General features: G+C 41.3%; 1 protein-coding gene across 3 annotated transcripts; it reads left to right on the top strand.

Annotated features, from left to right (window-relative positions):
- The first annotated feature begins 18,204 nt into the window (after positions 1 to 18,204).
- sox13 (SRY-box transcription factor 13) lies at positions 18,205 to 66,317 on the top strand. Of its 3 annotated transcripts, none has more exons than XM_079579274.1 (14): positions 18,205 to 18,550; positions 44,399 to 44,579; positions 45,694 to 45,790; positions 47,828 to 47,914; positions 50,622 to 50,794; positions 51,261 to 51,329; positions 51,416 to 51,521; positions 56,103 to 56,179; positions 56,684 to 56,849; positions 58,640 to 58,746; positions 59,973 to 60,060; positions 60,646 to 60,816; positions 63,404 to 63,620; positions 65,808 to 66,317. In XM_079579274.1, the coding sequence occupies exons 2-14, from the start codon at positions 44,400 to 44,402 to the stop codon at positions 66,100 to 66,102; spliced, it is 1,833 nt and encodes a 610-aa protein (XP_079435400.1). In that variant the 5' UTR covers positions 18,205 to 18,550; position 44,399; the 3' UTR covers positions 66,103 to 66,317. The 3 variants fall into 3 exon arrangements, with proteins under 3 accessions (XP_079435400.1, XP_079435398.1, XP_079435399.1); XM_079579272.1 differs by having other exon boundaries at positions 51,413 to 51,521; XM_079579273.1 differs by lacking the exon at positions 18,205 to 18,550 and adding an exon at positions 23,914 to 23,967 and having other exon boundaries at positions 51,413 to 51,521.
- Positions 66,318 to 69,897: the final 3,580 nt, after the last annotated feature.

Raw genomic sequence — 69,897 nt, 5'->3', positions numbered from 1 at the left:
GGTCCAGAAAGTGTGAGGGAAATTAGCAGCCGAGGACAGACAGGAGTCCACAAGTGGGGGACAGGAGACTCACAAGGATCCTCCGTGGCGTAGGCGTTGGTGTTCAGTTACTGCAGAGCGCTTGAACACTTCTCAGACGGCTGTCCTGATGCCAATGAACCAGGCATCGCTGTCAGGTGCCACATGGTTGTCCAGCTGATATGAGGGCAGGAATGGGCTGCTGACGCTCAATGCCACACTGCTCACCACATTCTCAAGACACAATCCAGACACAGCCTTTACACGAGCTGCCAATGAGCCTGAAGGCTGTAGGTTACTGACATTAATATACAAGAAGAAAAGATAAGTATTTAGGTCATCTTTAATTCAAAATTTGTATATGGAAATGTTATATGTTGTGTGTAAAAATTACCAAAAAACATGAATTGTAGTGACAAAATCTACATAATAGATAGAGCACGTTTTTTTTTTTGGTGTTTGTTCATTTCACTGTAGCTGGTACAATTTTGTATTTAAATCTATGCAGCAACAATCAGTGCAGTACTTAATATATAGGATAAAGTTTATGTCTTGGTGTATTTTTATTGGTGACATGTTGGGTCAGTTTTCTGTAGCCTTTGAGATGTGTTTTCATGTGTAAAGTGCAATACAATCACAATATATGATTATGATTATGATGATTAGTGTCTTCCATTATCCATCCATTGTTATTGATTAGCCAGAATTTAATTAGACTTTTTTTTTCCCTCAGTGATGGTTAAAAGAGATGCAACAAAAAACAATGCCTGAAAAGGAAAATAGATGATATCTTATGACTAAACTCTACTGGCCAGAGTGACGGGGAAAGAGTTGCTCCCAAAATCTTCCATTGTTTGGTTTGTTGTCCCAATGTCCAGTCCTGTTAGTGTCCTGTCCTGACTACTCCTTAGTTCGGTAAGATCTTTATTGTAATAAGTCATCTTCTCTTTGACATAAAAAAAAAACCCATCAACTTACAATTTGCATAATGCAGTTTGGAGTTTGCCCAGAAGTTTGGTTTATTATTATACATTTATTTATTATTATAAGACAGTCACACACCCGAACAGGAAACTGACTAACTGCACATTGTGACGGACTAGTCCATCGTCTCTTACTTCCACCTTCTTTCTGCTATTTCTGCCACTGGTCTGGTATCTACAGCCTACCTCCGACATCACTTCCTGTTCCCGTCGTTGGCATTGTTTGGAGGGGAAGGGAAAGCAGACGGATGAGGTGGCTGAGTGTGAGGAGGAGGGGGGGCTCTTTTGTTCCTGTAGACTGGTTCACCTGGCTGACCTCCACGTGACTGACGTGACCCCTGGGGCCAGCTACAACCAGACGAGGCCCTGCTGCGACTTCCTGCCTCGGACTGGTGGTATATGCACAGCGCACTTGGGTAATTAAAGGCAGCTTTTGTTTAAAAAAGTTTCCTTGGCACAGTTTGATGACATAAGCACAGAAATGCCAACAAACAATAGGGAAATGTAGTCATTGTGCTGACTTATGAAGCTGGAGCTGTCTTTGGAAATGGAGCTGGGTTTGCACTATAATAACATCTCCTCGGTGGAAGTCCATGTTTATGATAACACGTGTGTAAGAAGACAGCTGGGGTTTCCCTGTTTGACTCAATGCGCTGTTTTTGTGTTCATTCAACCATTACAGCATCAGATGGAGACTACTACAAATCTAACAAAATAAAACGGCAGAAAAACAAACTCTCAACATTCACATTCACTGATTTGTTCATGACGTATAACATTTTGTTGTCCTTGAAATGTCACAAATACCTTGTTCTCAGTACCTCTTTTATTTGAGTGCATAAAATGTACACATTTGTGTGATGCACATACAGTAAAAGTGGTTCATACATTCATTTTGAATGCCATTACTGTGTGACCCACACCAACCCCAGGTGAAGGTTGATTCATCCCGATCCCGACACTTGGTGGCACCCAGTCTGTCATTTGTGCTGCTGCGAGACACCTGATGGTATCGTCCAGTGAACTTATTGGCTGCAACAAAGATCACTGACAAGTTTATTTCTTCTATTGAGTGTAGAGACAAAGCTTGTTTGTGTACAGGGTGGAGTGACCAGTGATGGTGTACCATTACTCTAACCTGCAGTGTACGCATGCAGCCCAATTATAGAAACATGTGTAATCATGTTTCAACTGTACTGCTCACTTATTGCCAATTTCCCATTGCGCTTTGAAACGAGGCGTTGCTGGCAGTGCTGGCACTGTGCACCTATTACATTTGCATGTATTTGCTCTCTTAACACTTTCCCAGATAACCCTGGGAGACCTCGATGGATTATAAAGTGTTAATCCTCATTGGAGCATGACACTCAACTTGAGAGGAAGAAGAATAGCTTTATTTATATAGCGCCTTTCACAGACATGGTCGCAAAGTGCTTTACATGAGACAATTTTACATTCACTCCACACTCGATGGTGGTTATCTACCTTTGTAGCTTCAGTTTCCCCAGGGGGAGACTGACAGAAACGCTGTTGCAACTGAACACATCAGCCCCTCTGACCACCATCATTGCCGCACGCACACACATCATTCCTACAGGCCTATTGTACATGTTTTTAGTGGTAGGAGAAACCGGAGTACCCGGAGGAAACCTACACAGACACAGGGAGAACATGCAATCTCCACACAGAAAGGCCCTGTCCAGGTGGGACAAACCCGGTACTCTCTTGCTTAGTACTCTCTTGCTGTTAAGCGAGAGTATAACCACTGCACTATTGCATGTTAAAGCACAAATTAAATGTAATATAGTCTCTGCTCATGAACTCCAGTCCACACATAACAAAATAAGGTGAGAGCCAGAGCATTAAAGATATTGTGGGTTTGATCAACTCCAACTTCATTCTTAGTGATGACTTTCCTCATTCCAACAAAACTAAGCAAAAATATTATTGTCTTTAATGACAAGATACTAATATTAAATCCACAAGTGATGATACAGGCCTTTGTCCTGCCAATGTTTGTGAGCTTATGGAATGGAAAGTGGCCCAAACTTGTAATCCCGAGGAGACCCCGAGTCCGGAGGTACCATGATTTTCGAGCCACTGCCCTGAATGAATATGAATGAGTATGATGATATGAATACGGTTGTTGTGAGAGGCAAAATTGCAGCCATGTCTCCATTAGTCAGACCCAGGGCAGACTACTGAGTTTTTAAGTGCTGCGTATCTATTGACAAATAAATGTCCACAGGTAATTTCTCATAGAGAATATTTGTCACTTTGGCACAAAACCGTCTGAAGAGATTCGCAGGTTGGTTACATCAGCGATACCAGCCTCACCCTGTGGGCCAGAACACTTTCCAACTTGTTCACACTTTCTCTATTAAACAATTGATTCTATGGCTCTGGTCTCAGAGTTGCCCACGAGGCTCTTATCTTGTTTTAACAGCACAGTCGAGATGCACAATACATTTATTTTCCCTCCAATTAACACAGTGAATAATACGCAGGTCCGATAAGGGCTTTTTGTTTCATGTGGTGTTTGTGAAAACGAGGAAATGTGAAGGCATTTTTCATTGTGAGCCTGTTCGGCTGTAATGCCAGGGATCTACTGGCCAAAGCTGGAGCAAAAGTAAAAGAGGTCAGCACACAGGGCATGAGGTGGGCAGTGGATACAATCTCGAAAGTCTGAGCCATATGCCACCATATTACTACAATTATCAATCTGAAGCAATAAATTATGGAAATCACATGCAAAAATTCCAACCATTTTATTTTACAGTAAATCTATGCCAACCAAGTACAGATGTTTTTCCCTTGTGCTGCCAGCCTGCATCCTCCATACCACCTCTATTATACTGTTTGGCAAGGAAAGTGTTTCCTTTTGGTCCTCATATCACTGCCATATCACATGCTAGTGATTCGGGGCAACTCCAGAAGGTTCACTATGATATAGAAACCAATGAAGACTTTACATGTGTCAAAAACAACTTCAAAGCCTGGCTCCAAAGACTTTCATTGTTTCTAAAAAAGGAAAACAGACGAGAGTATCATGGTTTTTTTTTACGCTGTTTATTGTTGTATGCATTTTTAAAGTTTTAGTTTTGGGCTTGTTGTTGCCTCTATGCCCACCTCGTAGAGGTGAAGTTTTCTTCCTATTTGTGCTTTTTAGGAACATGCGGAGACTGAGCTGCAATCATGGATTCTCTTTGAAATGGAGTAATTCATGTTAGTGAGGAATGACAGACTAATGTTATACATCTATCTATATTTGCTACGAGGGACGTGTCTAGACTTTTTTAACTGCGGTAGTCCCCCAGAAAAACCTTTGGTGATATCAGGCAGTCAGGCAGATTTAAATGTAGAAATTTGAAAAACATGCATTCATCAATTTTTTTCTTGTTTTTGGACATGTTTGTTTTAGTTTCACTAAATTAAAATTATATATTAATATTAAAAATGTTCTCAACTTGGATCCCCAATACGCCACCAGTCACTCTAAGGGGAATCAAATTCTTGGGGTGGCCTGTGTTACCTCCGACCCCCTCGAGACCCGCCCCTGAATACTTTACATGTGCTGCAAATCCAGGTCGTCTTGACTTTGGAGTGGCTCTGAAAGGTTTGATGTGTTGCCAGGTTTGGAGTTTAACCGAGGTGATAATTATCATTGTTCGGCGCACTGCTCTCATAGAGCGTGACATGTGGCCTGACTCGTTCATGCACTCTACTCTCTGGAGAGGGACACAGACAAAGCGGCATTGTCTTGACTGCTGCTGTCTGTCAACTTTACGACTGTTGAAGAAGACACATGAATTACTGCACTGAATAAGGAGAAGTAATGTTCAAACACTTTCAAATCCACATGGGAAATTGTGTTGTCACTGTTGCTTAATAATAGAAGTAGTCTTATAAAGTAATATATAAGCAAGAAAATAACACAACACTTTTTTTAGAAGAAGAATTGTAGGAAAACCTCTCAAATAGGATAGTATAAAAATACAATGGGACATTGAGTTGCTGTTTTGAGTGTGGAAATGTGCTCCTGTCACTTTCATGTGGCAGTGAAGTAATGAGTCTATTGGTCATTTGCCTCTCTACATTCTGGTGGAGTGGCTGAGCAGGATTGCCCGTGATGGAGAGCAGTTTCTCCAGTATCCTCTTGTCTCTCAACATCACCAATATCTCCAGCTGACACTCAATCACATGTCCAGCTTTACCGATCACTTTGTCATTTTGTCATCTGGGTGATGTCCTTTTTTTGATATTTAGTTTAGTTTATTTCAGTCAGTATCTTCACACTGACACGATTGACTACAAAACACTGAAACAATGACTGAAAAGGGTTTTGGCTGAAGTGAAACACTTATCTAAAGCCAAACCCTAATCCAACTTAATTGCAACTTAAAGTATACAGCAGTTTTACCATCTGCAAGATGAGGACAAAATTATTATGTTTTTGTATCAATTAGTTACAAAATTAATTCACACAAGTCACACACTAATCAATAAATTTGGCTCGAATAATCTGAAGTGAATGAAAAAAAACCCCATCCCATTACTACCTTGTGTGAAGCGCTCCGGGTCACTTGGGTCATGTGAAAAATCTCCATGGAAACGAGCTGATGATGTCTCTCTTCCAGGGAAGCTATGAGTCAGATCTGGGGAGTGTGTTGTTTTTTTATTTTTATGGTATTTTGACCAAATCAAAGCAACACAAATCAAACTAATTATTTTATTTTATATTACTCTGTGACTTTTGTTACTGGTAGGTACATGCCCTCCATGTTTTTTTGTGTGATAATAGACAGTAAGAGCACAACTGGTCATTGTTAATAGTATAACATGTTGACAAACTTATGGGGTTATGGGGATAAAAATGGTTGGGGACCACTGGATTAACAGACTCCTTCAGGATTAAGTGTCAAGAACAAGGATAAAGGAATGTTTACGTTTGATTCGTAAAAGTTACTTCTGTTAAAGCATATACTGTCTGACAAAAATCAAGTTGCTGTAAATATATGAGTTAAGTCTTTTCAACTGCACTGTACGGCACAAGCTCGTCTGTACCGTACATATGGCAGCACAGGTTTTGAAATGAAGGAAAAATGCAACACACGCATATGCTTGATTACAACAAAGAGCTTTTCCATCAGGCAGACAACGCAAACAGTGGCCCATAGTTCACCCGAAGGCCAAGCCACAGCCATTTAAAAGGACATTTAGGAAAAAATAGATCCCCAACAAGAACAAGAATGTATCTGTAGTAAGCACATCCAGAATTACTGTGTTTCCCCAAAAATGTCTGGGAGCAAATGTTTACTGTATAGTGCACATAGATGAATAAGGATCAGCTGCTCAGAGGCTATAAGGAATTATCAAAATATATGAGGAATGGCAAAAGTAGTGATTTAACTGTCTGATTTAATGGCCGGTTTCTTGGGGGCAAGAATCAATCCCTGAAGGACAGTACAAATAGATGTGTCAACATTATGCATTACACTGAAACCACTGATTTACCAAAAAGGATGTCTGATGATGCCAGGTATAATTATTCATCGGCGGCTTCACTGTCGACTGTTAATGACTTTACATTTGCTGTTTAATATCTGCCTCATTGTTCATTTTCAAACTGTTCCTCTGTTTGATCTAAACTGTTGCTATTAGCCATAAAATCACAACTCAATTATATACATATACTAGGGCTGGGACGATCACCTTTTGTCATGATCTGATATGCATCACGATTCAAAAAGTAACTATAAGTAGTATATTTATCTTAAAATGTGTAAAAACAAAACAGTCATGTGTCCAAAGTTTAGAAACCAAATGCCATTTGACATTTACTGAAGTGTTAAGATTGAAAAATGCATTAACACAAAATGTAACAAAGTCCTGTTACTGGAAAACAAAGGAGTTTATGATAAAAATGTTTCCAAACACAAGAACTGAAAGTACTGCGATACCTGATAAAGTATCGATACTTGGTATTGCAACACAAAGTATTGCGATCCAAATCCGATCCGATATTTTATCCCAGCCCTAATATATACATAGATTTAAAAGTAAAAGAAAACCTGTAGTGATGTTGTCTCCATGAAAACATATATGACCTTCCAAATCACCATGCTTAGACCAAGATCAAATCAGGACTGAATCCGGTCTAGAAAGTCTTAAAAATATACCTTCATTTGACTAAATTAAAGGTGTAAACCATGACTAATTCACAAAATAACACATCCTAATTATGTGCATAAAAAGTATGAATTAAAAAATCTCTCATTTAAATCAAAGTCCCCTGAAGAGGCCCAAGCAGGTACTGTACATGCGGCACAGTTCGAGCACTGCTATAGTGCTTGCACGGTTGGGTATTTGCGTGTCGGTTTTCCGCACTGCATAATCTAACCTCAGATGAACTCGGAGCTCCTTGTGGATATTCAAGCTGCGTGCTTTGGCCTACAGATGTTAGGAGCTATCACATGTGATGATGACCAGCAAGTTTGTCACAGGACCCGCAGGCCTTTGCCTCGACTGCTCCACACCTTCACTTGGCCGACCTTGGCAGTCTGCAGATTTAAGAGCCCTGATACTATCCAGATATGTGTGTCAGACGATAGGTCGTCTATACGGCTTCTGGACAGGAGCATGCTGCTGCAATGTCAACAATGGCTGCTTCGGCACACACAATTCACTTCGGCAATATGGCTGTCCTGACAACCGGCGGTCTCTGAGGACAACCGCGAGTGTGTTCATCTTTCATATTGCGACGCTGCGAGTTGGATAAACCCACTCAAGATGCCCATTGAGACTTTATTTCTACTTTTTTATCTTGCTTCCTGTTTTGGTCGCCTTGTGAAACTGACACCTGCTTGTACAGAGGCACTGAGCGACACACACACGCACAGACACACACACACACTGACAACAGATCCCAATGAAGTGCCTAAATATGGTGAACAAAAGGTCTGCAGGGGAGTGAAAGGAGAAGCGGAACAAAAAACAAATAAGTAATGAAATTATAACAATACAGAGAGAGGGGCTGATAGAGAGACAGAGGAGGAGAGGGAGAGAGTAGGGTTGCCACAATGGTGAGGAACAATCGCACCGCGTCAATGGAAAAAGAGAGGTGGGGGGGAGAGGGCTATCTGGACAATAGAGCCGGTGACAGGAGCACAATGGTTGCAGTGTTTTCAATTAGACATTATCTCATAGACAGAGTGGCAGGTCTCATTGTGCAAAGGGGGCTATTTCAGGGCTGCCTTTGTGTGGGCCAGAGCTGTAGCCCCCCCACCCCTCCCTGATCCTCAATCCCCCTCTCTGTACAGCCCACCTTCAAACCGGCGCCCCCGCAGAGGCCGCGCTGTCTTGTGTTCTCGGTGAAAAGAGCGGGCCGCTTTATTTGGCTGGTTATTTGCTCTTCATCAGTGAAGGGCCACAGTGGAACTGGATACAGGAGGCCGAGTTATAGGGACTGAAGGGGCAGGGAGAACAGGGCGGAAAAGGGTGATTGGTGTCAGTTTGAGGCAGTGTCCATCCTGTTATATAATCCCAACATGTTGACGCTCTTCATCAGGTAGTGTTGGCCGACATAGTTCCCAGCCCAGGAGAGTTTCTGTCAAATATTGTGCACATGACTATCATTCAATCGGGTCACTGCGGTCTGAGTATCTCTATGGGTAATGTTTGCTAAAAGCCGCTGTGCTTTCGCCTCGACAAGCTTCCGCTGGCAGATGTGTTGTTTTGCTGCATTGAGCGGATGAGGACTCGGAAAACAGGGGCCTGCGGTGTACTCGCTTCTCAGAAATAATGCAAACTTTGCTTATCGAATTCGTGCATCTACAGCAAGATGACACGGTCACAAAAAATAGCTGTTACAACAAGTGTCATTTGGCTCAATGCGGTTTGCGATGCGGCATGTCGGTAAAGACACCTTGTTGTAAGTGCACACATAAGCACATCTGTGCTGTTGCTGCTATATTGTGTCATCTAAGCAGAATAATGTCGCTAAGTATTCTACTCTCAGTGTTTATCTCTACGTTGTCAGGGGGCCTCTATAGTTGGCACAGTGCATCCCATATCTAGGCTACATCTAGAGGGTCAGGCCAGCGTGGGATATCCTGTTAGCATGACAAGCATCTAAACCGTTTGCCTTGTAAACGCACTACAATGTCATTCATTGGTGTCTCCAATAGTCTTACACAAAGGAATGACAAATGGTTCTTATTTCAATAAAACAATTATCTTTCATTTATTTATTTGACACCCTTCTATAACCCCAAGCACCCAGTAGGGGTGACCCAAAACTGGACATTATTTTTGTGGCTCAGGCCTACTTTTCTCTGTCCAGAGTCTATTTCTGTGCTTTGAACCACTTGTTTGACCCAACAAACTGAAAAGTACCTTTTTGTTGAGAAATGAAAAGACACTATTATCTGCAGTCTTTGGATGAGTGTAGACAATATTGAATATTGACTACAATGTAAATTAAGTTTGGTTTATCGTCATGAAGCTGTTGTCGAGGATGTGGATTAATAAGAATGTAAAAATCTAAAGTTCAGCTGATGGGCTGCCCATGCTGTCAGATATCATGATATGAACGGCTGATGAGAGAGAGCAGTGACCTGGTTCCAGAGGGCAAAGTGGCACACAACAGTTACTTCAGTTGAGGTTGGTTTGATACAACATGTTGCCTAAAGTTTACACTAACCACAGTAACTAACTGCCATTTATGCCCCTAGAGTTTTGATCTGTCCCCAATAAAAACCCAACATATGCTGTTTGTTCTAATAACATGGTTTCTATGGTTTGCTGGATTACCACTATGCCTTCTGTGGAGGAAACAGACTGTTAATAAAGCTCTGTAAAAGGTAGACAAAACCACACTAGTAATTTAGAACTTCCAAAAAATAGCAAGTAAAATTGTACAGACCCACAATTATGACCGCAGTTATTTTGAAATTAAAGAGATTCAGGTTAAGCTTTTAGTCAGCTACTATATGCACAACATCTGCATTATGTTTAAACTAAGAGCTGTGCTGTACACTATGTGCGATAAACCTCATAGTCAACAGAGGTGTTCACACTGTCATGCCAATAAATAATCATTCGCAACCATTCCAGTTATTATTTCACTGTAAAGCTTATTTTCCTGGAATAACAAAGTTTTGCCGTGTCCACAGTTCGGCAGAAGCGGTGAAAACGTAAGGAGACAAATTATTTTACTTTTGTACATTTGTAATAATAATAATAATATATGTTATTTGTTGCCGCCGTTCTTAACACTCAAGGTCACCTTACAGTTAAAAGAGGAATTTGTATTTTGTTGCCATGCTTTTGAAATAGTAATATGTGGATATATGTTTGCTTGTATACAGTTTACAATTGATGGTTAAACTAAATCAATCTAAACTTTGCTGACTCTCACTACCATCTACATACTGCATAAGCCACGCAGATGGAAGAGTTATGGTAACCTGAGGGACAACTCTCTCAATAATTCATGACAATTAACAGCAAGTTAATTACAGTAAATCAAAGCCGACACGGCTTTAATTTGTTAAAACATGTAAGGACTGTTTTACGGAAATCTCCCTGTAGGATCTTGGAATCCCCCTCCAGGAACCGCCACCTTAACGTGGTGGAGGGGTTTGAGCGCCCGAATGATCCTGGGAGCTCTCTTGTCGGGGGCTTCGTGCCCCTGGTAGGGTCTTCAATGGCAAACCTAGGTGATGGGTCAGACAAAGAGCGGTTCAGAAGCCCCTTATGAGAGACCAACAGGCCCTGTTAGAACCATGAGGCTGTCCTTCTGTGGACCCACCACCTGCAGGAGGAGCCATAAGGGGCTGGTGCAATGGGATTTGGGCAGCTCCAACAGCTGCCCCCACGACCCGGCATCAGACAAGTGGAAGAAAATGGATGGATGGATGAATGGATGGATGGATGGATGGATGGATGGATGGATGGATGGATGGATGGATGGATGGATGGATGGATGGATGGATCTTGGAATCTTAAAGGGGAGCAGGTAACGCGCAGGGAAGGGCAATCATAGAAAAATCCAAATGCTTATGAACGAGGCACTCACTCAGGCAGTGTTGTCAGTGCCTAAAGAGATGTCATGGCAGCTCTCATTATGCTGGAGCTCTTTGGTCACTGGAGTGCCCCTTCCTGTGGAACAGTTTAGGAGTGTAGATATTGGATTATTTGGATTACTGCAGATGGTTTACCACCCTGTGCACTGGGACGATTTACAGCTGAGTGTGAAGAAGCTTTAAGATAAATAACCAGACCTCAAAATCTCAGGCCATGGTTCTTAATTGCAAAGTATGGCTCTTCACTCTCCTCCAGAAACTTTGCCTCATGAATAGTGAGGATTTTATAAATAACCTATAGTGTTTGATGCAACTTTTTAAGATTAATTTAGTCAGACACTAGGATTAGAGACGTTGAATTTTTTTTTACCTTTACATGTTTCAGCCGCAATCTGCAGACCATCCTCACAAGTATCCTTGGAGTGCGATGTCACTTATCAGCTGTTCTCTCTTCCATCAGACTGGCCACACCCCCTGTCGCCTTTGAAGAATTGACCGCATGCCATGATACTTCAGAGGACGGCTTGCAGATTTCAGCTGAAACATGTAAAGGTCAAATAATTCAACATCTCTAATCCAAGAGTCTGAAATGAAACTTTAATGTTAGACAAGTAGACACAATGAATGTTACAATAAGCTTATAGTGTTAGAGTAGACGTAATATTGCTTGTCATTAATCTTCTGAAAGTACAAATATATATGTCTATGAAGGTGCAAGTTCTTAATATGAAAATTTCATACAAATGCCGCGTATGGTGTTGCTTCATTGGCAAACACCATGGCGAATGTGGCTCCCCAGCTACTGCCACAGCGCAGCGCTAAAACAATTTTGCATTGGATCACACAAATTCACACTGGCCAATCAGGGGATCAGTAAAGCCCTGTTTGGACGGACAAACATCAATGTAAAACTTTTCCAATCTCTCGACGCAAACTTCGCAGCCTGATGCCATACGTGGCCGAGCCGTTTATTGGTTGGAAGTTGGTGGAAATGAAAACGTGGGCTAATACGAGACATGGAAATTGCACTTCACAGCACGATTGTTACTGGAACCGCACCTCTGTCCACGCACTGGCACAGCAGCCTCAGTCACTGTCCATCAGCAAACACCAAACAGCTCCCAGTCAATACATGATAATGAACCTGGACACTGCCTGCGACAAAGTGCCACCACCAGTCCGCATAGAAATGAGCTGCTCCCGGCCAACATGTGGACGTGTGATTCCGAGCAACCAAAGTATGGCGTTCCCATTGCTTTAATTTGATTTTTATTGAGACACAGTTCAGAGGGCATGGAGCATATAGACACAAGAAAGTTCATGCTGTGGGAGGATAAGTGCACAGAGCAGATACACGTGTAGTAGTACACGTCACTTTATGTTTTTATCAAAAGAATGCCTTTGTTTTATGTTTGGACAATCGGGCGGTGAAGTAAATTCTGCAGAGTTAGAAATGTTCTTGAGTATGTGTATTCAAAATTGAGTCCAGTTTTGGCGTTATTTGACTCAGACATGAGTGAGTGCACTTGACGGATTTCACTCGGACTTGGAGGTCTCGCAAAACTCGCCTTGCATGACTTGAGGTTCAGACCGAGGACTCGAACTTGTAAAATCATACCTGTACTTTCCAAAAAATTGTTGGGAATTTTGATGCATTCTGATTTTGTTGACACCATTCTCTATCGCGACATAGTCTGGGTGACAGAATGGTACACTGATACAAAAAGTCACCACAATAAAAAGGTCACACGCTCTAATATTTGGTTGGACTTTCCTTAGCTTTGATTACTGCTCGTTTCAATAAGCCTCAGCAATGTCAAGCGATCCAGTGTTGCATTCTTTTTTCACCAAGATCTTGTATCGACGATAGAAAGCCTTCTCCAGCACATCCCAAAGATTGTCAATGGGGTTAAGATCTGGACTCTGTGGCGACCAAGCTATTTGTGAAAATTATGTCTCCTGCTGCTCCCTGAACCACTTTTTCACAATGTGAGCCCGATGACTCCTGGCATTGTCATCTTGGAATATGCTGGTGCTATCGGGGAAGAAGAATTGCTGGAATAATCTGGTCATTCAGGATGTTTAGGCTGTCAACTGATCTCATTCTTTGGGCACATGTTGCTTTACTTGGACCTGGCCTGGCCAACAGTTCGTTAAACCGTTCATTATTCTTTCACTCTGGGCCACATATTGAACAGTACACAGCATAAAAGGGCCACAGATCGATGGTCAATGCTGTCAAACATTTAAAAGGTGCATTTAAAAGATGTTTAAAGTGTTCCTCACACCTATAAAGGAACAGACCACCGTTTTTCCATACTGAGATATGTTCTTACCTGAGCTTAGACGAGTTGATGTGTACCTGTCTGGTCTTTATGCGAGTGCTCAGTCAAGCAAAAAACAAAACAAAGGTGCTGTTAGCATTTAGCCTCTCCTCCGCTCCTCTATGGGGCCAACGGGGGTGTAGTGATGATTTTACTGCACGGACGTCGAAGTGCTCCTAAGGTTTTATTACAATATAGTACCCCTTTTTATCCGCTTAGAAAATCAACATGTTTAATTTTGTGTGACTATACTTTTATCGTGTAACTACTCACGTAACCACATCAACCCATCTAAGCTCAGGTAAGAACTCATTATATCTCAGTATGGAAAAACGGCGGCCTTTTCCTTTAAATAGACAAGGAACCATAATTAATTCCAGCTGTAATAAAATGTTTGAATTGTATGGAATTATTAAACTCGCAGCAAAAAGTATCATCTCAAGTGTCGTGTGCCAACTCCACAAGAAGCCAGAGGGCCACCAAAAGTCAGTCAGAGGGCCGCATTTGGCCCCGGGGCCACACTTTGGGCACCCCTAAGTTAAAGCCGGGGGGCCGATTTTGGTAAATGGTCTCAACTTATATTTTGTCAGGCAGTGTGTATATTAGTTTAGACTATATTAGTATATGCCTTGCTAATTAAACTCAGTGTTGACAGTGAATTTGTAAGATGTTTGTGTAAGCTCTCAGTTCTGTTGGAGTTTGACGTCGTCATTTAAATTCAGCACGCAGCTGAATAAAGCCAGTCATTGCAGCCTCTTTATGAGCTGCGAAACATCTTCCGTTCTAAACAACCCAGTCCAGATGACGACTTTATGATGATCTTGGCATGAGTCACCTCCTTAAGCTGTTGCCTCTGAGCATCGAAACATTGAAATAAAACCGTTACAACTGTAAGGAAAACCTCTTCTTTTGCTCTGAGAGGCACGCTTACAAACAGATGGAAGCCAGCCCTATGTGATCAAAAATAATCAGCTGTAATGTCGCCGCTGGCAGCTGAATTCAGTCATTCTGCAGTTTCACTCCATTGTTGAGGCACATTGTTGGAGACAATAATGCATGGGTTTTGAATAGGTGACACAAACAACAAAGCTATTCATCCCATTAGCAAAATCACATAATGACACAGGGAAAAAAAGAACCCGCTGTAATATGAAATGATAAATAAAAATCTCAATGGGGCCCAACAACGGTCTTTTCATCTACTGTTCACACCTGTTCATTTGGAAGCCGCTCAAAAGGGACAATGAAGAGACGGCGCAGCTATTAATATTTGGGGTGGAGCACAATTGTCAAGAGTTTCTCACCTACAGAGTGCTGTTCAGTCCTGGCCCAGAAACCTTTGAAACGGCCTGTTCCTGCCCCGCCTCAGTTTAAATCAACCCAACAGTGCGTCGTTTGCCAACAATAATAACATGCTCTATTGTCCCCGCGCATTGTTCGCAGTCTTCAAAGAAAAGGTGGCATCGGCGGCATTTAACTTTAATTTCTCACATCGTTTCCTTGTGGTTCACACGACTGACATTAGTTTCAGTAAATTTCCACAATGTTTCTGTTTGTCACATGCAATGAAACAACAACAAATAAAACTATATAAACTATATAATGAGCAAGTCAAAAAATTAAAGCAGTACTAAGTAACTCTTGCCCCTAGAGGCCATAAGCGCAACTGCAGGTCTCGTAGCAAGTTGCGATTTTTTTAACGTATTAATTGTCCGTGAGAGTAAATACTACGCTGACAGAAAAGGTGAAGGGAGAGAGGGATACTGTACATCCAATTACACAATGGAGATTATTTTTTTTCACTCAAACGTGGCTGTAAATACTGTTTACAGTGGCGCAGTTAGCTTTGCCAATTTGCCTGCTAGCTTTTTCTTCGTGAGTCTATTAGTGTGTATTGGTGACTCCGGTCCAGTGGCAGTCGAGTTGCAATACCAGGGGGAGATTAAATACCCTCCAATCATCACATTAACACTTGTATTGCCCCCAGTGGGACTACGAAAAGGATTTATTAAGGTAAACAAGTTACTTAGGATTGCTTTAAAGGGGCTAGATGCAAGTTGGCCATTTTATACACACTACTGCCACCTCAGGTCATGCGTGTAACTGCACCTTCTATATGAAAGGAACAGGCCACTGGTTTTCCATACTGAGATATGTTCTTACCTGAGCTTAGACGAGTTGATACGTACCTGTTGTGTTGATGTTGTTAGCATTTGGCCTCTCCCAATGTATTCTTATAGCTCCAAACGGGGGTGAAGCTGGAGGCTACCACGCTGTTCCACGTGCACACACAAAGACCAGACAGGCATATATCAATTTTTCTAAGTTCAGAACATATCTCAGTATGGAAAAACTGTGACCTGTTCCTTTAAGCTTGTGCATCAACAAATTTTTGAGTGACAGTGCAGGATTTTAGAGGCTGTTGTGGTGAACAGGTCTGGGCTCATTCTACACCTTAAGACATTGCTGGAACATGTAGGGGAAGGATAATACATAATGTTAACATTTTTAAACTCTGTATAGTCCCTTTAAATAGAATTGTGAAATACATAACTTTATTGTTTTTTTATCTGGAATGTGAAATAATTTACTTTTTTGTTTCTACAAAATGATGAATGAATGATTGATGATTGTTTGATGAATGATTATCAGTGTGCAGTGTGAATGATCGTAACCTTGAAGGGCTTTCTTAAAATAGAGGTTAACGCCTAGGTTTGTTGATTTACCTGTAAACAGCAGGTAAACATAAACTGAATTTAGGAGCAGAGCAGGTGTCATGTTTGTAATTCTATTTATGCAATAGAATTACAATTTTTATAAAGTACTGGTTAAGTTATAATTTTTTAACCTCTTAACCGAGCACATTTTCTCCAGTTTGGCTTTACCCAAATCAAGAAAGCTTCTTGAAAAAAGTGTGAAAATAGCAACAAAAATGAGACAAAAACAAGGATGAAAATACAACACAAGACGTAACAAAAAAGTAATAAAAATGTGTGACGAAAAATGCAACAAAAAGTGACATAGAAGCGATGAAAATGTGGCAAAAATGTGACGACGCGAGGAAAAAGCTCAATTTAAATGGGTTTTGTAGCCTTCAAATGAGGCTTTACACTGGCCTATAGGCTGCGACCTTATGGATTTGGGTAAAGCTGAACTGTAGAAAATGAACTTGGTTACGGCGGAAGTTAAATACAGTACATTTTTGGTGTCACTTTAAACATCCACTACCCTGGAGGAACTTGGACTAGAGCTGCTGCTCCAACGCAAAGGCTCGTGTTTCAGCGATGCCCATCCTTAAGGCGAGGTGCACTTCAGGGCCTCCACCTGTCACTGCGGAGAAGAATCACCCCGGCCCGGCTGGACAGTTTACTCTGAGATATAGCTGTAAAGTCTGAACACATTCAAGTGCTCACGTCAGTCAGGCAGATCAGTGCACAATCTCAAAGAAACGGGAATCAAAGGGTAAAACCGGGAGAAAGGGAGAAGTGCAGGAGAGGTTTTGTAATCTGGCTATAGTGGTGTTGTGCCGTTTCCATGGCGACAGGCACAAAGGCCCGTGGTTGGCCATTGATGGCTAATTGTATTCTTCACAGCTCTTTTGTTAATTGTTGTCTGCCCAGCTCCCACTTCCTGCTGGGCCACGGCACAAAGCCACGAACAGGGGGATTAGAAATGGCACATCAGCTCCCAACGCAGCGCCAGGTCCTCTCTGCCTCTCCCTCACTCGCTCGCTCTCTCCTCGTGGACCTCTGTCACTCCTGTCTCTTTCCCCCACTCTCTCTCTTCTCCTTCTTCTTCTTTCCACCTCTCCTGTCCTCTCCCTGCGTCCCCACAGAGCCGCACCCCCCTTTATCTGCTCACCGGGCGCTCTCCCATGACCTCCACACGTCTTTCTTTATCCAGCCTTTTCTTCACTCTTCCTATGAGGTCTTCACTTGTTCTTTGGCACATTTTTGACAAAGCCGGTTTCTCTCCAAAGCCTCCCTCTGTGTCATGGCTCCTTGCATAGATTGAACACAATTACTGAATATGCCTCGTGACGACAACGATGAATGTTATAAACTTTGAAAACAGTCACAAATCACTTTACGTATTCATAATTTTTGGCACAGGCACACTTTGGCAGTTTACAAAATGATAAGAGATCAACACTAGTGAAGAAATCCGAGGGTCATATGATACATGGGACGACGTTCATTTAAAGGTTTCTTGCCATGGAATTTTTCATTCATTCAGATCCATGATGATTCTTTTTGTTTTTTGCTGAACCACTGCACCCACATCAGAGAAATATACAATGTACTGCCCTGAGGTCGTTGCAGAGGTAACAATTGCAGAGGCACAAAGTAGCACAATGGGCTTCCACGCTGGGCTAAAATTAAGATCACTTGTTGCTTTAGTGATAAAACTTCGGACATTCTGAAGTTTGATAAGGTGAACGTTTGCGTGATACATTTGTTTGTCCTTTCGGAAAGAAACAAATCCTGCCCGCCTGCCCTGCACAGCTGCAAGAAACTCAATCTGAAACAATGCTTATACCTACCCACAGTTCAAGTTTTGCAGTTGATTGATTGTCTTAGAAAAGTTGCACGCACGTTACGTTGGCATTTAGCTGTATGCCCCCCCACCCGTCTCCCTCCCTCCCTCCCTCCCCTTCTCCATCGGCTCAACCTGGAAATCCGTCCTCTCCCTTTAAGTGGGAGGTGAGCGCCGGGGAGAGCGCTCTGGCGGTGAGTGGAGGAGAGCCACGGAGAGAGCACAAGTCACCGGGAGTGCGCGCGCGAGTGTGGAGCTCCCAAACAATTTGCGCACGGGTGACACTTTCGGTTCGCTCTGCCCTGCGTGTCCGCGCGTCAAAGTAGCCATACCCGGGGCCATCACTTCTTCTGCTTCTTCTTCTTCTTCTGTTTCTTCTCTCTCCTGAGGCTGACCCCCCCTCCCCTTCCCCTTCCCCTTTGCCCTGACGGACCTCGGGGCTCCAGACTCTGCCCCCTCCCCACAAAAAAAAAGCCACCACTGCGCTTTGCTTTGCATGCGGTGAGTAATTAAGCGGGAGAGACACAGAAGAGGAGGAGGACGAAAGTTTTTTTCTTTTTTTCTTCTTCTCTTTTTCTTCCGAAGTCGGGGCGCACCGGGACTGGTGAGTACAACCTTCAAGCGTGTCAACTTGGAAAACATGTGCTTTATGTGCAAGTGTTGCTCGCAGTTGTTTCTTCTCGGTCGAGCTGTCACTGAAGGGTGCCCTGATAGATCCGTCAATCACCACAAATGTCAAGGTTGGCCCCCGTTTGCCCCGTTGTGCATTGTAAACTTTATTGTCTCCCGTGTGTTGTCATTCATCATCACGCACCTCACTCTTTATCCCCCCCTCGTTAATCAACCTCACAGTTTTGGTTCAGGGAATAGAAGGGGATGAAGACGTTGTCAGGCAGGGCTATTTCTGCAGGTTCACCGAAGCTTTCAGCGCCCACTTTGTTGTGCCGGTTGTGGCTGTGTTGTAGGTGATGCGCCGTGGACAACGCGGTCATTAAAGCGCTCTCATTGGAGAAGAGGGAAGCGGTGGGGGCCTGATGGAGGAACTTTAGCAAACGCGATTTGCAAAGAAAGTGTTTGAGGGATTTGGCGTTTTTGCATGTCTTCCTTTTTTCACCTTTGAGCTTGGTTTTTATTTGGGAATGTTCTTGGACCAAATGTAGCACAACAAAGAAACATGAATGAAGAAGTTGTATGAATGGGCAGAGATGTAGGGCTCTCAAAAGTCTTTGGATGTTCAAGTCCTCATTTCAGTCCTGGTTTAGGTGAGGCCTCTTTAGTATAATAACATTCTAGAGATGGTTTTAAGATGATTCTTGCTGAGGAAAAATGATCGAGCATGGTTATGAATCATAAGGTGGAGTTAGACTTCAGTTTAATAATTTCACATATTGAATCTGTTTCACGTCTTGTTCATTCAACTTTCCATTCTTTCTATGTAAGTTTAATGTTGACCATACAGTCATGGGTGTCCTGACCAGCCCCTGTGTGCTAAACTGGGGTGTCCCCATAATGCATAGAGGGCATTGCAGAGGTGATCTTCTGCTGCTCTGCACAGACCTGTGTCCAGCGCACATAGGCTGAATGTCGTGAACATTCAGCCTATGTGCGCGCTTGTGCGTGTGTACATTAGTGCGTGCACGTCTCTGCAGTGACTGGCTGCGTACAAAGCTGTCCGTCAGCGGGGAGTCCCTGACCTTTCTGTCCCGTCAATCTCCCCGCTCCTCCTTGCTCCCATCTCGAGACCCCCCACGGCTGCCGCCACTTATACCAAGCTTCACCATTACCTTTGATGAATTTTCTCTGATAGCTAATCTTATTCGGCCTAGCATTGCCCTGTTCGAAGACCTGATAAAACTATACAATTACTCAGGTACATTTGGACAACAAAAACAAGTTGGATATATGTTTTGTCCCCGAATGAGACATTTCTCTAACAGAAGATATACTTGTGATCCATGACCTCAACCTCAGACTCTACTGGAGAAGGTTTCAGACCAACACTTACCATTTAAATGGAGGTTTCTGGTTTTCAATAGTAAAGGCACACATCTAGTTCATTGTATCTGGCTTCTGTACAAACTAACCTTGAACAATTGAGTTAAATGTAATTTTACTTTACATTTTATAGAAACATTGCTTTTTTGTTTTACAATAAAATCATGAATCATCACAAAAAATCCTGGATGATTGTCCAAAGAAAGACACAATACAGACTTGTTTTCATCCGAAGAATCAGTTCGTCAAATTGTGTGCTTGTCTGCCCATAATTCTGCGATGGTGCCGTTTCATTACACTTGCAAACAGAATACCGATTAATTAATTGATGAAGCACATGATCTCAATAAATGGATTAACCATGAATCAATGGTGAATCAACATCACAGCGGGAGTTGCCTCACAGAACTGTACAAACATTAAAAGCAATCAAACAAAACCGTAAACAAGACAATGTAAAGTTCAGGCAAATGAAGTCTCCAGGCAAACATAATGTCCAAATAAACGTCAGCAGCAGGTGGTGACGAGCCGCACTGGGTGTCCCCTGTCCTTAAACTCTCTGGCACGGTGAAGAAAAACTGAAAAACCCAGTGGGAGAAAAAAAGAAACCTCGGGGAGAACCACAGAATGAGAGATCCACTCCCATGGACGGACAGGCTATAGGGGCTCATGGCCGTACACCCCTAACCCTTTCGTACTCTTAATTGAGAAATGAAAAATGGTCCGCACGGCCATTGGAACTCCCAAAAAGACATCTATAATTACACCATGTGACGTTTCGGGCCACATGCCCTTCATCAGACATTTCTATTCAGGCTCAGTGTCTTGCCCAAGGACACACAGCTTGCACCCGGCTTTCGAACCGCCGATCTTCCGGGTACAAGACAACCTGAGCTACTCTGAAATACTATATCTTCAACATGAGTGCCCTTAAACACAGATATTGCATCACCGAATGTTGCGAACTTGCGATAACATATTTTGTGAAGCCCTAATGGATCACGCGCACGTAATCATTTGTAGAGCAGCTTTTCGCTATCTGACAGGGGATGGCGGTGTTGAGGGAAGCTTAGGCTCGCCGTCCCTGACCCCTGACATCTGCCTCTGTCTTGTGAGCGCGAGTGCAGGTGAATGGGTTCATTGGGGGGCAAAGGTGACCCAGTCCATATCAGAGCTCGCTTCACTGCAAAAGCTTCACATCGCTGGTCACTGGGATGATCAATGTCATTAATTATGTCGGAAATATTGGATTTTTTTGGCACATCTCCCTTTCACATAATACAATACAGAACAATTCCAGCTCAGTCGTCTTTAGCAAAACAGAATCAAATAAGTCCTTTTTTGTCTATTTTTCTTAACATTTTAGTTCAGTTTATTTTAAAACAGGGACAGGGGACAATACAGATAAACCTCGAACGGGAGAGAGGTACGGCCTTTTATACCAGGTCATATAACAAGTTATGCTAATTTTCAGGGTGATGTTAACATTGAAAGGGTAATTTCCATAACAAATATATTATAAAACATTATTCAACATTTCTGAACTCCACAAAAATGGATTCGTCCTTAGTTGTCCAGATGTACTTAACAATAGCAAAAAGTAGTCATCAGGAAAAGACTTTGGCAGCTAAGCCCACAAGCTTTGTCCACTCTGAACTTCATAATGGTCAGAAGATGCCCCCGCCTGAGTCCTGAGGGGTAGAGTTCTATGTGCTCTTAGCCCCTCTCATTTTCTTTAAATAAGAAAGGTTTTGGTTTGTTTATGGCCTGTTGTCCTGTTGCTCTGTCAATGGTCACCTGAGGCTCTTTAGCATTATCTTTATGGCCGTGGTATTGTCTTTGTTGTTGTGGTTTGGGTCTGAAAAGGTTGTTGTAAATGAGAGGCAGGTTGAATCTAATTAATGGGACAAGAATGCGTCATTGTGTAAATGTGTAAATAATAAGGGAGGGCTCACGGCATGTCTAGCTCCTCCCCTCAGGAGTTCTACATACTAAACATCCATTTTTTTTCCACCAGTGCTAAACTTCTTGCATGAGAAGTGAGACATAATTATAAAAAACAAGTCCATTTTATATATATATTTTTTTCAAGCGTTTCCAACTACTCTGACTAGCAGCGTTAAAGTCCTTTTATTTACAGAAAACTACAGAATGGCCTTTGATGATATTCTTCTGAATTAAAACTATAATGCGTGATGTTGATAAGCAAAGGTTTTTTATTTATTTTTTCCCCATATATTAATCTTTATCAGACGTGTTACGAAAGAGCAAACACAACAGGCAGTGTTGGAGCAGTGTTGTCGGTGTTTATATACGTTCCACCATTCAATGTGACGTTCATGACCAGTTTCAGTTTTTCCTTTTTCTATAAAATAAAATGCATATGAGTCTTACAAAAACTAAATCAGGACTAAAACGAGGCTAAAATTGAACTAAGGATGTGTTCACACTTGAAGCGAATCCTGATGTACTTCCTAAGAAATTCTGCTTAGTTTGTCTGGAAAGTTGGCTCACTTCAAGTGTGAACGCAACCTAAATTTTGCTAACTTTTGCACATATGTAAAAGAGTTACACAATGTGTTGATGTCAGGCACATAGAAGACCTCAGTGATTTGCAGATATATTGAGCAGCCCTAACCAACCTTCAGTCCTTGATCTAGTTACAATATTACAATCCCTTTTGAAGCAGCAGCAATAATCTGAGCAAGATGTATGTGCACTTCCTGCGTCCATCAGTCCGCTCCTGACCCCTGTATCCTCCTGCCATTGTTCAGTGGATCCTATTGAGCCTCTCTGCACAGACAAACACTGCGGACTACAATAGCGTGTGTATGTACAGTTGTGTGTGTATGTGAGGGAGAGAAAGCATTATGAGACCGGGCCAATCACAAAGCCATGTCATGTTTAAATAAAGCAGCAGAGCATTGTCTGCAGCGTCCACAGAAACCAAACCAGTGTCCTTAGGTTCTGACCATACGAGCTTCAGAGCTCTCAGGTGTCACCAACATTTACTACTTTAAGCCGAATTGAAGGAAGCCAACAAAGAATATTATGGAGATTGTAAATGGTTTGACTTCGATACTTTTCATGTTGTTGTAATGTAATGGTCACATATGACAAATGACAAAGACTGCAGTTATTAGGTACAGTATTTTAGCATATATTAGTTAGTTCTCAACTGGTAGGTTGTGAGCCATTTCTTGAGATACTTATCATCTGAAAAAGTAAAACAACATTATCTGAGTCTGTCAAAATGACTGTTATCGGCTTGTTTTCATCATCATGTCAGCTCTTGTGGCTTATCTAATGCTTATTCAACAATAATGCCATATTTTGCATTATGTGAGACAAAATCAAGCGTGATTTTTTTTGGATCTAAAATTTCCCCTCGTTCCCCTGTTTTAGTGAATGTTTACAAATCTTGTGAAATTAAATATGCTGGGGTTTTAGCATTTACGCATTAAAATGGCATTGAAATGGAGAAACCCTGAACACGTAGTTACACCATTTTTAATCAGGAAGAGTTCCTCAGTTTTCTTTTTCAAAACGTTGCCCCCCCCAACATCAAAAAGCGCTTCAACACATCACACAAACTTACTGAGCACTTTGACTCATCTCCCTATAGCTTCTTTGTCTTTCTGTTTGCATCAACATCATTGAAATGGAACTGAAGACTGCCCCGCGCTCCAGTTCACTTCACGAAAAAAAAAAAAAAACAGAACAAAAAAACACTTTATCAGATTGGCTGAGGTGACTCTTCACACGCATAACGCAAATAAGACACGAAAGAGCTCTTATGGAGGTCTAGCCATAAAATTAAAAAGGGTCAATGTTGTTGCTTCTTCTTTGTAACACCTCTACTTTCCACCTGTTGCTGATGTGGAGGCTGCCGCGTGAGCAGGAAACGCACAGAGCTGGCCCTGTGCTCAATAAAGCGCACACTTCTCAAAGAGATAGGGCACTGTGGAAGTGGCGGCAGATGAATAAAGATCCTTGTGCAGCTCAGACCATATAAGAAAAGGTTAGGTAAGTGACGAACACCGTTTGATTCATGCTAATGACTTTGCCGCCATTATAATACAGGGCTGGGCGATATTGACCTAAAGGATTATCTCAATAGTTTGGGGGATTTTCTCGATAACAAGGATGAGACGATATTGTGCAAACAGAAATATGTGAGAAGGACCACACATCAATTATTTTTTAGCAGCAGTTTTTGCCACTTTTAAGTTGGTTTCTAATTTTTTCAGCAATTTTACATTCATCGTATCTTCCAAAATTCATACAGTGTGGATGCTCAAAATGGTGTAGGCTGAAGCAATAAGCTTATAAGTGCCTACCCCATGTTCAATTCAATATACATTTACATAACATAATCAATTATTAGCATTTTTTATTAACATTGGAGATATACTCGATACTAACCCGATTTCGATATGATCTTGTAGACCAGGGTTTGGCAACATCAAACCTCACCATTGTAGCCTAAAGTAAAGAACTTCTTTCTGCAATTGTCAATGTTTTACATCAGTGGTTCTCAGGTGGTTTGGCTTCGGGAGCCCACATTACTTCAATGACAAGCCGCAACCCCAAAAAAATTGTAATTTGTCATATATCACATAAAATATTGTATTTTCCACACACATTCTTGTTAAACAAGCAGTAGATTTGCCTTTAAGACTGAAACTCTGATCAAAACAACCCAATAATATTTATTTTAACAGACTCTGTTAGCGTTTCCGTGCAGTTTCAGATGGAAAATATTGAATGAAAGTTCCTAATAGACTCGCGACCCACTTTTGCGTCCCAACCCACCAGTTGAGAATCCCTGTTTTATATTATATATGCCGTGGTATGTTCTGCCAGGACATTTTTATAATACTGACTATTTCTCGCAGTTTTAGAGTAGTTTTTGTATTTGACCTTTTATTTTTATAATAATATTTCTCAAAATCAAGGTGGGGCCAGAGGTTCTGTGCTGGTGGGCCGGATTTGGCCCGCGGGCCTGATGTTGCCTACCCCTGTTGTAGACGATATATTGTGCTCCTCCGCTGATAAGTCAAAGGCACAACTTTTTCTCCCTTTGTCAAAGCCGTGGATTATGCACCATGCGGTTACCCTGACCACTATTTGTCAGTGTAAAATACTATTCAGTAAAGTATAAAAGTATCTTAAAATGTAATCGAATGTTGAAACTGTTTAGACATTCTTTCCCACTTGTTGCTTATCTTTTGGACTTTTTAGAGAAGGTATCTGTATTTTTAAATCCACTCGATTTGTTAACTGAATTAAAAGTTAAAGTAATTGGAATTTTGGTTGAAACATATTCACTTTAGTGACGACTTATTTGAAGACGTGCCATTTGTGAAAGTCAAAGATGCACGTCAGTAACTCTGTTCATCAAAATGAAGTCACGAAGCGACACATTCAGTCTCGTCTGGTTTTAACTCTATTGTTTTCAGAATCCGTATCAATACCGCGTCTCAAAACCTTTATTCACCTTCAAAGATTCTCAGACTGTCACGGTCATTGCCCCCTGTGCGCATTACGTTCTATTCAATTTCTCACAGGCTGAAACCACTTTCTATTAAAAATATTTAGTTTGTTGTTTTGTGGTTAGTAAGCGGACACGGCTTTTACAATAGATTTTAAAATAATTCAGAAAATAGTTGTACAAAGAAACTATTAAATAAACCATTTAATCAGCTCACAACATTCTCTAAACTGTGAGTCAAAGAAATGAACTTTGACTGTGTGTTTGGTGTTTGCTTTAAAATGGCTTAAACAAGAGAATTATCACTTTTTAATCTTTATTGATTAGTACGAGTCAAATGGTCGGTGTTTGATTAGGATGTGGTTGTCATTCTCAAGTTTCCAATATGTAAGAACTGACAGCTTCAAGTCCCACTAGAATGAACTCAAGTCAGTCATGCAACAAAGAAATTCAAATTTAGGGATTATATAGAGATTAAACTATAATACCTAAGTAAAAAAGCAATAGATGAAAACACATTAAGAAGAAAGAGTTGAAAAGTTCCTCAGCGTGCACTTTTCTCTTAAGGAGCCTGGAGCGGGACGTCCTGCAGCGCTGCGTGCATGTGAAGAGGGCAGGGTGGGTGCACGTTAGATACATGCTCCTACAGGACTGAGTATGAGGTGTGTTTGATTAAACACTGAGCGAGATGGGAGCTTTTGTTGTGTGGTATGTGTGTCTTTGTGGCGTTATATTTGTCAAAAGTGCATTAAGTACACTCGGCTTTGTCCTCCTGACTGTTCCCATAAAGGCGCCGCATATTGTTGCGGACGTGAATGAACAGGACGCACCATTGTCTACGCACTTGAACATCTCAGCTCGAAAAGTCATTGCCTGGCTAAATGTGCTTTTATACATGTATAATATAATACAGCCAGCGTTGGGCAAATGACTTATTCTATGTTAGTAGTTACAGCTTTAAAATGTAATGTTTTTGCATTACATATTACTGTTTTAAAAAATGTAGCGGGAACACTTTATTTTACACTAGCCTTGATACATTGTACGTAATTAGATTTAGTACAATGTAATGTGCTCTGAAACAATGTGTAATAACTTGTACCTATGGGTTAGATACACAATGGAATAACATGTATTTGTAGTTTGTATGTACATAACGTAATAAGACATAACTCTAACTGTAAGCCCTCACCCTAAGTGTCCTATTACATTATGTACCTACAAAGTACTAATACAAGTTATTCCATTGTGTATTTAACCCATAGGCAACAATATATTACAGATTGTTACAGAGCAAATGACATTGTGCTGAATTTAGTTAGGTGCAATGTGTCAAGGTACTGTATAATAAAGTGATACCAATGTAGCTAAATTGCACCACTTTGAGTTACTTCTGAGTTACTTTTGGCAAAATAAAAACTGAAAATGATCATAATGCCACCGAGCAAAGGTGCGGTCAAAGATTTCCATTTCCTTCACTTTCCCCTTTCTCTCGAGTTTTGTTTTGATGACATTTCCGACATACAACTGCAGATCTTATACACCGACCTCCAACTTGCTTTGGTGCTACATTTTATTTGGGGGGAGTTTGGCATTTTGTCCTTCATGCATTTAAATGAACTTGTACTTGAATTGTAATAACTAATATATTCCTGTAGTAAAATGTTATATTCCTTAGTTATATATATATACATTTGCCAGAACACTCTCATTAAATACCATTATATCAGATCAAATCTTTGCCGGATCCTCTTAAATATTTCCCAGATCCTTTACCCTGAAAAATGGAAAATTGGGGGAATGCGTTCAAATGAAGCACTGCCCCCAACACTGAATACAGCTCACACAAATGAAAATTATACTGAAAGCAGATATCTAAATTATGATTTCTTATATGATTTCACAGCATCTGTAGGAAAGAAACGATATTGGGCATCACTTTAGATTAAGGTGTGCTCATTAAGTATGAATAAGCATCAGTAATCATTTTAGGGTTAGAGTTAAAGGGGATAGATGGAAGTTTGCCATTTTATACTCACTACTGCCACCTCAGGTCATACGTGTAACTGCACTTTCTATATTAAGGGCGTGCACGACGGCAATGCGGACCCGAATTAACACCGTTTTGAACATGTAGGGGGAGGAAAATGCAGGATTTTAACATTTTTAAACTCTGTATAGTCCCTTTAAAGGAGCTACCCTTGATTTATTTTGAATTTTCTGTTATTGATATAAAATTTGTTTTGTCCTCTAGTATATGGTAAAAGCAGACATTTATCCAAAAAACACTGTTTTTTAAGCCTTTTTAACAGTCATAAAATGTCAGGCTAGTAGGCATTTTGTACAGTGAAGTGACAGTTTTCCTCCTGAAAGTTGTGAAACCTGGTTTAAACTCAGTCCCTGTGACGAATTTTGATGTTGTAAATGCACTAGGAAAGTTTGAGATGAGTTTGGACCAGAAAATAGCTATTTGAAATTTGAGTGACCCTGTTTCTTTGTACAATCAGGTATAGCTCCTTTAAGGTTAGGGTTAAGTTTAGGGTTGGCTATGAATAAGCGTATTATTAATGGCCTATTAGTATGTTAACAGATACAAGTATAATAAGCAGTATGTTAATACTTTACAAGTATATTATTGATAATTATTAGTACCTTATTAATACTTAATGAGCACACCTTAATATAAAGCGTTACCAAATATTGTAACTGGTCAGTGTTATATAATATTTAAAGGCTATTTCAATGAAAAATGTTATTTTCAGTCATTCGTCGACCACATGTGGCTGTTGTAAAGCCTGTGCATAATCATCAGGTTTGTTGGTGTTCACATTAACTGAAAAAAGCTCTCCACGTGTCACACTGATCCCAATATGCGTCTGTCTGTTTGCATGTTGCCCTGAACTGCTCTCTGTTTTTGTTCACTCATTGTAAAGCTTGCGCAACCACATTTTGTTTATTTCAATCCCTGATCGGGAGAAGGCACAACTGCCCTATTGATGCTTGGGGACATGTTTCCTGTTTGATTTACATGACGTGTAAAAGAAAAAAAAAAGAAAAAACTTAAGGCTGAAAAGTAAAAACAATAGGATCTACTATAGCTCTGTGTGCGGTCACTTGCAAATGAATCAAGACCGTTGTTCGTGGACACATTTGCATTGGCTTTCGAATATTACCCTGCTGAACTTACCATTATTAGTTGATTCAGTTTCTTCTTTTGTTTTACGAAAAATATTGTTTGACTTTGTGTTCTTTCGCAAACGTGGCATCTCCCCATCTGCTCTGCCTTTTCCTGTAGTTGAACTGATAATGGGTGAAACCACGCAGAGTGAAATGTGTTTAAGGCCACCACTACAGAACAGTAAAGCAACAACAAGGTACAGTCAGAGGTGGTAATAATGTCCTCAAGCATGAGTAACTTTACATATAAATAAAAAATAATAATAATTTTACTCAAGAAGAAGTTAAAAGTAGTGACCAAAATGCTTCATTGTATTGTTACTCAAGTAGAAGTAAAAAGTAATATGGTTAAACTACTCAAGCACTACCTGCCTCTGGGTACAGTGCATCCATAGCAGGTGACACATTTGCATAAAGTGATTGGACTAGCAAAAACGCAACATTACCTTTGCATGTTCGTCTGTTTGTTTTTATGCAACACAATGACAACAACAGACCCACCTGTCTTCACTACACATTACCTTTGCATGTTCGTCTGTTTGTTTTTATGCAACACAATGACAACAACAGACCCACCTGTCTTCACTATCACTTATTAATCATTTTTAGAAACATCCTTATGGGACCAGCTCAAACCTAGATCTTAGAGCATGATGACTCTGCAGCTGAGAAAGTTATGACTACTTGATAATGAAAACTAAAAGTGAATAAAACAACTCCCAGATCTACAGAGCCGGAAATGTTTTGTGGGGATTGTACATTTTCTCAAAAAAAAAAAAAAAAGAAATCGAACACAAGGTCATGCCAGATTTATACTAGTTTGCTTAATTTGACTTGTTTCAGTGTCCGAAGACCAACGTTCTTCATGCTTAGTATAGAGATACTTCTGTTCAAAATATTCAGATTAACAGTGACATTTTTTACTTAAAGCCACACAGTGCAACATTTCACCCAATGAAGAAAATTGATATTGTTCATTGAAAAATACCCAAATGTACAAACAAACATGTGCCTTTGTGAGCGGCTCACCTCTCCTAAGACATGACGGTAACTTTACCAGGAGTGGGGACGTTTCCAGCTTGTCTCCATGGAGATGTCGACTAAAGGCAGCAGAATCTGAGATTTAAACAGGTTATTTTCTCATGCAGATCCATTCTTTGACAACCCACTGCAAAAATAGCATTTTCTGTGTTGAGCTGGTCATTAGGAGCATGTTTCCGCTTCCGGGTCCTAGCATACCAGCTAATATGCAAGAAAAAAAAACATTAAAAACTCTTTAATACAACAATCAATATTTCTGAAACTCAACGGGGAGTTACTGAACCTACTTATTTCTCAGACTCATTAGCCAAAAATGCCGCACCTACTGCTAAAAAAGTATTATTTACTAAAGTCGGTACTTCCGGGGTTAGCGTAGCTGCTGCAATGTAAGCATTTATCTCCGCTAAACCGGAAGTACTGATTTTAGTAAATAATGCTTTTTTTAGCAGTAGGTGCGGCATTTTTGGCTAATGGGTCTGAGAAATAAGTATGTTCTGTCGCTCCCCGTTGAGTTTCAGAAATATTGATTGTTGTATTAAAGAGTTTTTTGTAGTTTCTCACACACCTATGACCCCGGAAGTAGAGCTGTGACGTCACCACTTAAAAAGCGTATAGTCCAACATGTTACGCAGTGTGCCTTTAAAATAAAAGTGCTTGCTTTTGAAAATACTTTGTCAAAATAGACAGTACACATATTTTTAAATGTTCAATCATAACTTTAAGATCACGGCCAAATTCACCACTTGTACGGCAAAATAACAGAGACAAACCTGCTTCTTTGTCGTGAGGCAGTGCAGTGATGGTTCATCTAGACAACGCCACCTACAGCTCTGGAATGGGCACTACAGGACTTTGGAGTTTTAATGTGATGCAAGGTATTAAAAGTAGAAAACTGTAGAAAACTTTGTTATATTTTGGATTCTACTGTTGCCAGCAAAACATACTCCAAATGACCAGCTAGACACAGAAAATGTTATTTTTGCAGTGGGTAATGAAAGAATGGATTTGGATGAGGACCTAGCTAAATGAAATGTCATATTTGGTTGCCTTTAGTCTTCATCTCCATGGAGACGAGCTGAAGACGTCCCGCTCCTAGAGGTGACACATGTTTGTTTGTCATTTTTTAGGGTATGTTACCAATAAAAAATCGGTAACAAAATGAAAGCTTGCATTTTATTCCCTTAAGGGGAGACACTACAGGCAAAACTCAATTTTTTCAGTTTTCAGGTTTTGGGCCAAATTGGTCTCTGAACATACAAGCTTTCACCCGGAAACAGAAAATATGCCTAATCTTCACAATAACATGTTTAAATATTGCTCTGATTCAATGTTCCCCCATAGACTTATATGGGAGAATGCAATTTCAAGGGCCTTAATCTCAAAACACATTTTTCTGTCATTGTGGCGACACTATGTCCACGTCAGTCGGACCTAAAGACTTCACATTTTCCAGCCTTGGACTGAACAATATTTGGAAGATTTTTTTAGAGGGATTTTTTATTATTTAATCCCTAAGCCCCATTTATTGAGTTTTGAATGTCAAAAAATAAGACGAAAATTACATTTTTACAAATCTTTCCACTAAAAAACAGCTTATTTTAAAACTAAACAAGAAATCCAAGATCCCCTCTGAACAAGTCTTGGTAGCTCATTTATCAATAAAATGAAACCATAAATTTGAATGTAGCTCTATCCAGTATTCAGATTTCGTCGCCGAAACGATGGGAAATTTGGGGCATTTTTAGGCATAAAACTTGCAATGTATTTTTTTCTCACATTTATGCCAGTGATCTACAGCAAAAGTTTCAAATTGATATCTGTAAATATACATTTTTTCCCTATTCACCTGCAGTGTCTCGCCTTAAGTAAGCTTTCTTTGATACTCATGGTGATGCATCATGGTTAGTGATGTTTCAACACAGACAGAAAATCATCAAAAGCATCATTATAGAAGCGACTGTTGATTGAGTGCTAAGTCTTCAATGAGCTCCCAGTCGAGTTTGACATTTCTCATGTGTCTCTCTGTCGCAGCAGCAGGGTGTTAGGCCCTCTGTGTGTGCTCAGTCTTGTGCAGCGCGTCCCTCGCTGGGGCCTACAGACATGACGTCCCGCTTATTGGAGTTGGTTAAGGCCTATGCGAGGAGCTGTTTGCTGCTCATCTATATAGCGCACGCTCTTAACATACAACCCTCCTGCCGCTGCTCGGGCCCCGGGTTCAATCACCTGTTGTGCTCCTTTTAGCGCTCAAAGGCGTTTCCATAGCGACGCCTCCGATCACCGGGCCCCTTCGCAAACGCAGACCACCACCATTACAAACTCCATAAAACACAGCCGCGCACAGACACGCACACTGGGGAGCGTGCGCGCGAAGAAGCCGCGCTGAATGGGACCGGGATATAAAGTGTGCCGAGAGTGCATTGTGCGGGTCGAGCCTCCTTTGTGCGGGCTCGCCTCAAGGAGCAGCAGCGAGGAGGGGGAGAGGCGGTCATAGAGTGAGGGAACGGGGGCTTTGAAAAGAGGAGAAAAAAGTGGCCTTCATTCGGTTTCTTTTCTTCCTTTTTGTCCGCTCCTATCTCTTTATTGGGAGTGTGTTTTGTCTTTCCCCGCTCCTCCTCCTCCTCTGATAAATGCCACAGTAGCCCTTCGCCGGTTGCCACAATAGACGACCTGTTTCAGAGCCTGTTGTGGAGAAGGAGAAGGGCTGGGTGTGTGGTTGTGTGTGTATGAACGGGGTGTGTGTGTGTGTGTGTGTGTGGGGGGGGGGGGGGGGGGGGCATGAAAAGAAAAATGGCTGCTTTTTAACCTGTACCTCTGAAAAGCAGAAGGAAGAAAGAAGGCCGATCTCTTTCCTTTTCTGAGGGGCTTTGTGAAGGGCCAGTTGTGTCATCAGCCTATTAATACATCTTACTTACAAAGCTCATATGGACACACACACACACACACACACACACACACACACACACACACACACACACACACACACACACACACACACACACACACACACATTGGCTTGCTGGACATTTCTCGTTGTTCATGTTGTTCCCTCAAGATAAACTACTTGTAGATGTATTTTGAGCCATTGATGCATGTTTGAGTGATCTTTCAATACAGGGAAAACTCAAATGCAGTGACGTTTACTCGCAGAATGCTCCTCCAACGCTCCTTACAGGTCGCCCCAGCAGCATCGAAGCATGGGTCACATGCAGAGAACAAATGCCATTGTACAGTTTAAAAATGGCATCTTACTCTTTCCTTACCAATTTACCCAAAGCACGGCCCACGTAATCAGGAAGTGCCATGATCCACAGCTCCTTCCCTCTTTGCAAACCACCGAAATGTGAAATCCTTCATGAGATGCTGATTCAAAATCAATAAAGTTTTGGAAATTGTATTTGCCTACCATTACTATTTTAGAAATGATAAAAGCTTCATGTTAAAGGAATAGGCCACCGTTTTTACATACTAAAATATGTTCTTGCCTCACTTTAGTCGAGTTAATATATCCCCGTCTGGTCTTTGTCCGTGCGCTCTGCCAGGCAAACGGAGCACATACGCAGCCTCTCCCACATGTCACATAGCTCCAAAAAAGCTCACGATAGAAGCTACCAAGCTCTTCCACGTGTTCCCTATTTAAATAAAGTTACGTGAAGTGTTTTCATGCGAAGTATATTTACACAGAAATGTAACATGTCGATTTTATAAGCAAATAAAAAGGGGGACTATATTGTGAGGCGTAATGATACGAGGAGTAAAACGTCCGCGCAGTAACTCCTAAAGGTTATTGACGGAAGTGAGCGGGGGAAGTCTTTAGGAGTTACTGCGCGGACGCTGTGCTCCTCGTATCATTACGCCTCACAATATAGTCCCCCTTTTTATTTGCTTATAAAATCGACATGTTTCATTTCTGTGTAAATATACTTCGCATGAAAACACTTCACGTAACTTTATTTAAATAGGGAACTCGTGGAAGAGCTTGGTAGCTTCTATCGTGAGCTTTTTCGGAGCTATGTGACATGTTGGAGAGGCTGCGTATGTGCTCCGTTTGCCTGGCAGAGTGCACGGACAAAGACCAGACGGGGATATATTAACACGTCTAAAGTGAGGTAAGAAGATATCTTAGTATTTAAAAACGGTGGCCTATTCCTTTAAGTAATGACTCAACTACATCTTATTATAGTGAAATAAACATCTAAGATTGCTGCTGGGTTGGAGCTAGAGAGTGTTTATCATTATTATGTTAATGTAGTTGTTGCACTTAAACATCATCTTGGCCTATTATACATGTTTTCACTGCCAGGCGAAACCGGCGCATCCAGAGAAAACCTATACAGACTCTTGTTGGGAAGCAATAACATGCCACCATTATGTGCAGCGCTACAGATGTCGAGGATCATGGTCTGAACTAATCACCTCATTGGAGGATTAACCTATAGTGCATGTTTTGTATTGATGGAGGATAAGAAAGTCCCTGAAGCAAACTCTTACGAGTACAAGTAGCTGTACTGAAGCTACTTTTTATAGTGCCTAACATGATGGTTGGGCAGCACAGAGCGGGACAAGAACAGACTGAACAAACTGGTCAGGAGGGCCAGGAGGGTGTTAGCCAAGCTCACCTCCATCATGGACAACACCTCCCACCCACTGCACTGGACTGTAGAGGAGCTGAGCAGCTCTTTCAGTGGTTGACTGAGACACCCTCCGTGCAAGAAGGAGCACTACTGCTAGTCCTTCATCCCCCCTGCTGCTAGACTGTACAACACTACTGTAAAGTAACATGTGAAATAACCTCTTTGCAAAAACTACGTGCAATAATCTCTTTATCTGCGTCACTTTATCAACCACTTGCACTTTGACTGTAAGCCTGCACTGCTAATACTGACTTTTTTTTATTTTTTATTATAGTCTGTTTATTTTTTATTGTTTATACTTTTTGCCCCTTAAAGTTGTTAGTCATTGTATATAAGATACCTCTATTTACTTTTTCATTGTTTGCACATCTCCTATCTATTTTGCAGTGTTTCCCCTGAGAATTTGTCCGTTGTGAGATCAATACAGGCTTATCTTATCTTATCTGGTTTGGTACCAGCTTTGCAGAGTGACTCTTCACCCCTCAGGCATCTGTTTTTTTTTTTTAAAGTTAGGGTTAAATGAGTGCTTTTGCTGTCAGTGAAACAAAAACCAGAAGGAAATCTTCTTTCACCTCTGGCTAGGGCTGTCACGATAATTACTATATCGATTTATCGTTCAATAAATGACAGATAAACGATGCATTTTTGGGCTCGATGTTTATCATCTGTAAATTTGACAGCATTTCCCCCTATTTTTGTTTTGTTTTAACTGAAGTAAATTGAGTTACATCATATTTCATGTTTATTGCAGCTCATGTGGTATTTAAGGATATGAGGAAAAGGTTTAATGTCATTTTTATGCCTGAGAGTTGACAGTATCTAGTATCGTTAGAGTCAACAACATCGTTTATCGCGATACTTCCCTGCCTCAATATATCGAACTTTAAATTTGTTTTCATGACAGGCCTACCTCTGCCTTCACTTCATAGTACAAAATACTCCCCAAATATTGTAGCACAGTGTCCCGTCACACTTCCATGACATGCATCGCGTGTGTGTGCAAATCTTTCCAGGATGTACATGTTTTGGGAGAGTCCCCTCGTTAGTACAGTATATACAAGGAAGGCTTTTCTGTGAAATAACCCCTTTGTCGTTTTCTATCTGCCCATCACTGAGCCAGTCCTCCCAACACTGGCCTTTGTGTGATGCCCTGAGTGCAGCCACCGCTGCAGCACCACTCTGTTTTCAGTCCTTCAAGCGCACACACATGTGAAAGACAAAAAAACAAAAAAAAAGGGAAAAAAAACTGCGTGTGTGTTACTTGATGAGGTTATTCTCCGGACTATGGTTCAGTACCCTTGACATCAAAAAGCCAAGAGAACAGAAGAAGAAAGGGGGAAGGAAAGGCAGAGGAGTGCATGGCTTTTGTGTCTGCGGCCCTGAGAGCTCATTCTATAATGAGGCCCAGTCAGCAACGCAAGGCAGCGCTTTGTTCGGCCCGCTCTGCAAATGTGTGCGCGCTCAAATCTCTCCCTGACCTCACCAATAAAGAAATGCCAAGCAGCAACACAAAGCCGTTTGACATCAGTTTATTATGCAATTCCAGAATGCGTGGAAAACCTTGATCGGACAAAAGTGTGACTTACGTATACATAATGTGAGCAGCTATGTTAGTTTTTTAATCCATCTTCAGACTTTTCACCTTTTTGCATTGGAAAGAGCACAATTAGAGCTTTGATATGAGCCCTCCCACAACCTCTTAGACCTCAGGGGAGCTGAGAAACATTGTCACAGGTTTGAACACCTTGGATCGTATTTTGTACGTAAGGATTTAACAACGAGGAGGAAAGAACACTGTGTTCCTCCGCGAAGTGCATTAAAACTATATAATGCACGGTTCCGAGTTGTTAATCCGCTTATACCATTGTCCCACAAACTGAGACTGTTCTGCTTTTTTTTTTTACAGTCCAGAGCAGGAGTTTTTTTTATGTTTTAAGATGTTTTACCTGAAACTAGTTCCAGCTCAAATGTTTGTCGTTGCTATGGAAACCACTGCAGTGGAGTGATATACGTTTGTTAAGTGGTGACGTCACAGCTCTACTTCCAGGTCCGCAGATGTGCGAGAAACTACAAAAAACTCTTAAATACCACAATCAATATTTCTGAAACTCAATGGAGAGTTACTAAACCTATTTATTTATCAGGCCCATTAGCCAAAAATGCAGTACCTATGGCTATAAAAGTAATATTTACCAAAATCGCTACATCCGGGTTAGCGGAGATAAATGCTAACAGCTACGCTAACCCCGGAAGTGCCGACTTTACTTTTTCAGCAGTTGGTGTGGCATTTTTGGCTAATGCGTCTGAGAAATAAGTAGGTTCAGTAACTCTCCATTTAGTTTCAGAAATATTGATGGTTGTTTTAAAGGGTTTTTTATCGTTTTTTCTCGCATATTTGCCGGTCTGCTAGTACCCGGAAGTGGAAGTCGTGACGTCACACTTAACAAACGTATAGAACATGATTTAACCGTTGCCGGAAATAACTTTGCGTTATACAGTTTTAACGCACGCCAGTTAGCCAATCAGAATTGAGTATTCACCCAGACCATGGTGTAACTTTTTATAAGCGATAGAGACTCACTGTTTTTTGTTTTGGAATCTGCTGATTTGTCTTTCAAACAAGCTCCCTGTAAAGTGCCTACTAAACATAAATATATCAGCCCTATGCCTCAATTCGGCGCACCCCTGCTGTCACAGTACAACACTGACACATTCTATAGTTTAGGAGCATCATACACAGGATTATAGACAAGACATTTAGAAAAATCGGCTAAAAATATCGGCATCGGCCTCTGCTCCAAATCCACTTCATTTTGGACATTTGACATAAAACATTTATTTTTTATATATATACAAAGCAGGATAGGGAAGATTTCATCAGTGGGTCCAGATATAGTTAAAAAAAAAAAAGCGCTCTTCGATCACAAAGCTCATGAAAACATAAAACGAGAGGAAGAATGCAATGTCTGAGACTTTCTGATGATGTAGTTAAAAGTCCTTTATTGAACAACAAAATCTGAGTGCCTCGGATTGCGGACATTGCAATGTGCCTCAGACATTGCGTTCTTCTTGCAGTTTTATTTTTCATTAATTTTATTTAACTTTAAGCTAGTAAAACAGTTCCCAAAGTGCCAGACATACTGTACAGAATTAGATTTTTAAAACAATAACCTTTTTTTTCCAATCCTAATTAACTTTACCCAACCACGACTCTTTTGTGTCAGTCCCAATGCTGGATAAATGGGAGATTTCCTCAACGACATCTTTGAGTATTAGCATAGATATGAGGCAGAAACCTAGTCTTAAAATTTCTTTCTTCTTTCAAAAGCTCTGCTTGTTCTTCTTGTTGTGCCCGTTAGCAACAAAAATGTACCGCATTGTACAATACTGTAAATGGAGTTCAACCTTGAAGGCATTCAGTTCCATATGAAGGGACTGAATTTGAGGTGGAAGTTCAGAGCATTTTTTTTTAATTGTAATTGTATTGATAAATGTGCTGTTGTTTTATATTGTATTGTATATTGGAAATGATATTCAGTATTCTATCATCTAGTGCAGTACATCTCTGTTGCTGTGAGTTTAATGTCTCTATATGTTGTATACTGAAGCTTTTTTTCTACTAGTTCATGGTAAAAGGAGATACTTGTGGCAAAACAGACCTTTGTGCACTTTAATGATATGTGAAGAAATGAATCAGTTTGAAGGTTAGAAATGCTTGAGGAAAGTTTTGGGCATGAGTCTGGACCACAACTAACGGACTACATTTTAAAGGAATAGGCCACCGTTTTTACATACTAAGATATGTTCTTACCTCACTTTAGCCGAGTTAATATATCCCCGTCTGGTCTTTGTCCGTGCGCTCTGTCACGCAAACGGAGCACATACGCAGCCTCTCCCACATGTCACATAGCTCCGAAAAAGCTCACGATAGAAGCTACCAAGCTCTTCCACGTGTTCCCTATTTAAATAAAGTTACGTGAAGTGTTTTAATGCGAAGTATATTTACCCAGAAATGTAGCATGTCGATTTTATAAGCAAATAAAAAGGGGGACTATATTGTGAGGCGTAATGATACGAGGAGCACAGAGTCCGCGTAGTAACTCCTAAAGACTTCCCCCGCTCACTTCCGTCAATAACCTTTAGGAGTTACTGCGCGGACGTTTTACTCCTCGTATCATTACGCCTCACAATATAGTCCCCCTTTTTATTTGCTTATAAAATCGACATGCTACATTTCTGTGTAAATATACTTCGCATGAAAACACTTCACGTAACTTTATTTAAATAGGGAACACGTGGAAGAGCTTGGTAGCTTCTATCGTGAGCTTTTTTGGAGCTATGTGACATGTGGGAGAGGCTGCGTATGTGCTCCGTTTGCGTGACAGAGCGCACGGACAAAGACCAGACGGGGATATATTAACTCGTCTAAAGTGAGGTAAGAACATATCTTAGTATGTAAAAACGGTGGCCTATTCCTTTAAGCTCTCCCTCTTTCATTGTTTATAAACCAAGCAAAATATGTCCATGTCCTTTAATTTGAAGTCATCAGCAGCATTGGATATCCTTCTATTTGCAGGTGAGAGTGCATTGCTACTTTTCTATCAGTGCTGCTTATACGTACTGCTCACCTTATGCGCCTCATGATGTACAATTAACTTTGAGATTTTGCCACTTGTGCCGCTCATTTTTCGACGTCTATGGGACTAGTTTATCTTTAGCTGTTGCCGAATTATTGCCGAATGATTGAAAGATCAAATGGACCGGAGAGCTGCACTCAAGCCTCGCTCCAACGCAGTGGTGATATGCCATAGAGAGTTTGATGATGATGATGATGATGATGATGGCACTTCAACAGCCGTATTTCAGCAAAGTGCACTTGTTTTCGGAGCTGTTAGAGGAGCAAGTTGACTTGAGTTTACAGTCTCGCCATGACGCTGCGGTTACAGCGCAAAAGCCTAAACAAGGAATCGCGTATTTGTTTGAGAGGGATTTCATACCAGGGTAATGTCTCGTGAAACAATTGACATGGAAAGTGTAGAAAGTGCAAACCTCGTCTAAAAAAGGAAGGAAATGCATCACCGAAGCAAATTATGTTTAATTAAGGTGAGACGTTGCAAGTGAATTGGAAAACTTTTTCAAATTTGGAGATATTGGTTTGAAACTTTTGCTGCAGATTACTGGAAAATCTGAGAAAAAAATATATTGCAAGTTTTCTGTCATTTCATGTTTTCGTATCAAAATAAGGCCTTTTATGCCTAATAATGCCCCAAATATATGGATCGAGCCAGGGTTAAATTTATGGTTTTATTTCCCATATTGGCTACAAAGATTTTTCTCAGAGGGGATTTTGTATTTCTTGGGTAACTTTAAAATAAGTGGAAAAATCAGAAACTCAAAACTCAATAAATCAGGCTAGGAATTGCGACTAATGTGGAGATATTGTCGCACCAGCGTGAGAAAAAAGTGTATTGCCCTTGAAATCGCAATTTCCAACATAAATGTATCGTCAAACATTGAATCAGTGAAATAATTAAGCAAGATTAGGTATTTTTTCCTTTCCGGGTGTAAGTTTATATGGTGAGACCAATTTATCCCAAAACCTGAAAACCGCAGTGTCTCCCATAAAAAAAAAAAAAAAAGTCCAAGATGACCCTGAGCCCACCTGAAGACGCCCGAGTCCCTTCAGTAGAACATGTCCCACAGTTTGAGAGCCACGGATCCATGTCAGTGCTGCCCTCGCTCGCGCCTCGATCTCTATCAGTCTGTATAGGCGAGGGATACCTGCCGCAGGGTGCGTGCTAATGATGCAAATGAGGTGGGATTTGAAGAGGCGCTTTGTGCGTGGCTCTTACGGGGAGAGAGGGCTGTTATTTTGTGTGTGTGTGTGTGTGTGTGTGTGTGTGTGGGGAGGGTGGTAAGGTGTAGGGGAGGGATTGTGGGTCAAAATGCACAGGAGAGTAGAAAAGACACGCGCTTGCACCGGCACACACCAACTCACTATGACTTGTATCAGCAGCTCCCGTCCACTCGCTCAGCAGCACTGTAGGAGCTCAGCAAGGCCATTCTGCTTTGACAGGTTAGTGGACCACAAGAAACATTAATTGCTTTTTAAAAATGTATTCATATTTTCATTTTCGAAGCGCCCTTTAAGATTTTTTGTAATAGTAAGATTTGTTGAAGAACATTTTTCTGTCAAATATTTTTACAGTTTATTTTACTCAAATGTGGAAAGTTATTTGCTGCTTTCACTCAAGAGATTTATTCTTTTTTGCCTGTGCTTGTGGTTATTATAACGTTTTACATTTGTTCACAAAGGTTTATTGAACTGTTTCTATGTTTTGTGTGTAGCTTATCCTTCTTGTCAGCATAATTATTGAGAATCATGCAAAGTTTGAAGTTGTCGGATTAAAATATATATTTTTTTACTTCTGCTTTAAAGCATCTTAGTTTGATGTTTAATGTTGATTTGATTCTGGACTTCAGCTGCCAACAGAGGAGACATGCTGAGTGATGTGGAGTTTCAGCCGGTGCCAGGCCCATGGGCACAGAGGCACTGTCTGGCACCCACACGCTCAATTGTTTGATCAAATAACGCACACCACGGGGCCAATCTGCAAACATTTGTTTATACATCAGTTTACACTTGTCTTAACACGACCAGCAACTCACTGAAATAGTTCTTCTGTTCAACCGCAAACATGTTTACTGCCAAACAGACTGTGAGGAAATCAAATGGCCGTGTTTTAAAGTGCGAGCAAACTGGTTTTGGAAACATGCTAAGATCAGGGTGTGAAATCTTGTCTGCTTTAATGGACAGCCAGCTGAGTGCGGCGCTTTGAATCTTTCCTGCAGGGAACCTTCTGCCATTGCAGCTGTCAGTCTCAGGGCTGACAATGAGAATGCCTTTATTTGTTTATGGCCAAGCGGAGCTCTTTACATGTTTCACTTGTCCCTGCTGCTCGGAGCTGCTGAGTGTGGCTGCTGGCACTTTCACTCACTCCTCTGTGCGCAGCCTGCCTCTCTGCCTCAGGCTGAAGCTGGGGAGCCACAAGAACCACATAAACCCAGCAAGCTGCTTCTGTCAGCCACTGAGGAGGGGAGGAAAGAGTGAGAAGAGAGTCAGGAAACAATGAAAGAAAAGGCTACAAAAGAATGAACAACAGCGGGCTTTAGGTTGGCAGCTCCCTTGGGGAGATGTCGCAGTTTACATGTTACAACTTGTTGGTAACTGAATGTTTTGTGTGAAGTGCTTTTGTGTCGTGGGAAGTCTAAGGTTTCAACGTTGTCAGTGCTTTAAAAAGATGTTTATCAGTGCAGCAGAGGCACGTCCCTCCTCTGTCCACCATGTGCCCCTCCGCTGCAGCCACCTTACTGTGACTCAACACAGTGTGCTCAAGCACACCCGGGCTTTGTATGTCTGCTATAGCTTGGTTTTCCCATTTAAAATCTCCTCTTGCCGCTTGGCACATGGGTTATTGTTGGTTGTCAGCGTTCATTCCATGGCCCTTCATGCCTTTGATAACAAGCCTTTTGATAGGGAAATATTCTAATACATGACAGACCTAACCTGTAACAGAAATAGCTGTCATTGTGTACTGCCAGATTCTTGAAACCCCACCTGCTTTAGGGCCTCACACTCACTACAAGTCAGTATATATAAGCATTTTTGATGTCACAAATAGCAGCTTTTGGCCACTTTGTTCTTGATACAGGGCACAGCAGCTGCACCCAGGCTTTTGAAATTTTATTTTTTCTCCAAGAGTGTGGTGACCACCAGTTAAAACTGCCCTGTGTTTTATGAAAGCAGTCAAACATGCTGTTGTGATGTATCACAAACTGAGGAAAGCGCTATTCAGACGGTCCTTTGGAAACTCATACATGTGCAGGCAAGGTAGGGTTCCACTTGGTTGCTTCAGAGAGGAGTTAAGTGTGTATTTAACCAAACGCCATGGAGGTACGCGATAACCTTGGCTGCCTGCATTGTTCAAGCTAAGACGCTGAAGGTATTGTTGTGAAGAAAGCCTTTGTGCTTGTAAAACACACATGCACAAATGCACCTTAACTCATTCCTGTCTGTCAGCAGCTCGCAGAGCGCAGATTGTGAGCATACCTCACACACAGAGCCAAGGCGTGTGAAAGCCACCTGTGGCAGCTCCACTCTCAGCCTGTGGAACGTGGAGGGCCCCAGGAATAACTGCAGTGTGGGACAGCACCCCCCCAGCCTCACAATCAGACCTGCCCACAGGGCACTATAAGACTCACCCCCTTGAGAACGGCAACACTAGCCGTTAAACTGAAGGTAGAGGCTATTTCATGTCAGTGATTACAACCAAGACACCTGTCACACTGTGGGACACGCAGCCGGGAAGGAAGAGTCCATTATTTCTCTGTGAAATGCCACAAATAGTTTAAATGTACTTTCAAGTTGATATATTTTATGCCCCATTCCATTTCCTATTGTTTACATAGTGTGATGTGTACTTTGTATTGGGTTCTTTGCAAAATGCAAAATGAATGAGCAGTTATCAGCATTTGAATAGAGGCTTTTTTTGTACGTATATAATTAATGTCTGAGGACTGTTGTGCATTGTCTTTTAATGTTTGTATATCTGAGATCTGCACAGTGCACAGCCTGTGTATAATGAACCCAGTGCAAAGTGTGGAGCTGGTGGTGGCAGCTGCAGCGGCCGAGTCGGCAGCTCCTCTCCTGTTGCAGCTGTATTTAACAGGCTCTGAGTGCCGTCTTTACTTCACGTCAGCTGTGGGAAATGGATTATGATTGTGACTTTGAACACAAATGTGCTCGTGTGACATGGGTCGCTGATCTTGTGCACTAACTTAGTCCTTTGAAATGTCTTAAGAATTCAGTGACACTGTCCAACTTCGTCAATGTCAAGAATATCTTTGTGCATTTTGTTTTAAAACCCACTTGTTACTTGTTTATAGAGGAATGGTATGTTCAGCGTGAGATCTTAACTCGTAAAGCATTTAATACATACAGCGTGAGAGCGGAGAAGTGATGGCCGGTTCAGACGATGGATGTAAATGCGCTTTAAAGCGTGACAAATATCAAGTCCTGCACTTCCACAGACCTGTTGCTCTGCTCCCACAGCGCACGCAGCTGGAGTTGTTTTAGCTCAGTCATAGTGCAGTTGAACAGTGTACAGTGAGTCTTAGACCCAGCAGACAGGTGCTTTTGTTTGGTGTAGCTCCATGTGTCCCGGTCAGAGATGTTGTGTGTGAGTGCGTCGGGGGGTAATCATTACTATGCTGTGCGCAGAACGGTGGCGCTTCACATTTTTGTGCCGTGTTCCCGAGTCGGTCGGCACATTCCGCTGCCATTGTTCTGCGGCCTGTTTCCTGCGGCCGCGGCTTTTGTCAGCCTCTCCCCCATTGTCCTGGCTTCCTTTGTTCCCCCGCTCCAACAATGGCTTTTTTCTGCCTCTTTATATATATGTGCACTTTTTGCCCTTGTGTGTTGTGTTTGTTTTGTTCTGCTGTCTGCTGTGTTTTTCTTTCCTCCCGCTGCAGAGCCAGGAAATCAAACGCGCGCACACACACACACACACACACACCCACACACACACACCCACACACACACACACACACACACACTGATGTGGCTGTTCCCTCACTCTACCTGTCCTCTGCTGCTCTCAAAGGTGATATGGGGCGGTCTCCCCTTTAGACCTCAATTATTCACTGTCACCCTTCAGACGGTTCGAACAATGGCACTTCCTCCACGCCACCTCTGACCTTGACACTGGAGCTGACCTAAATTAGTGGCATTCATGTCGCCCAGTTCAGAGTATTTATATGATAACCCAAAACCTCACACGTTTTGCAAGTGGTACCTTTTCTGATCTATGTTTTAGAGCAGATGATACTTTTGACTGTAGTAGCTTTCCGAATCAGCTTCATATACCATGCATTATTAACCTTATTATTTTTGAGTTGTTTTAGATTGGTTATTGCCGCTCCCTTTGTATAAAATGTACACGATTAGAACCTGTTCAAATGCAGTCATTATCATTATGGGGCAGAGGATATGAAATACCAAGGTGTCCCTGGCGCGCCACACCCTCCTGACAACTTCTTCTTGTGTGTTCGACAGAATGGTTGAGCCCAGTCCACCAGCGCTGCAGCTCCCCTTGTGCGGAGACGTGGCCATGACGGCAGTGGGGGTCAAAGTGGAGCAGGACGAGCCCTCAAAGACCTCTCCGTCCCGTGACTGGACCGGGAGCCACCTGCTAGAGACGCGCCAGCTGACCCCGCCCCTGTCCCGCTCGCCTTCGGTAAAACTAATGAATGAAAGACACAAAAATAAATGCTGAAACCCTGGCAAATATGAGGAAAAGTCTATAATGAGCAATATGTGTGCCACTTCCACCAGAATTGCTAGAAATTACCTCTGTATGTATCTAGAAGTACCACAGTTACTACCAAGGAATTACAGCTGTAGTATCCTTGAAGTACCACAATAAGTACCAAATATGTATCACTGTTATTACTAGAAAGTACCAAAGTAAGCCTACCACCTACCACCGTTATTACAAAGAGCTACCACTGTTTGTACACAGACGGCGTCTCTGCGATCGCCCATATATGGTCATGTTTGAAAACAGTTAAGGGGGAAAACAATTTGGAGAAAAATCTAAACTTTCTAAACTCCAATTAATCAAAAACTCCTTCATCAAATTCTGAATTATAAATATAGTTTTCTACTAAATAAAGATACAAAGATATGGAGAGAAGCAAAGTGGTTCAACAGCCCATAAATACATAAATAACGGCGAATGCTAACACTATATGGACCCGATTTAGATTTGACTTTATTTGTATGTGATAAATATGTTTATATTTCGCCAGAAAATGTCTAAAAACAGTGAAAAAAGATTCTGTTTTCCCCCTTCTATGACGCGATGCCGTCTGTATCTATCGACTAGTATCACAGTACACGCTTAGTAATTAACACTATAGTATCTTTTCAGTACCACAGTAAGTACCAAAGATGTACATCATAATTACTAAATATGACACACTGCTTTACCACATTACAAACTTTGGATTTACCACTGTAGTATCCTTTAAGTACCACAGTGAGTACCTTGGATGTACTACTGTAATGATCTAAGATGTACCACATTTGTTACCCAGAAGTACCATTGTAGTTACTCAAGATATACCACCAGTATTTATTTATTATTAGTAATTACCACTGTAAGTACTTCAGACTCGCTGGCCCGTATTGTAAAGCGCTACCGTACAAAAGCTCAGTGTCAAAATTGTATGAACACATTACATTTTCAATTTCTATAAAGTAATATTTTTATCAAGTATATGCATGAATCTCTAGACTCTAGACTTCGAAAGAAAGAGTCCCAATTGAGGATAACGTGTGTTTTGCAGGACGGGTCTCCGGGGAAAGAGCCCTCACACAGACTCAGTCCCACAGCGCTGAAAGAAGCTCCGGAGCGACAAGACGGACAATCCAATCTCAAGGAAGGTCTGGACGATGTACCTTTTTACAATGTTGTGTTTCCTTTTGCAAGCTCAGTCCAATATGTTTCTCTGCATTCAAGTTGATTTAATCCAAAAGGAAAAAAAACTGGTAATTTTCTCCTATTGTACAGTAACCACTAGCTCACTCCTTGAACGTAAAACTAAGCTGTCAAGGACTTTTCCGAGTTACAAATGGTGCCAGTGTCAGTTGTACAAACCATTCGATTCTTGTTGTGTTTGGTTTCTCCATTAACCTAGAGCTTGCCAAAAAGAAAAAAACATCAAAGTTGTCATCATGGCAGATCAAATATCGAGGAAGATTTGCACCTTTTGTTCAGTCACAACAACAACAAAAAAGGAAATAGACAATGAAAGTGTTTTGACTTCCCTTAAAAAAGCTTCCATAATGTCAGTAGAGCAACACTTGGAGTTGTTGTCAGCGGGTATTAAATTCTGTTTCAGTGCACTTTGCTTTTGATTAAAAAAAAATAAGTTGTCAAGTCAAGACGCTCAAGACTCTAAGCTTCTTCCTCGTTATGATTGTCACGATTTCGTCCTTTTTGTCTGCGATTTCATCATGTTTTTGTTGCTTTTTTCTAACATGTTTTGGTCACATTTTTGTGGTTTGATCACAGTGACAAAAAAGTCACAAAAAACGCAATTAAAACGTGACAGAAATGCAGCAAGAATTACTAAAATGTGACAACAAAAACAAGGAAGAAGCTTAGATGAGTTTTGTAGGTCTTAGCTTTCAAGTGAGGCGTTACTCTGGCCTTAATTAACGTTGTAAACTCCAGTCCTGCAGCTTTTAGATTTGGGTAAAACTGGAGAAAATGTGCTCGGTTAAGGAGGGGGATATGGGGTTAATGAACACTTTAGTTACTTTGTATAAATGCGCCAGATTTAGCCGCATATTGTACATTTAAAGGAACAGGCCACACTTCCATTCTGAGATATGTTCATACCTGAGCTTAGACGAGTTGATGCGTACCTGTCTGGTCTTTGTGCGTGTGCTCAGTCATGCAAAACGACCAAAGATGTTGTTAGCATTTGGCCTCTCCCAGCATATTCCTATGGCTCCAAACGGGGTAAATTAGAAGCGACCACGCTCTTCCACGGGCACAAAGACCAGACCGGTACATATCAACTCGTCCAAGCTCAGGTAAGAACATATCTCAGTATGGAAAAATGGTGGCCTGTTCCTTTAAGACAACAATTATGTAAAAACACACAGACATAGAGTATTTACACTATTTACAACCACCCCTGCAATATAAAAAGTTGAATGAATCAGTTCTTAATCAGACCAAACTGCTAGACGAATTATGAGATGATTCGAACATATTTGGGTGTTTTATTATAGAACCTGCTAACCCAAAGTGTTGTTGTTTGCAAAGGATATTATACCAAACAATAATTGCAGCTTTTGTGATTTGTTCCTTTGCGATCGTTGAAATTGCGATTAGCTTTCCATTCATCTTGCAGCGCCGTCCTTTTGATCTCTTTTCACTTTTAAGACTCTTGTTTACACTGCTCCCGTTGCTCAAAAGTTGACGTAAACTCAGCGGGCTACATTCATGTGCCATCCAGATTTTAGACAAAGCGGCCGGCAGAAAATCAATGCTTTAAAGTAACGGTTTGTTATTTGGCAGATTGAATGGGAATGGGCTGTTTTAGTTCGGCTCTGTTCTTTACACGTGGCGCGAAAGGCTGCTCCTCGACACTCTCGCTGCCCTCCTCTATTTTCTCTCCCCTGCACTCCACGCCTCCATTTCTTAAAAAACTCCCTCCACTCGCTGACCTTGGATTGTTCTGGGTCCAAATATCGACCCACTCAAACACTCAAAACTTTCTCACCGGCTCGCAAACAAACCCTTGCCTCTAAATGTAATCTTCTATAGCCCCATTAGAACGGCAGCGGAGAGGTGCTGCGTGGTGTCAGGTAGACTGTGATTGACACTGTATTTGGACACACAGCTGCCCACTCAGTCCATCTTGGTGCCGTCTTGCTGAGGTCTTGTTGCATTGCTGCTTCTTTCAGTCATGCCAACTATTGAGAAGCTGCTGAATACTGACTGGAAGGAGAAGCTCCTGGACAAAGGCTCTGCAGCGGGGGGACAGCTGAGAGGTGGGTCTTTGCACAATAACGAAATCAAAGAGAAATGTTCCCCGCTTAGAGTTTCAATCTCTCTTGTCGACATTTCTTTTGTGTCATCTTGTGTTTATATGCGTGCCGATCTTGTGTTTCTTAACGCAGGCTTTAAACGTTCGTGCTTGAGGTGTAATATTCAGCTTATACCTGAAGAGCGGGGGTGGCGGTGGATGAGCGGGGGCGTGGGGGGCGCACGTGCTGATGTTTTGATTTCGTTCCTGCAGCGTGTAGAGCCTCGCGCAGCGCTCTTCAATACCAGCGCCAGCTCTCTTCTCAGCTCTGTTCTCCTTCTCTCGGGACACGTGTTGAACTCACAGTGGATTAAAGTTTGAAAATGCTGAATGAATTAATGTAAAGATGAGGAGAGAAAAGGGGGGAGGAAGCAACAAGTCACATCACGCCTCAGTTGACCCCATCTTTCTCAGCCACGCCGAGACTCTGGTGGTCACACTAGTCTGCCGTAACGCTGTTGTTGCATCAGGTGGGATTACGCTTATCTGAGAGCTAACAGACATTTACTGACACTCAGAGGTGGTAGCGTAGCTCAAATATTTACTCAAGCAAGAGTAGCGTTACTTTAAAATACACTGCCAACCTGGATTTAACTGACTGCTCGGATCTGGGGTTGCTGCAGTTGGTCAGGTGCAGGTTCAGCAACACTGCGACAGAGCTTCCGCCTGGCGCAAGGACAGCGTAACTCAAAACGTGATGTTGGACACGTGTTATCTTGCATGGAGCGACTGGCGAGTGGGAGTTGCTTATTAAAAAAGAGGTGGTTCATTACAAGCAGCACTGAGAGCGCTGCTCTTCTTTGGTGGGCTTCACATTATTTTCCTCTTTACATCGTGCTGCCTTGTCTCCTTCCTTTAGAATCCATGTATCAATCCTTCAATTCGTCAAATTGAAAGAAAAAACAAGATATTGCCTAGAAAAGTCTCCTTGAATGGAATGAAATAAAATCACTCCAAATGGCTTAATTTTTAAACGTTTAATCTGATGCTTAAATTGAAATATACACGTTGAAAGCACAGGCTCAGGGCATGATTATATCATTGTTAATGATTTATTCATTTGCAACAATAAGAGGTTTTCTCTCTTTCAGAAGTCAAGGCAGAAGTACAAGCGCTGCTTAAGCAATAACCCCGGGGTCGTGTCTCTGGTACAGCGCCAATAACAACATAAATAAAGTTCTGGTTGCGCGGGCCTACTTTGGTACAGTAGATCAGTGCGCATACCCCCAATGCAAAAACAGCGACTTAACAGTTTTCGATAAACAAAGTCCTAGTCCTAAAGAAAAGTCCTATTTCTCACGTGTTTCCTGGTGAAGTCCAGAGGCGACGCTGACATCCTGATCTTATCTCAGTCCACCTGTAGTTCTGATCGTATCCAAAACTGCGTGTCCTGTGGCACCAGAGACAGCAGTGGCCTGGCAGCTTCACCGCCACTGCTCCAACACGCATACACGTCAAATGTCTGCATAATGGCGTATCTGCAAACTTATGAAGACATACGCGATAGTACGATGTAAACAAAGCGGCATTGCAAAGGTTTAGCAAAAGAAGGCATGTGGGGTTGGTTTATATATATTTTAATATTGCGGGGGTGTGCGAGCTGCTCCACTGTGCCAGAGTAGGTGCCAGTCTGCGCCATAATTGCGCTAATGAATAAAAGCATGTGTTCACCCCCACTCACCCACCACCCCTCTCCTTTGCCCTCGGAGTCTGGTTGGAGAAAAACATTTGTTCTACATAACATCGCCATTAGCCATGGCCGTCTGTCCTGCCTGCTTATCAATAAGCATAATCATAAACTTATTGCGCCAGGACTGACTCTGCTGGTCAGAAAGTACGCTTAGTATGACTATAGTCTGCGTTTTAAAACAAAAGACTGTGTGCCCAAGAGTCCAGACCTTAGGGGCTTTACATAGTGGTCACACTCTCCCATCATCAATGCAAGATCCTGGTGAAAAATGAAGGCGTAAAGTGTGTGACTTTTTTTGCAGCGAGTCATCATAATAGTTACTAGAAAAGTTTTTAAAAAGTTTTTTAAAAAGTACATGGATGGAAAAAACATCTGTTTGAGCATATAAGTCTGACTTATTTGCTAGTGTTGATGTATTTGCACAGACAAAACATAACAAAATAGAAATGGTGTTCTTTCGACAGATCATGGTTTGAGATTTAGATGAAAGAAATTATTCTTCAGATGATATACAAGAATTGAATGAATCAACTTTGAATTATTTCCACATGAAGCTTTTGTTACAGATTTACTCAAAGTGGAAACGGTAAACAAATGTTTCAAGGAATTTTACTCAAGTTCAAGTAAAGACCACAGTGTAAAGAAAGAAAGGGATGAGTGCATCACTGGGTCCAGAGTTGTTAAGAATGATCAGGTGCTCTTCGAGGACAAAACCCGTAAAAGCATGGCATGAAAGGAAAAAATGTGAAGTCCGAGGCACTCGGATATTGATGATAAAACTCCTTTATTGAGTGAGGGACACCAAAGACTACAGTGTTTTGAAATGTGAAGCAAATGTTCTTCTATATGCACATATTATAGATCTATCTGCATATATTATAGATTTATAAATGTCTAGAGTAAGAGTTTGGACCCTCCACTGTTAGCTCGTACTTGTATATGATGTTATAGTAAAGTGACCCTGGCCCCATGTCCCATGCAGGTACCCCTGAGTCTCTGGCAGAGAAGGAGCTGCAGTTGCTGATGATGATTAACCAGCTGAGCGGCCTGAGGGAGCAGCTGCTCGGGGCGCACTCGGAGCAGAGGAACATGGCTGCTCTGCTCTTGGAGAAACAGCAGCAACAGATGGAGCTGGCCCGACAGCAGCAGGAGCAGGTACATGCACAGAACACTGCCTACGTCCTCCGTCAATCAAAGAACATCATCCAGCAGTTCTCAGGCCTTTGACAAAAAACATGACTTGTTACGGGGGAAAAGAATCTCATTTGCATTGCACTTTTCACAGACACAACACACTCAACGCACTTCACGAGGGACAATGATTCAAGTCAGTGGTGGAAAGTTTGATGGCCACATCCAGGCGTGGCCATCAAACCTCCTGTCCACCAGCAACCACTCTCTCATGCCACCTAGAAAACTGCTCTAACTGCTTTAACTGCTCGCCTCGCATTGTTAATTGGAAACATAAACTCAAAAATAACCTTTCTTTTTTGTTCTAAATGCCGCCTTTTGTCCCACACCCTTCTGTATTTACTGCTTCAGAACACAAAGCTTTACCTTAATGAGCCTGAACAATGACTGTGCTATTTATGAGTGACTATAATCATAACATGTTTGACAGATTGCCAAACAGCAGCAGCAGCTCATCCAGCAGCAGCACAAAATCAACCTGCTCCAGCAGCAAATCCAGGTCAGGCCCCTGTCTCTCCTCTGTCCGCTCACGCTGCAATGGACCGCTGTCACGTCATGCTGATGTGCCCACTTTTGTCTCAGCAGGTAAACATGCCCTACGTCATGATCCCAGCGTTTCACCCAAACACACAGCCCCTGACCTCTGACCCTCAGATGACCCTGCCACTGCAGCCGATCCCGTGCAAACCAGGCAAGTGTTCCTGATGTGAACCTTGAAACAGAAAAGACCTGTTCCACTTTTTTATTTTTATTTTAATAACATAGAAAACCTGCATCATCTGCATCATCGGGTTGTTTCTTCCACAGAAGTTTAAAGGAATAGACCACCGTTTTTACATACTGAGATATGTTCTTACCTTAGATTAGGAGCCCCAGTTTCGAGCTATAGGAATTTACTGGGAGAGGCTAAATCCTAACAACGTCTTAGGTCTATTTGCGTGACTGAGCGCACGCGTAAAGACCAGACAGGTACGCATCAACTCGTCTAAGCTCAGGCAAGAACATATCTCAGTATGTAAAAAACAGTGGCCTATTCCTTTAAAAGCACTGCTCTAGCCACTGGTGTCATTAAGGGGTGGCCTCCTTCTCCACATATGTGTTTTCAAAGCGAATACATCTTCCTCAGGCTTGTTCGCATCATTTCAAACCTTAAATTGTCTTCACTACAGCTCTGGCTAACCGCTATATTGTCATTTGAACTGTTTTACTCCAGTCTATGTGTTCTCTTTTGTCAGCAATAGCATAATCTTTGCACAAAATGGAAGCATATTGTTAAAGGAAAAGGCCATTGTTTTTCCATACTGAGATATGTTCTTACCTGAGCTTAGACGATGCGTACCTGTCTGGTCTTTGTGCGTGCCCATGGAAGAGCGTGGTAGCTTCCAACTTCACCCTTGTTTGGAGCTACAGGAACACATTGGGAGAGGCCAAATGCTAACAAGATCTTTAGTCGTTTTGTGTGACGGAGGGCACGCACAAAGACCAGACAGGTACGCATCAACTTGTCTAAGCTCAGGTAAACATATTTCAGTATGTAAAAATGTTTTTTTTTCCAATACACTGAATGCTGTGAAATATTGTGAAGGGCCAGTCTAGTTCAAAGTTGATATTTTGTCCCCTCCAGTCTGGCCCTGCCCTGTGTTCAGTGAAAGCAAAGGGCTCCATTACTTGTGCCACTCTTTATTCATTTTTTAGAGTTAGAAATCTAGCTAAGGTGTTGAAAATTAAAGGTTGATTTCATCACTGAGGACTTTTCTGAACAGCTCCGGAAGAAAAGAGCAATAAGGGAAGAGCAAGCCAGGGGCAATTATGCCATTATCAGTTGTGATAGACTCATCGTGAAAAAGAAAATAAGAAAAACACTGAGCCAAGGCCTTGGTCGACTGCTAGCTCTTATGTTTATTATTGTTCTTATGTGAAATGGAACAAAACATAAGTAAATGGTAAAGCTTGGCTCGGCAAGATTGGCTTTGAACTGAGAGAACATGTAGAAGAGATGCACCATCCTGGCTGACAGTGGAGCAAAGGATGGCCTGTAAATGGGCTCAGTTTATTAACAAGCTCTCATTGACTAAAGAACCTGTCTGCCTTTATAATCAGCCGACTCTGGCTAAAGATAGACATGGTTGCCATACGAGACAAGCAGTTCTAATGCATTACTCACTGCCTTTACCAAAATAACGAATGCTATGAAGAAGTCAGAGTTGTATAGAGCTGTATCAGTGTGGAATCATCTGCCTCCATTTTTAATACAGATCAGTAAGGAGGAGAGTTACAAAAATAAGTTAAAAAAGGGCTGATGCTTATGGTGCGTTCAGGCAACTGGTAACTGGTAAATTTCCCACCTCCCACTTGGAAAAATGCCTTGAAACGCCGCTCGAACTGGTAATTACAACTTGTAAACTTTGAGACCTCAAGACTGCTATGAGTTCGCATACAAGATGAAGACAGTAATGGCGGCCCCCAGTGGAGGAGCGCTGCTAGCGTTAAAACTGTAACAAAACCACTGCATCAGTGATCAACTTTCAACATAACATTATGTCACATGTTTTTCATTATATCTGGTTTGGAGAAACTTTCATAAAACATTAGCATCGTATGAGCTAGCAGTTGTAGCATTAGCCGTTTTGTTTACATACGAGTTTATTCACCTCGTGAGTCTAAATTTTCAAGTGGGAAAGAAACTAGTTACCAGTTGCCTTGAACCATTATGACGGACTTTGTTATAAGAATTTTAAAGTATTTCACCAAAGTCATGCTTGTTTTTGTTTAAATTGTACAATTTAAAATCTCTATGATGCAACTGTTGATTTTGGCTGAACCAACATATGGACATGTGTGTTATTGTGCATGTTGTTTTATCTTTTATGTGGACTCCAGGAATAATAGTTATTGCTGCGGTAATAACTAACAGGGATCCGTAATAAAGACGTGAATGCCCCTTTTTGACATTGGACAATTGACAAAGCAAAGATTACCTGGAACTGCTCCTTCTGCCTTTTATTTATGTTATTTGTCCTTTATTTATCCAGGATAAAACTCATTGAGATTAAAAATCTCTTTTTCAAGAGCCTTTTCAGCTGAATGAAGATCCAACACAAGCTCAAACTTATCTAAAAGCAGTATCATGGTGTTTCTATAGCTTTTTCAATGGGCTCTTGTCTCTCAAGGTTTCTCTGTGCTCTTCCTTCACTGCGAGAACATTGTTTTTTTTTTGTCTGCGCTTTCATGGACAATTCTTCCGGCCCATTCTCTGTCAGAAAGTAAACATTCAACTCGTCCAACAATGGCCACACGCTTTGAAGGCCAAAAACTGTCTGACAACTTTTTGCCATCTGCACAGCTTTATTAACCAGTGCACTCTCTGGAATGTCCTCCTTGTCTTCTTTTAACAAGTTTTGAAGAGAAACTTAAGTGTATTGCCGCACTTCAACTCAAGGCCCATTTTATATATAATGGAAAGGCATCGGTGAGACACAAATGTGGACTTGAGCGGAACAATGGCGATGATAGCAGCTTTCACTCCTGTACCGTTACAGGCTATAAAGAGCTCAGCTACAGAGCCGTAGCTTTGTGCAGCTTGCCTTTCACAAGCCTTAAAAGCTCCTTCTGCGTGACCTCGTCTTCGCTTCTCTTTTCAAAACGAAATCTCACAAGGGCAGTCTTTGAAACACTGTAGGCGTAATTTAAGGATAGCCATTCATTTGCTTTTTATATTCCAACAAATGGCGATATGTGTCTATATGGAAGAGCACTCTGTTGTACATATGCACAGGATGGGAGAGTAAAGGGCTTGTCGGTACAAGAGGTTAACATAACAATCAAACAAAAGTATTGCTGTGAATAGGGAAGAGGTTACTTGCAGGTGATGTTGTTTTAACCGACTTCGTGGCGATGATGATAGGGCTGCGTTTGAAGCCGGTTTCTTTGACAATTTAAATCCCCATACTTCAAGTGACATAACTTTCTGAAGAGTCTACAGAATTTGTCCTTGTCATTATGCAAATTATTTATTTACTCTGGCAGAATTGTAGTCATTCTCAGCATAGCGCTTTTTAATTGACAGGTCGACCAACCCAATGCTGTGGCGGAGCAGCACCTGGTCTGGAGTTTAGAGGAGTTCAATGGAAACTTGTTTTGTGCTAAAAAGGAGTGACCGCAGTGTCGTCACGTCCGAGGCTTTGTTGGGCAGGATGAATGTATTAAATATATATTAAAGGGACTATACAGAGTTTAATAATGTTAAAATTATGTATTTTCCTCCCCCTGCATGTTCCAGCAATGTCTTACAGTGTAGAATGAGCCCAGATCTATTCACCAGTAAGAGATCCTGGGTTTGATTCCAACCTGGACGGGGCCTTTCTGTGTGGAGTGTGCATGTTCGCCCCCTTGTCTGCGTAGGTTTCCTTTGGGTGCTTCGGTTTCCCCTATCACTAAAAACATGTAGTATAGGTAAATCCTCCAGCCTGATGGCACAGAGCGATTTATTTATTTATTTAATTGACCCTTCAGGTGTTTGTAAACATTCCGGGCTTCGCTGGAGGCGGGAAGCGAGATTCTTATCTATTTCCATTGTAGCTGTTGTCATAGTAACAATAAACAAATGTCTAACTGTTGTTGGAAATATCAGATAAACCTAATTTTATCATCTCAAATGTCATTCCTCTTGTTCTTGCACCTTAAGCCACAACAGGACCACATTTTAGTTGTAGTTTTACACTTATATAATCGCTAGTTATTTCTCATGATCACTTCCTGCCTCCAGCTGATGTCACTGATGATGTAAGCAGCGAAAAGTTCATGTTAATGTAAATCTGTAATTAAAGTATAAATATGCCAGAGGACAAATTTCCCTACAGGGACAGCAAAATATACCTTATCTTATAACCAAGATTGGTCAATTTGTTTGCCATTTTGCCCTGGTTAAGATGACTTTCACATTAATTATGTGATAGGTTTGTGGACCCAATCTTGAACAGACAATAATAATAATAATAACATGAAAAATGTTTAGATTTTGCGTTTTAAAAAACAATCCCATCGTACCAAACTACCTGGGCCCTTGTCCTCTGCCTGAAATATTCACATAATGAGATTTTAGAACGTGGACTCAACCTGTAACAATGATGAGCATGTAAGAGCAAACCAACATTTGAGACAACTACGATCTCAATCTAGATCAGTGAAACTTCAGTGGACAACTACGATTTGCCTTGACAATAAGCCAAAGCCAACTTCTTTACTCAATTTGCCTTTTGTTTATGTTTTGCAGCGGTGGATTACCCCATGCAGCTGCTGCCGAGCCCGCACCCCGCGCCCACCAAGAGAAGCAGCGGCTCCTACAGACAGGTACATCCTCTTCCAATACAGGAAAAGTCACACTCACATACGCTTAATCCACACAAATATATGATGGAGCGCTGCCTGTATCAGTGAGTGTGAGATGTTGACGGTGTGTGTCAAAGTGGCTCTCAGATTAAATAGATAATAGTGCTTTTCTGGTATTCTGGAGCTGAAAGGTTTTTGGAATACGCCACACCCTCTGTTCAAAGGTTTGATGAGTGTGCTCCAGTGTGTGTGTGTGTGTGTGTGTGCGTGCCTCCTGTTTGCACGGCTGCTTCTCAAGCGGAGATAGACCAACAGAGCTTAAGTAAACAAAAGGAAAGAGAGGATGAGGTGAGCAGCAAGACAAAAGGACAGAAATGCTACAAAGGTGTGACAGATGCGCTCCGACATGCCAGATCTGCTGTGCATAACTGGAATACACGCACGCCCTTGCCCTTTGCGGTTAAGCCTCATTGTGTGCATGCGTGTGGCCCCACCCCGGCTCATCTGCTCTCGCTGTATGTTTAGGAACCAAGTCAGCCATTGAACCTGACCTCCAAACCTAAGGGGCTGGAGAGGGGGAAGACACCCAGTCCCCAGGCCCTGGAGCTGGGCGCACTGGGGCTGCACGGAGCCTACCGGCCCAGGGACATCCAGAGAGAAGTGTCCCACAGCCCGCCGCGCTCTGCCCTCAGTGAGTGCATGAAACTACTCACCTGATGTGCACAAAGGATTGATGTGGTTTGCAGAATGTAGCCTGAATACTTCAATAACAATAGCACGTTACTCACAGCACAGTAACAAGCATGGAAATACGCTGGAAACAGCAATACCGTGTTTATGATAATTGCATAGAAACTGGACACATGTAATTAATGTAATTGTAATATGACTAATATTTAACCAAACCCTAACCTTAAACCAATATAAAATCAAATGCAATAAGTGCGATAATATAAATAGAAAATATAGATACCACTTTTTGTGTTTGTGGTTTTCTGTGGCGCTTAAAAGAAAGAAGCCAACTAAAAGTAACTTTCCAAGTGTATGAAAAATGCAACAAAAATGTCTTTTATAAAGACAATATCACTGTAATGTATCACAGTTACAGAATCTTGTTTTGTCGTTTCTTGCTGAATGGAGCAAGTTCCTGATTAAATTTTGATTTAGATCAGTAGTCCTTTTATTGTTTCTCTAAAACAGTGGTTCTCAACTGGTGTGGCGTCCGGACCCACGATCACCTTGGGATGACAAATACGACTTAGACTTGAAATCTAATGTAAAATATTGTCTTTTCCTCAAAAATTGTTGTTGAATAAGCGTTTATGGGCCTATATCATACAATCCCAGCCATTTGAAGGTAAACTATAGACATTTATATGATATATTGTACCTCTACCACTATGGATTACTCATTTTTGCGAGAAATATATAAGTATCTTCTGAGGGTATTTCTCCAGCCCGGAAGACAAGAGGCTTGGATTTAGTAAACTCCACCCCTCTCTCTGAGTTGATCACCCCATGCAACATTAGCAGTAGCAGAAATAGTTACTTCAGAATGCAGTTATAAGGAGTTGACATATGCAACACAGCTTCACAAATGGCTCACACACATTATCATTACCATTTAGCATGCGTTTCACAAGCCAATCCTTTAACCAGGAGAGGGCAGAGCAGCTGCTCAGAGAGCAGGATTCATGAGGATTACTCAGACATGCGTGAATGAAGCCAAAAACGACTCCGGGGGGTTTTCTTGATAGGGAAACAGCACAACAACATGGTGAAAGGCTCCAAAAAGTTGATTTTACATGATATATGACCTTTAAATAAGCCCAAAAAAAGCTGAAATTATAATAACATTCATTTAACAGACTGTTGTGATTCTATACTTTTTCTGCAAATAAATATTAAAAGAAAGGTTTTCTGGGAAAGGCTCGCGACCCACTAAAAACGGTTCCGTGAACCACTTTTGGGCCAGACCAACCAGTTGAGAACCACTGCTCTAAAAGCTTTGAAGATAAATATATATTTTTAAGTTAGGCTCCTTCATTTTTCTGTAAAGAACAGCACAGCATAGTGATTAGGCACATTTTTTACGATGGGTGTTTTTCCTGTCACGAACAGCCACTATGTGCTCATATTCAGACTTAAACCAAATGCTCAGACCATCGCACTGCTACCCCTTTAAAATACTCTCTATGTCCTCGTAGGAACAGATAACATAATAACAGGCCAATAACGTTCTAACGATTTGCCGGCCGATAGTGTCATAAGTTACGTTATTGGCTCGACAGTGTTATTACGTTGTTGGCCTGACGAAATGAAAATGGTTCACAAATGTAGCAGATTCATTCAAAGTGTTTTTACGTTATCGGCTTAGAACATTTTGACAAGAGTGCCCTCGTGTAAAACCAGCGATACCGTTGACTATACTGCACTGTGTTCCCCAAAATAACATTGTGGTGGCTTCTATCAATCCGTCAGGTTTCCTTGGAGACGGGGATGTTGTGACCCAAGCGATCCACGACGCCCAGCAGTTGTTGAGGAGCCACGGCAAAGACACCCGGGACAGAGACAGTGGCGGAAAGACGGTAAAGCATCTCTCACTCCACTCACATTATCTATTCATAGGCATGGGGGGCATACATTGAAGCTTGGTGATATCTGACTTTGGATCCCATCAGTCTTCGAAGTTTATTTAGCCTCATGCAGGGCTTAGGGTTACAGGAAGTGGTTTAACGGCTGATATACACCATTAACAAGTGCATGTCCATTACGACTGCTGATAGATGATACTGTTTGGAGAAAGTTGTTTGGAAATGACAAGGAAGTTTGCCGTCTTGGGTTTCCATTTTGGGGTTCTGACAGAAGCAGCTGTTTGTTTAGGATCCTCTGTCAGAATGGGAGATCCTGGACAATGATACAACATTCATTAAGCACCAAGGGTTGAGTTTCAGTAAAGAAAATAACTGTAAAGTAAACATAAACTAAAGGAGGTTAACAATTGAGCACCCTTGGACAACCAGCTGAAGACAAATGAATTACTGGGGCAACTAAGAAATCATATAAACGGGACAAAAATAGTCTAAATGAAGCATACAACACCATACAGTAGACTGAAGGAGGAGCGTTTGCCATCTGAAAAACATGACTGCGGCCATCTCAGCATGGAATATAGCTACAGTTTTTTGTGTTTTGTTTCACTTGACGATTACCTTCTATTCTGGTCTTGGTTTTCATTCTTTGCCATGGCTGAAGCTCCAACCTCCTGCAGCAGCTGTGGCAGCCCCACAAAGCCACAAAGGCCTTGGTGGCAGAGACAGAGCCACCTGCCCTGTGTCATTGTCCACAGCCTGTCCTTTGCCTCTCCAGCATACACTACTCTATCCCTCTTTAACACCTAGACACCAGACTGACCTATTTTGGTAATGCACTCTGTACTTGGGGATAAATAATCATTTACAGCACCCGGCATAGTGTGAATAGTGCAGTCACTGTGTGATAGTTTTGCAAATTTCTTTTTGTCCCTCTCATCTCTCCCTCGTCTCCTTCACCTTTCGCCCCGGGGATAATAAACACCATTCTTTTTGTTACCACTTCCTTTCTTTGCATTTACAGCTCTCCATTTAAACACAGCTGATATGCCAAGTGTGCCATGTCTTTACCTTAAATAGCTCCTATGTGACACATGCGTGCCTGTGATCATTGGGTCATCTTTTTTACAACGCTCCAAATTCAAATGGCGTCTTTGTACTGAGGTGTGAACATGTGTGTGAATGCAGCACATGACTCCACCTGTCTGTCTCTGTATTTGCAGGAATACAAAGAGTCCCCACACAGCGAGCGTGTTGATGACAGACACTGCCTGCCCAGCACAGAGGACCACCTCAGCAGTGACTCCGAGGGTAGGGCCTGCATCCCACTGCAGCAACAAACAGCTCACTTAGATAGAATTAGACAACATCTACTAAAAATATATATTATAGAAAAAGGTTACTCGTCATCTCTCTGGGTTAGTGTTGAAGATGTTTCGCCACTCACCTCAAGGCTTTGTCAGCTATAGTGATCTTTAAACACCAGTTCAGTATAGAAGAGTATAAAATCTTACACATTAGTTTCCTCTGTTCCAACAAGAAAATAACAAGATACTATAAAATTGAAAATTGCATTGAGACATAAGCTGAAACTCTATACAACAACCCATTTCATTGCTCTCAAACATTGTTGTGCTGTTTTTGAACGTGCATACAAGCTTGCATCAGTGGTAGATTTTTTTAATAATGATACTTCCTGAACCCACTGTAGTGTGTATGTATGACTCACCGACTGATCATCATGAAAGTAGTTTCACTTTAGTGGGTGACGAATATAAGAATTGTTTCAAAAATAAAACCGGGCATTAATCTCAGAAAGTGTTTATTTGCAGCTCTGGTAAATATGGCGTGTGTATTTTTGGAGGCGCCTGGTTTGATTGTAGCCTTGTCCTGTAGGAGCGCTGCCCATGTCTGGGTCAGGCAGCTATGCGGAGGTGCGACCCCCTCCCTCCTCGGGCCACATCAAGAGACCCATGAACGCATTTATGGTGTGGGCCAAGGACGAGCGGCGCAGAATCCTCCAGGCCTTCCCCGACATGCACAACTCCTCCATCAGCAAGATCCTGGGTGAGCACGCACAGCAGACGACATGCAGCTCTATTCTGAGACACTATTTGCACGATATCGCTACATTTTAAGACCTATTTGTGGGTTTTTCCCATTTTGGATGACACTTTTGATCATTCAAAAGACACAATATTGTACTTTGAATTTTTCATTTACACGGAAGCACTCCAGAAAGCCAGAAATCTGTGATAAATAGGGATTTTAAACGTGTGTGTTTTGATCTTCTTTTTTTTGTTATTCAAGCCACATTGCAGAATAATAATCTGATACATACTAATCAAGTGCGTAGTTTTGGTGTACTCTGGTACGGACACTATAAACAACTCCAGGACTCCACCAATAAACCCACGTAACACATAAATGAATGAATCGAGTGAAATATTACTCAGGGTGGCTTTAATATCTGGGTGTTTGCTCAGCCTATCCATTTGAAACAAAAACATTTGAAACAAAGCGACTAATCTGGCAAGTTTATGGTGCCAATCCTTAAGAAATATTGATTACCGTATTTTCCGGACTATAAATCGCACTTTTTTTCATAGTTTGGCTGGGGGTGCGACTTATACTCAGGCATGACTTATATATATCAAACTATATAATTTCACGTTTGTTATTTTCACACTGAAAGACGCTAGAGGGCGCTCTAGGCTTGTGCACCAGTATCTGCTGCTCCTGTGTCACTGAAGATTAAAAAAACGGTAATCGAGCAGCAGAAAGAAAGTTTGGAGTAGGCGAGAAACTTGTGAGGGACTGGTGAAAAGCAGAGGTTACTCTTACTGCAATGAAGAAAACAAAAAAGGCAAATCGCAGGCTAAAGCTAGATGGTCACAGAGTTTGCAAATGAGACCTTGAACCACGTGATGCCGGGAGAGGTTTGGCAGTGGTGCAGTTACGCCTCCATGCCCAGGTAGTTGCGACTTATACTCTGGATCGATTTATATATGTTTTTTTTTTCTTCATTATGCATTTTTTGGCTGGTGCGACTTATACTCCGGGAAAATACGGTATTTAACATTTGTGCATCATTTCTTTCAAAAACAGTGAATCACCCATAAAGTCATATTGGTCCATGCTGTTGAATTACAGCACTCTTTTAATTCTAACTAGTATTTCTAAGTACGTCTTTACTTTGGCTATTCTATCCCGCTCTAGATTATGGCATCCGATTCTGGAACTCTGTGAACGCAGCCTATACAAGGGTTCAACTAGCCACCTGCCTCTCCCACGCACACACACACACACACACACACACACACACACACACACACACTGCTGTCTCCGGGCCAAACATTTACATTCCTTTCTATTGTGTGGCGCTTGTGTCTGTGAGCAACCACTATTCAGGATGACACACAGAGCCTGACATGCACACACACATCCAAACTAATTACACTGAATGAATCTACGTCAATGCCCCGTTTAATGCTTTGTAATGGAAAAGTCTCGGGACCATTAAAACAATTTTGCTTTGCTGAGATTTGTTCATCACAGGGTTGGAATGAAAGATGTGCCGCTGAGGGAACTTTTTAATTTGCCATAATTTACGGAGAAAGATAGCGGCCCGTGACTCCATCTAGTGGTCTCAAAGGGGACCCATTTCCAGAGCTTCAGATGGGATTTTGGTTAGGAGGAGCGTAATTGGACCACTGTGTATTGTTGGAGGGGGGGGGTTGCCTTAGTGCAAATAGACTTCCCCGTCAACCAAAAAACGTGCACCTTGGCTCATCCTCCAACTACGAAGTCCTGACCTAGATCAGAGTTAGGTCAGTTAGAGTAGCCACAATATCTACTCAAGTAAGAGCGTTGCTTTGAAATACTTTTAAAGAAGTAGAAGCAAAAAGTTGTGACCTAAATAATTACTCGAATAAAAGGGAAAAGTGAAAATCCTATCTGAGTTCTGTGAGTACTAGTTATAATGGAATAATTAAAATAAGATTGCGTTGGTTTTATATCGCGCTTTGTTGTAGCATAAAAGTTTAATTAAGATTAACCTCTTAATCCCCACTTAACCAAGCACATTTTCTCCAGTTTGCCTTTACCCAAATCTAAAAGCTTCTTGAAAAAACTAGCAACACGGAAAAAGCAACCAAAGAACAACAGTGAAGTGACAAAAATGCAACAAAAATGCCATGAAAGAGTAATACTAATGTTGCAACAAAGTGACAAAAAAACAATGAAAAGAAAGACTACAACGTGCCAAAAACGCAAGGAAAAAGATCTGTTTTGTAGGTCTTAGCTTTCAAATGAGCTGTTATTCTAGCCTTTAGGCTGTAAGCTTTTAGATTTGGGTGAAGCTGAACCGGGAGAAAAAGCACTCGGTTAAGGCGGGGTTTAAGAGGTTAACCAAATGTTGTACCCAAGTAAGAAACTGTTGCGTTAAAATAATGTTATATGGTAGTAGTAGAAGAAAGAAGTACAATCAAAGGATGGGTCAAATGCACCAGTAGAAGTCGACCGCATTGTTTTTAAAAAGGTTTCATGGATGTGTTGAACAAATATATGAAGCGAGTATGTGTGACAGAAGCCTTTTGCAGAGGGATTTATAAACACATTTTTTATGATTTTCTGTGCTCTGTGCCGTGCATAGGGTCCAGGTGGAAGTCCATGTCCAACCAGGAGAAGCAGCCGTACTATGAGGAGCAGGCCAGGCTGAGCAGGCAGCATCTGGAGCGCTACCCCGACTACAAGTACAAGCCGCGGCCCAAGCGCACCTGCATCGTGGAGGGCAGGCGGCTGCGGGTTGGCGAGTACAAGGCGATGATGAAGAACCGGCGGCAGGAGCAGAGGGCCACGTACACGCATAGGTAAAGAGCCAGTCTCTAGCTCGTCTCCATGGAGATGTTGACCAAAGGCAGCCAAATATGAGATTTACATAGCTTAGGTCCTCATATTGTGTTTTGTATGTTACGTGGTGTGCCTTTAAAGATGCATTGTGCAAGTTTTTAGGCAAGGAAAAATAGTTAATATTTGTGCGTATTTGACCCTGTAGTGACCCAGTGGATGTATGAGTGGTCAGCATGGGGCCTTAACTTTCCATCACAGTGGTTTTTACAACGCTCCAGGATCAATTGATTTGTAGTTTTTCTGATGAAGGGTCCGTCAGTAGTGAAAACCTTCCAAACAGTTGATCCTGGAGCGTTGCAAAGACCACTGTGATGGAAAGTAAAGGCACCATGCTGACCACTCATACATCCACTGGGTTTTTCACATGAAAAGTTGCAAAATGCACTTTTTTTCAGCCTTTATATACACTATCTTCTTTGCAAATACATCATGAGCATTTTACCCATTATCTGATTTTCCTTTTTTTTTCATTCTCACTTTAGTTGAAGGTTTTTAAAGCTTCAATGGTTAATGCTTGAAATGCACCTTGAGTTGAACAGGTTTTTTGTTCCCTCAATGTGAGCGTTGCTGATTGGTTTTCCACACTAACTAACATTAAGAAAACTAAATAAAAAGTAATTGAGTACTAAAATGTTCATTTTTATACCAATTTATCTTTCGCAGAAACAAGTCGTGTCTTTTGTACATTTGCTAACAGAGGACATGAACTTACACAACATTTTTATTATAAACAGAACCATGATTCCGCACTGAGTGTCTAAACAATGTTTCATAACTTGGCGTTGACACTCATTTTGCTTCTGTTGCCATGCTGGGACATCATCTGCATACCTGCTACAAGTTCCTGAAGCCACAGTGAATACATGTTTCTGTTAAAGTGCATATTACACATGAGACACAATTTTTAAGTTGTATTTATTTTATTTTTTTAAGCTTTTGCTAAAGATTGTACCCAGCTTTCTTTAGTTTGGCCATATTTGTGATGTTTATAGTTTCACTTCCTTATTGGACACCGACAGGAAGTGACATAGAAGAAGGTAAAGAAGGTAGAAGAAGGTTTCCTTCTTCTAAGTCACTTCCTGTCAGTAGCGTAAAAAATTCAAATAAAAACAACTTTTCTGCCCAAAATTTCTTTATTAAAATAGCTGCTTCACTGAAGTAAATGATAATTATGCAACTGATGAACTTGCAACTGATGTTATCCTTCTAAATAAGTCATGTAAATTGCTGTTGTCTCATAGTGTTAACAAGATGTTTCCTTACCATCGTTGGATGGTAAGGAAACATCGTTGGTACCATCGTTGGTATATTGTCCATTACCATCGTTGGTATTGTTCATTCTCCTCACATTGTTAGTATACATTTTTGTTACAATTTAATAATTATTGTTACCTGTGGTAAGGCCACCATGATATAACATTTGTATAATAATCCTTGAACAACGTAACAGTGAAGTTGAATGTATTAATCTCTGAATGGGGAGCTGGGGGTGGGTTTAAATAAGTTATCTTCTTCCCACTCCTTTTCAGGTAGAAATGGATCATCATGTTTACATACTGTATACTGTACTTTCTGTGCTATTGCCTGAAATAAATGAAATGAAATGAAAATGAAAATATTTTAAAAAGCATTAAAACCCGTCATATGCACTTTAAAGGTGCATTATGCAACTTTTTAGGTGAAAAAAAAAGTTGATACTGATGCATATTTTACCTTGTAGTGACCCAGCGGCTGTACGAGTGGGTAGCATGGGGCCATATTTTCCATCACAGTGGTCTCTAAGATGCTCCAGGATCAATTGTTTGGAAGGTTTTCACTGCTAACGAATCCTCTCACAAGAAAACCTACAAAGCAGTTGATCCTGAAGCATTGCAGAGGCCACCGTGATGGAAAATAAGGCCCCATGCTAACCACTCATACAGCTGCTGGGTCACTACAAGCTCAAATACGCACAAATATTAACTTTTTGTTTTCTCGCATAAAAAGTGTCATAATGCACCTTTAAAGTTGAAGTAAACTAGAATCAGAATCAGAATAGTTTTTATTTTATTGCTAAGTGAGTAAAATTGTCCTGAAACTTGTTGGTAACATCAATCCTACATTAAATAAAATCCTCAAACTTGTATCTTTGCTTGTCGTCCCCTCAGCCAAATGGAGCCCCAGCAGACCCACTACCCGCACAGCGACGGCCAGTACCACGGCAGCGGCGGCTCGGTCTCCGTGGCCTCCATGCCCTTCCACCCGGCGCTGCTGGAGCATTACCTGCCCCAGGTTTCCTCTGCGGGACGGAGACCAGAGGGACAGGCCAACAACAAGCCCACTCCTCCTCCTCCTGCCATGCCCCACAGAGACAGGGAGAGGGACCACACCCCGTACAGCGAGGGCGAGGAGAGCGACGGAGGGGAGCGCAGCGAGGGCGAACTAGTGCTCCTCACGGACTGAACGAGCACGGACAGAGCCTATACTTTGTAAGCTTGTGGGAAAGAGTGGCACTTGATTTGGAGAAGTGCTCACCTTTGGCACATCATTTTAACTAAACATTTTACTTGTACAGACAATAAGATGATGTGCGTTGCGTTAACAATATTTTGAGAGTTGGATGAGGTCAGACGGAGAGCAAGGGCCTGCATAACTCACACAAATGGTGAAGCTTTTCTTGTTAAAGGGATATTTCAGGATTTTTGACATAGGGCCTCATTTCCTAGTTATCCAGAGTGTTGCTGGTACCTGGAGATATTTTTTTTGTAATTCATGCAGTTCCTATGTTTGAAGAGTTTCGTGGCGCTAGGCTAATGCAAGGCTAGCGCATTCCTACGGTATCAGCTAGCCTGCATTAAAAACAGTCTGACCCGCTCCACAGAGCACCTGAGGCAAATCACTTATAACGCCAGACTAACCATATAAATGTCTGTGTCGATAGAGTAATTTTAACCATTTTAAAATACCTTATATTTGAGCAGCATCAGCTTCGTGTTTGTATAAGCTACGCAGCAGCGGAGTGATCTGCTAGAAAATAGTCCCTCAAAATGCGATCATTCATGTCAGTTATATTCCAAAAATTATTCTACCGACACAGACATATATATATCGTTAGTCTGGCGTTCAAACATAAGAACTGCATGAATTACAAAAAAAAAATATCTCCAGGTACCAGCAACTCTCTGGATAACTAGGAAATGAGGCCCTATGTCAAAAATCCTGAAATATCCCTTTAAGGATTGGATCCACAAAATTGACATATTAATCTTGTGGCTAAAAGACGAATCCACTGACAACAATCACGCCTTTTGTAATTGTAAAATGCCTCCACTTCTAAATACTTAACCTTAGTTCATTTGTGCGACACTGAACTTCACATCCGCTTTTGTTTCGTGTGGACAGACCCAGAAATTTTTAGGCAATACCAGGTCAAAACATCTGCATTATGACTTGATTTCGCACAAGTAAAAGATCACCATTTCCGGTTGTATTACTGTTTGGGGGGTGGGGGGGAGGGGGGTGGCTTTAGCCTCATCCAACAACCGCAAGTTGCAGCTAGTTGATGTAGGTCTAACACGTCGAGACGTTCAGTCCCAGACAATCATTCACCCTTTGACCCCACTTAAAGGCAATTTCACTGCTGGCACGTAAACAAAATTTTAAACATTTAAATTAATCTACTTATGCACTTATGTTCACGCTGCAAAATCACCCACTTTTAATGACACGAGTAATGCAGAATAGTGTAAAGTTATTAAAAAAAAAAAAAATTACGTTTGTCATCTTTCTTTGTAAGCTTTTTATGTTTCCCTGACCCTTTCTTTGAACAGCTGCGTAACATTTCAGAAAGAAAAAAGTCCCGTGTTACACTTTATGCCGCCCTCTTGTGGTCAGGGCTCATAACTGCAGTGTATGCGCCCCGTAAACGCACTTCTTTAGTAGACTCCCACATTTGTATTGTACAAAAAGGCACATTATTTCCCCCCTCACCATCCCTGTACTCTGTTGCTGTAAGTAAATGCTGTATTTTTTGTATCACTCTCTAGGTGTTTTTAATTGTTTTGAGTGTTCTCTTTATCAACACCTTCCATCTGTCGTCTCCTATGTATGTACAACGTTTTGAATTACTTTGGGAGAGAGTTTTTTTTTTTTTTTTTTTACTATTTCAAAGTTAATCCTCGACCATTTCCTTCGGTGCATTGTGACCTTAAGACTGAACAAGGGGCGATAAACTGGACACATGTGTTTACATCTATCCTGTATGAAATAGTGCTCTTTCTCACACATTGGTTATGACCTGTTCAAAGGAAGGATTGTTTCCATACGCATCTTCTTAGAGAATGCTGGTTACGACTTCTGAACCATGAAAAGTGTTTCACCTTGCGTTACACATTAAAGGGATATTTCAGGAATTTTTTGACAAAGGGTCTCATTTCCTAATTATCCAGAGTGTTGTTGATTTCTGTAGATTTCTTTTTTTTTAAATTCATGTATATTTGAAGAGTGTAGTGGTGCTATGTCTATGGCAACTAGTAGCCTGCATTGAAAAACATCTTCAAAATGATCTGGTTGTCTTCCAAACTTTGCCATATCTGACTTGTAGAAAGCTCCACGTGTAGTAATGCCGGCCGCAGGTAAACAACCTAGATCCGGTAACCTAGCAGATCACTCCGCCGCTGCGTAGCTTACAACCAGGAAGCTGATCAAATATAAGTTATTTTAAATGAAAAATGGTTATATTTCAAAAATTATTCAACACACACATTGATATCAGTAGTCAGTAGGTGTTATAAGTGATTCCACTCAGGTGCACTGTGCTTGGGTCAGACTGTTTTTAATGCGGGCTACTAGTTACCATAGACATGTGCTAGCCCAGCACTAGCCTAGCGCCACTAAACTCTTCAAATGTAAGGACTGCTTGAATTAAAAAGTTGTACATCTCCAGAAATCAACAACACTCTGGATAACTAGGAAATGAGGCCCTTTGTCAAAAATCCTGAAATATCCCTTTAAATAAGAAACCCACTAAGTCACCACAAAAAAGAACAATATTTATAATAGAAGTATTTTAGGTACTTTCATGAGAATGAAAGTCCACCAGATGGACAATCTAAAGAAAAATATTGCTTTTAAAATTACCCCATCATGATGTCCACAACAAAAATCATGACAACGTTTCTGCGTGTGTGGACCGTTATCCAGCTTGTTTAGAATCTCTATCTAAATGCTGTTTATCAAGGATACGCCATGTGGTTTTAATGGAGACCTGCTACAGGAGTCACTTGTCACACCCCTGCTGATGTAAATACAGAAAGAGACTATATTTTGTTTATAAGAACTTGTGTAATTTAAAGATGTACATTTCTCTATGTTTTCGGAGTTGTGTTTTTTTTCCCCTTGAAAAACAATAAATTGGTTGTGCTACTTACGTTTGCATTGTTTTGTTTGATAAATATTTAAAGCAAAGGTCCAACTTCTTGATTTACTTTTATGTAGAGATAAACTTAAAGGAATAGGCCACCGTTATTAAATACTGAGATATGTTCTTACCTTAGCTGACGTGTACCTGTCTGGTCTTTGTGCGTGCGCTCAGTCACACAGTGAAGTCAAAGTGTTCCTATGGTGTTATTTAAAGTGCATGTAACAGGTTTTAATGCTTTTGAAAATATGACTTATTTAGAAGGATAACATCAGTTGCAAGTTCATCAGTGGCATAATTATCATTTTATTTAAATTAAGCAGCAATTTGGATGAAGAAATGTTGGGCAGAAAAGTTATTTTTATTTGAATTCTTAAGCTGCTGACAGGAAGTGACATAGAAGAAGGGAAAGTTCCATAGCAGTTTTTTTTATTTTATTTTTATGTTGCACATACATTCCATAAAAAACATGAGGTAATTTGTGCAAAATACATAAAACTTGCCAGGGGAAGGGAAATCAACAACAACAACAACAAAAAGTCTCTACATATATTGTGACCAGATTTCAATGGTTTTAGCAGCCTTTCTGTTAGTACATGGCTCAACGCCTTTTATACATATCAAGTTCTTTTTGAAAAACATAAAATACAGGGGCTTTGTTTGCAAATTTACACTTATGAATATAATATTTTGCCAAAATAATGGTTAGGTTAACATCTTGTCAGGACTCATTAAGTCACTTGTAAAGAGACCAAGAGCAACATGCTCATAATACGTTTTATAATTGTTGCATAACTTAGACATAAAAAGACATGTGATGTCTTTCCAAAATTTCTGAA

The sequence above is a fragment of the Gobius niger genome, assembly GCF_951799975.1.
Source record: "Gobius niger genome assembly, chromosome: 20".
Lineage (NCBI taxonomy): Eukaryota > Metazoa > Chordata > Actinopteri > Gobiiformes > Gobiidae > Gobius > Gobius niger.
The sequence above is the reverse complement of the archived record's forward strand: the minus strand, read 5'-3'. Positions and strand labels throughout refer to the sequence as shown.

What these genes read in the sequence shown, in the direction of transcription:
- sox13 (XM_079579272.1), top strand. Translation starts at nt 44,400, where the DNA reads ATGGTTGAGCCCAGTCCACCAGCGCTGCAGCTCCCCTTGTGCGGAGAC. An exon ending in TGCTCCAGCAGCAAATCCAG is followed by an intron (nt 51,330 to 51,412) that starts GTCAGGCCCCTG and finishes CTTTTGTCTCAG; the next exon opens with CAGGTAAACATGCCCTACGT. An exon ending in GAGACAGTGGCGGAAAGACG is followed by an intron (nt 58,747 to 59,972) that starts GTAAAGCATCTC and finishes CTGTATTTGCAG; the next exon opens with GAATACAAAGAGTCCCCACA.